Source organism: Medicago sativa, chromosome 2 (assembly GCF_051527215.1).
Source record: "Medicago sativa cultivar Bolivia chromosome 2, Bolivia_mono, whole genome shotgun sequence".
NCBI lineage: Eukaryota > Viridiplantae > Streptophyta > Magnoliopsida > Fabales > Fabaceae > Medicago > Medicago sativa.
Genome location: NC_140750.1, coordinates 31,873,670 through 31,933,179, shown reverse-complemented (window position 1 = coordinate 31,933,179; position 59,510 = coordinate 31,873,670). Strand labels below are relative to the sequence as shown.

At 32.1% G+C, this 59,510-nt stretch overlaps 4 protein-coding genes and 1 pseudogene across 4 annotated transcripts; 2 read left to right on the top strand and 3 right to left on the bottom strand.

The window, feature by feature from the left end:
- Positions 1 to 12,343: 12,343 nt before the first annotated feature.
- Positions 12,344 to 12,904, bottom strand: LOC146946275 (agamous-like MADS-box protein AGL62). Its single transcript, XM_085748180.1, has one exon. The coding sequence runs from the start codon at positions 12,902 to 12,904 to the stop codon at positions 12,344 to 12,346; it is 561 nt and encodes a 186-aa protein (XP_085604306.1).
- An 8,125-nt stretch (positions 12,905 to 21,029) lies between these two features.
- Positions 21,030 to 21,669, bottom strand: LOC146946274 (agamous-like MADS-box protein AGL62). The gene has a single exon (XM_085748880.1). It carries the CDS (start codon positions 21,644 to 21,646, stop codon positions 21,107 to 21,109), a length of 540 nt encoding a protein of 179 aa, XP_085605006.1. The 5' UTR covers positions 21,647 to 21,669; the 3' UTR covers positions 21,030 to 21,106.
- Positions 21,670 to 22,712: 1,043 nt separating this feature from the next.
- LOC146946273 (uncharacterized) lies at positions 22,713 to 34,287 on the bottom strand (annotated as a pseudogene).
- An 8,302-nt stretch (positions 34,288 to 42,589) lies between these two features.
- Positions 42,590 to 43,672, top strand: LOC146946272 (uncharacterized). Its single transcript, XM_085744417.1, has one exon. It carries the CDS (start codon positions 42,799 to 42,801, stop codon positions 43,033 to 43,035), a length of 237 nt encoding a protein of 78 aa, XP_085600543.1. The 5' UTR covers positions 42,590 to 42,798; the 3' UTR covers positions 43,036 to 43,672.
- An 8,493-nt stretch (positions 43,673 to 52,165) lies between these two features.
- On the top strand, positions 52,166 to 52,970 carry LOC146946271 (uncharacterized). Its single transcript, XM_085744416.1, has one exon. The coding sequence runs from the start codon at positions 52,248 to 52,250 to the stop codon at positions 52,482 to 52,484; it is 237 nt and encodes a 78-aa protein (XP_085600542.1). The 5' UTR covers positions 52,166 to 52,247; the 3' UTR covers positions 52,485 to 52,970.
- Positions 52,971 to 59,510: the final 6,540 nt, after the last annotated feature.

Below are 59,510 nucleotides of genomic sequence, written 5' to 3'. Positions count from 1 at the left end.
ACCAGACATATTCAAAATTAAATATGACAATCAAAACATAAACAGAATGATTTTTTTTAATTAAATCCAACAAATAAGAAGGGGTTCATCATAGAAGCCTAATCATCGAGGTTTAGTTGCAGATGGCAACCGATATCATTACAAAACAATGGAACATACCCTAGAGAGGATGGTCTTAAGTGTATAGTCTCTTCAAAATAAAGAGTATCTTGAAGATCATGAACCTTTTGAGGTATAATGTCCCTTCAAAAATTAAGAATGATCTTCAAAAATATATTCTTCTTCGACTCTTGAAGAAGTTAGAGGTTAGAATGGTGGTAGCATAACGTTTGAGTGGTTGAAGTACCATAACATTTTCAAGTGAATAATTTATCTCAATGCCATGTTGAAATTGGGGTCTAACTCATCCTTATAATCAGAGCCTCACTACATTTCCAAGTGAATAATTTATCTCAATTCCATTTTGAAATTGGGCCCTAACTCATCCTTACGGTCAGAGCCACACAACATTTCTAAGTGAATAATTTATCTCAGTACCATGTTGAAATTAAAGAAATTGAGGCCTAACTCATCCTTAAGAAATCAATTTGTGATGTTAAAATTTAGATTGGTGGTAACACCATATTTTAGCGGTTACAATACGATAGCAAAGTGGCCATAGTACTGCAACGACCCAAAATTTGAGACATTAACTTATGAAATTCTTAGTGGAAAAAAAGAATAAATTGTTTTTTCTTCTTATAAATAATAAAAGTGACTAAATACTCAAAGGTTTTAAAATAAACGAATAAATAAGTTCTCTTAAATTTTAAAATTATAAATCAGAGTTGTTTTATTTTACATCAAAATATAAAATTCCTAAAAACAAGGTTCTTTGCCTTTTAACTACCCAATGACACATCCTAGCTCATGATGCTTGTGAAAACTCTCGCCAAGGCGCACCATAGGTCCACATGTCTCTGAGTCTTCAACTGTGAGTCGTGATCATTATCTTATTCAAAAATACAGAAAAGGGTCAACTCAAAACAATAACAAAATATACAACTTATATATATATATATAATGTATTTCAAGTCTACAAAATATAACAATGCGACATACAAGTAACACAAATATAAGAACGAAGTACACCAAATGTCAAAACCCAAAAGACCTTTTCGACTAAAAAAATACATGACCCCTTAACGATTGACCTATATGCCAATGCAAATGATTCAGATATCACCTCATTTTTAGGGAAACATAATGTTCTTCGTGGATATTTGTGGGCTTCAACCAATTATGAACACCCCATCGTAGCTCCAACGAGTGCTGGAAATGAGTCGAATTGAATCGAACTCGTTTGAGCTTGGCTCGACTCAATATGAAATGATTTGTGTCAAAACTCGACTCGAATTTGAAACAAACCTTTTCTTTTTGCTCGAGTTCGACTCATTTAAAGTTCACGAGCAATTTGGTTCGGCTCGTATGGTTTAACACATCTATCTATCTATCTATCTATCTATCTATTATCTATCTATTATAATAAAATGGAGAATAGTGTGAAAACCCTATTCCCCAACGCCGATACCCAATTTGTCAATTTTTCCCTTCATTTTTGCCACCTCTTTCCAATTCTGCCCTTTCACTAAACTCCCCCATCATTAGGTTATTGAATGTACGTCTCTCCCAATTCCAATCCACACAATTATTCATTGTATGTTACATTAAAAATCTATTCTTATTCTTATTATTATTATTATTGTTGTTGTTGTTATTATTATTATTATTATTATTATTATTATTATTATTATTATTATTATTATTATTATTATTATTATTATTATTATCATCATCATCACTATCATTATTATCATTATTATTATAAAATGGAATGACTTTCCTTTTTTTTTTTTTTTTACAAGAATTGGAAAGTCATTATTGACTTTCCTGTAAGAGGTATTTCATATTCTGATTTATTTTATATAAGGGGTGTTTCATATTCTGATCTTTTAGGATGTTGTTTTCGATGAATTGAGAAATATTTTTTCAATAAATTGATTAAAGAAATTGAACCTTTCTTTATCAACTTTTTTCTTCTTCTTCCTCTTTAAATATTCATGCGTACTCCATTTGTTATCATGATTTATTTCTCACAGGTTGTGATATTTGGTCTAATTTCAAACTAATATGTTGTACTAGCTCCACAATGGTGAAGTCCTTTCTACTGTTCTACATTTGGTTCTTCTAATTTTTATAATCATCATAATTAACTCTTCGATCAATTTTGTTTAAAATTTTCCTTTGGTAGTTCACGTGTCTATGTGTTGGGTTAATTATGTTACTATTGCTAGCTAATGGATTATGTGTTGGGGTTCATTATGTTACTATTGCTAGCTAATGGATTTTAAGTCTTGCTCTCCTCTTCGGATGTCTACTTATTTCTTTTCTTTCTTTCATAAGTGATCATAAAAAAATACAATTTTTTAATGCTTTTCTAATTTTCTTTTCTATTGATTTGGAGAGATGAATAATATATGGTTGGCTGATCGTGCTACTTTTACAGAGTTTAATGTTGGAATATTTTATTATTTATTATATTCCAATAATATTATGTGGGCAAATATCGTAACAATAATTATATTAGCTATTTATCATTTGTGGGCCTTAGTTGATTAGTGATCAAATTAAGTAATAAGGCTATTAGATTTCTAATTGGATAATTAAATAAATATTTAATTAGTTGATATGGACTCAATGAGTGGATGTCTGGATGACCCATTAACGGAATAATGGGAAACCCTAATGGCCATCCAATATAAAAGAGGCTATGGTCCCCAATATACCGTACACGGCGAACTCTCTCTTCTGCCCATCTGAAGAGAACTTGAGGCATAAAGGTACCGGTTGAGGAAGAACCAAATCAGCCGCCGCTAACCGTGTTGATGTTGATGTTTGATTCAGATCACCTTCTCTCCTTATTGCCGTTGTCAAGAGGGCTACATGAAAGCTTTATCCAGGTATTCCTAGTACCCTAATCCTTAATATCTTTGATAAATCAAACATGTCGTAGATCCGATCATAATCATGTTCAATGCTTTGTTTGCTTCCGCTATTGATTCATAATTGTTGAACATGATTTATGAAATCTGTTTTTATTAATTATTAAGACCTAAATTTCCAACAAGTGGTATCAGAGCCACTTCATGTTTGGTTTATTGGATTTTATGCAATTTATGTGTTTCGATTGACATGTATATATCATCGATGAATGACTGTTGCCTTATTTCTTCAATCGATGACTTTGTATGGTTATGGGTTGTTTATTAAAGCATAGTTTGTTTTTTTTTTTTTGATCGATACATTTTTTGTGACCTTGTTCATCGATTCTTGATATATATATACATGATACTGTTGATTCAATTAGTTTATGCAAGCCATGTATTTGAGACCTGTTGCTTTTATTATGTCATGAATGGCCTTGGTTTTGTTTTTTAATTTTGCATCGATACAAATTCATATATTTTTGGATTCGGTGACTTCATTTTTTTTTCTCCTTGGCATATTCATGTTTCATTATGCATACTGTATATGACTTTTAGTTGTTAATGTGATCCACGTCTTTGTTGAAATTCAATTGAAAACAAGAAAGTTATTTTGTTTCACTGTGTTGATCGATGCCAACAAGTGGTGTTCCATTTATTTTTATTTTTTTGAATCGGTCTCAAAAATATTTAGAAATATTGAGCTTTTTTTTTTTATTGTTATCGCTACCTTTAATCTTCTGACAATTATAATGCTTTTTTCCTCGGTCAATATTTATCAAAGCCTATGCTGTTTGTTCATGTGGATTATTCACTTTTCTTGGCTGTTGACCGAAAATTGTCCCTTGATTAATTGCATGTGACATCTTCATACTAAATTGCATATCTTCATTCTATTTTTTGTTATGCTTTTTTTTTTTGTTTGTTGATTCATCTTATTTCAGTTTTGAATTTGAATCAACTTTCATGGATCGTTTTTTTTCTTTCTTTCTAATTCATTCGAAAGCAACGTCGTACTAAGCTATTTGGTTTTTGTTCATTATGTGTGTAAATACATATAAGATTTATGAGAGGATGACTTACAAGGACCTCAATGTGAATTTGATATCATTAATTTTGAATATGAAACAAATCCAGAAAACCTTCTCGGTATTTTTTGTTTTTGTTTTGTTTTATGGATATATATATGGTTCCATATCCATTTGAAATAAAATTTGTGAATTGAAAGATACTTCGTATAATCAGATTTAAATTTTGGAAATCTTTAAACAAATCTTTCGGTTTGACTTATTTATAAAGTTTTTTTTTTATTGTTATATCTATTCGGTCTTTGATATATCAAATACAAATATATTGTTAATAAATAAGTATTTGAATTTGATTTGTTTTAAAAATTTGATTTGAGATAATTTTCAAATATCATTATCAAATCTTGCAGCTTAATTTCTATTTGAAATTAGTTTTGATTCACATAGATTCAGTACTTAAAAGTTTATTTTGAGATATTAGGCAATTTTTTGATATATATTTGGTCATCATATATCATTTGTGGAAATTTATTGTCTCTTTTGAATAGTGTTTGAAAACACATCTCAAAATTTTTTTGAACTAATTTGGTAGTACATAAAGTAAGGATTAAATTCTTTAATTTTGGAAAATATTAATTCTAGTTTTGCTTATTTGTTTATAGACATATAAAGTTTGATTTCTTTATTTAGGAAAACATTTCTTTAAAAAAATCATTTGGTACTTGTGTGAATCAATTGTAGCATGAATACTTTTGGTATATAAGATTCAATTTTCTTCTGTTTCAAAATTAAATATTTGGCTTATAGCATGATTCTGATGTTAGAGTTTATTGTTATTAAGTTTTCTACAATAATATTTTGTCTTATCATGCATTTTGAATATATTTCATGCTATGTTTGTTGTTGTTTTTATGCAATATATGTAAATGTATTGTCATACACACATTGGTGTGATTTGTGACTTGCATCTTCTTTCAAATTCGTGAATTTGTCTTCACACTTAAGTATTGTCATACACACATTGGTGTGATTTGTGACTTTCATCTTCTTTCAAATTCGTGAATTTGTCTTCACACTTAAGGGTTGTCGAGTGACCTTATGGTTACTTAGCAACATAATGAACTAATTCAGCCTACATTATGTCGGTAGTGCCTTGTAAATTTAAGACCATTCCCATTTAATTTGTTGTGAAATGTCTAGTAATTGCGGTTGTTTTGGTTGAAACAACATGTTGCCAAAGTAACCTCTGTTGCGTAGATTTGATTCAACTGAACTTACAAAAGACGTAGTATAAATTGTCCATGTGAGTTGTCGTCGGCCCCAAGGAAGGCACAATTTGACCGGATAGTTGCATACATATGGTAGTAAACGTGTGGTGATTATAAAGTAATTTTCCATGTGAATAATAGGATACCCGAAGGTGACTATTATTTGACAGGATTTATCACCCCATTTAATATATATTAAAATTGTCTAGTAAAATTAGTTGAGTCAGTTGAAACAATAATGTTGCCCAAGTAACCTCTGTTGTGTAAATTGATTTCAATTAAGCTTACAAAAGATGTAGTGTAAAATTATTCATGCGAGTTGTTGTTCGGCCCCAAGGAAGGCGCAACTTGGCCGGATAATTATGCACTTGCGAGGGTAAATATGTGGTGATTATAACGTAATTATCCATGTGGGTAATAGGATGCCCAAAGGTGACTATTATTTGACAGGACTTATCACCAATATTTGATCATTGCATTGAGAGTACCGCTTGCAGTTAATTCTTAGCAATCCAAAGATTGTGTTTTAATGGTGCGTTTGGTATCTTGTTAAGGTCTTTTATTTACAAATAAAGTAGCACGTTTCTTTAATATTTTACTGACATGTGTGATGATGTTGTGTTGGTGTAAACTTATTTAAATATTTAAGAGTTTACATTCACATATATTATGATAAACATATGACAATTATAAGAATTTATTCTTTGTCAAAGTAAATTGTCCTTGTTTGATCATTGCTGTAAAATACCACTAGCAATTGATATTATTGTTTAAAGACTTAATATTGATGGTGCACTAGGTATTTTTGTGAGTACTTTAGTTACTCTTGTTCTTTTTAAACTAATATAGTTTATGTATCTGCTAATTTGAGTTAAATTCTAATATAGGATTTAAAGAACAGTAACATTGTTCTTGGATCAAGACCTTAGATAAGGTTGGTGAAACTCACATTCTCTCACAAATTCAGCAACTAATGTGAGAATTAAGTTTGACAAGTGAGTATACACCAAATCTCATAGGTCACGTGAGATCATAAAGCTAAAATATCATATGTATTAGTGGTGTTATTTAAGATGACAAAATTTTTGTCATATTTTCTTTGCTTAAACTAAGGTGGTTTTAAAAGCAATATAGAGAAAGACAAGCTCTCATTGGAGAGTGAGTATTTCATTAAGATTACTAGGCAAAGAAAATGTTAGGAGCACGTTATGTAAATATTTAATCTTGCTAAGACACTATAATTTCGACTATCATGTGACTTGTTCGAGAATTCAGTATTTAGTATTCTCTTTGCACAATTAAGTTTATAACTATTTCAGTTAGAAATGATCATTTAAATGATCAATTCATAAAGTGTGCAAATAAGGAAAAGTTGAAGCAAGAGAAAATAAAATAGTGCTCATTCAGAAAATACCTCAAAAATATAAGGGCAAATAAAGAAAAGTAGTCTTGACTGACTTATGTCTGATGATGTTGAAAGATATATCAATTTAGAATGGACAAAGTCGATAAAGATTTCTTTAATTATTTTTTGAACTATTTTTAAATTGTCATTAATGGATTATTTTTTGTATTTAAAAGACTATTTGGTGAATCATTGCTTGGATTTATTTTTTTTGTTTTAATTTCTCTCTTTGAATGAATCAAGATATTTTAAGTTTTTTATTTTATGATGATTCAATGTGTCTTTTAAGTTCAATTATTAGAGTCAATTCAGTTATGACTTGTGACATTCTATATTGTTTAAGGTTTTAAATACTATAAGTTTTCGTCCCACAAATTAAGAAAATTTTGAGACATAAATTGTTAAGTTTTCTTGAGGATATTGAGTTTGGGGGAGAGATATGGTAATAGAACAAAATTAAATGAGGAAGAATTAGTTCTAAACTAATTCATATAGTTACTATTATTATAGTATATTTGGATCCTCATGAGGACATTATTGTTCCTCCTCTCAATCAAGTTAAGAAACTATTTCATATAGATCAAACTCAACACCCTCAAGAACTAGGGATTCTAGTGTTTAAGAATTGACTGAAAAGAGAAATTCTATTTAGTATATTTGAAAGACTCTATTAAGACAGTCATGATACTAGTTTGCTTATTATAATTATTGAGCTGCATAAGATGGATTTAAATATAGTGTTTCTTAATGGTGACATTAATGATACAATATGGTGCAGCCGAATAAAACTTTTGTGTCAATTGATACAGAGTAAATGATTTGCAAAGTCATGATCCACTTATATGTTAAGAAATTTGTCTCTTGTGTTACCACAAATTCTCATAAAGTAATTGTCTCATTTGGTTTTGAGATAATATTATGGAGAATTGTGGATTTAGCAAGTTCAGTGGGAGTAAGTTTATATTCCTAGTTTAATATGTCAATTTTATTTTATTTGGTCAACTATGATATATGTTTGTTATGTGAAACCAAGGAAATCTCTAACAAAAGTTAGTGATGAAAGATCCTGGGGACACCTCTTTTGTATTAGGCATTTCAATACTTAGAGATTCTTCTCAAGGTATTATTCGGATATCACAAAAGAGTTATATCAATAAAGTTGAAAATGAAATGACATAATTTTTGGATGACCTCGATCACCGAGAGAGACTTTTCAGTCTCAAATATTGCCCATTAGGAAGTATATGAATTCATAAATTTAAGTATTTTCCTAAGCTTTGCCTATAGGATTCTTATATATGATTTTATTATACGCATTTGGAAATAGCGGATATAATAAGATTGTTTGGCAGATACTTGAGCAATTCAAAGTTTGAATTGTTAAAAAGGCAACCATAAGGATTATTAAAGAGAACAAGAGAGCTTATGCTCACATTAGAAATCTGACAATTTGGAGATCATTAGTATGTCAGACTCTGGCTTTTGGATGTCTGTATATAATACACATCCTGATTCAGGAAATTACTGTAAGTATTTATGTCACTTGGTTGCATATTGTTAAAGGTATTGAAAGACCACTCAAGTTATATAATGACATAATTCAGTCTTATAGTTATTCAACAACCTTTATAAAGTTTATTGCCTTATAGATTATTGTTGTTGAATGATAGAACATGCATGTAGAGACAAACTTTATGCTAGCTATACCACTAATCAAAGACATGACACCTAAGGTCTTTTCATATGGTTGTTGTCATTAAGGATGTCTTGGATTAGTGGGAGTCTCCTTTATTTTATGTTCTATACTTTTGTTTTGGTATTGATACAGATTTATGCTATGATTTTCTGCAGAAGTAAAGTTCATGAGGTTATGTTTATTATAACCATTACTGTATCATTTTGTGCAAATATTAAATTTGCAAACTTCAGTTTGATCTTACTAAAGTTTTCAGTTGGATCAGTTGGAAATAGGCATGATTTAGAGATCACATTACATGAAATTTCCATGCCACTCATCCATATCAATCTATGTCATCAAGTGCATTGATATGGTGGTCGTCGGGGTTCCGTTACGTTATATGTCAGTGACGACAGCCGCGGTGGTCCCATTATTAATGTATGAGGTGGACCAGATTGTAAGGTTGAAATCTAAAGATAAATAGCATTCGGATGCGCGCCTAAAGAATTCTGATATAATTATTAAGATATGTAGCCCAAGTGGGAGATTGTTGGAATATTTTATTATTTATTATATTCCAATAATATTATGTGGGCAAATATCGTAACAATAATTATATTAGCTATTTATCATTTGTGGGCCTTAGTTGATTAGTGATCAAATTAAGTAATAAGGCTATTAGATTTCTAATTGGATAATTAAATAAATATTTAATTAGTTGATATGGACTCAATGAGTGGATGTCTGGATGACCCATTAACGGAATAATGGGAAACCCTAATGGCCATCCAATATAAAAGAGGCTATGGTCCCCAATATACCGTACACGGCGAACTCTCTCTTCTCCCCATCTGAAGAGAACTTGAGGCATAAAGGTACCGGTTGAGGAAGAACCAAATCAGCCGCCGCTAACCGTGTTGATGTTGATGTTTGATTCAGATCACCTTCTCTCCTTATTGCCGTTGTCAAGAGGGCTACATGAAAGCTTTATCCAGGTATTCCTAGTACCCTAATTCTTAATATCTTTGATAAATCAAACATGTCGTAGATCCGATCATAATCATGTTCAATGCTTTGTTTGCTTCCGCCATTGATTCATAATTGTTGAACATGATTTATGAAATCTGTTTTTATTAATTATTAAGACCTAAATTTCCAACATTTAATATATCTTCTTGGTTTGTTTAACTTTTGAATTTACTGCTATATGCATGTTCTTTATGCCAGGTATTTTCTTCCTGCTAGCCTTGTTTTGATATTTTGCTTTTAGCAAAAAGCTTCCTTCTTCTACTCATTTCTTTCATCATCGGTCAACAAATACAAGTTTGAAATGCTATGTTAATATATTTGAATAGTCTGGAAATGCAAAATGAAAATGGTTTGTTTTAGAATGAAGTGTTTATATATCACTTATTTTTAGGAGATTTGGATAATATTTTTTTTTCAATTGTTAATTTATTTTTTTTAATGTTATATGTTTTTGAATAAATATTTATTTATCCTAACATATATTAGCATATAAGATCCATGCCTCGCATGGGTTGGCAGTCTAGTATGCTCAAATCTAGAGAAATATCCACATTTTTTCATTTGGACGTCAAGGGGCAGAATCAAAACAATTCACGTGAGCAATGCCCTCAGCTGAAAGATGTTAAAAACATACAACACGCTCTTACTATATAGCCAAAGCATCATCGCAATTTCTTATACAGGTTCGATGTGGGACTATTACAACTTGTTGGCAGGGCCGGCCCAAGGGCCAAGCCACCAAAGCAAGGGCTTTTTAGGCCTTAAGATTTTGGGTTAGAAAAAGGCCTCAAAATAAATCAATTTAGCTATAAATATCTAATATGATATGCTAATAATTAATATTTATTTAGTTTAGTTGGTCAAATTTAAGGTCTCAAATCATTTTAGTCCTATGTTCAATTCTTGGATTTAAATTTAACAAAACTTGATTTATTATACTTTTAATAAGCATTGTGTTATTATTTTTTTAAAATTTTAAAAGGCCTCATTATAAAATTTGCTTAAGGCCACTTGACATGTTGGACCGGCCCGCTTGTTGGTTTTGTAGCTTTAACAAAAAAAGACCAAGTACTAGGAAATATATATATATATTAAAGAAAGTTATTCCTATTCCTACTATATTATTAATTATATACATATTATTCTAAGCTGCTAAATTCTTCTTTTCTTTTATTTTATATACATATACATATAATCGAATCGACTCATGAACCAAACGAGTCAGACTGTATATGATTCAAGTTCAACTCATTTAATTAATGAATTTATTTTTAGTTCAAGTTCAGCTCATTTGGTTCATATAGCAAGTTCCACCTGTTAATTGTTGAGCCAAGTTCTGAACTATTTTCACTTTGTCTCAATTCATTGTCAGCCTAGCTCCAACCAGTTACGGACACCACATACTCTCGGGTAAGAAAACAACGAGTCTTATGAGCACTCAAAACGAAACGACAAACCCCAACCAATTACGGGCACTCAAGACTTCGGGTCCCAACCAATTATGGGCAGCACGCGATGATGAATGTATGTATGTGACACATGGTTAATTAACTCCATAAAATAGATCACTCACAAAGAGTATCCGACTAAATTAATGGTTTTCCTAACCATCATCTAGAGACATAGATTACAACAACAATAACTCCGACATACAAAATATGCAAGACCAGAATCATCATCTAGAGACACAGATTACACCAACAATAACTCCGACATACAAAATATGCAAGACCAGAATTCAAGCATGAAAAATAAATTCCACTCACAACCAAGCAATACAAAATCAAGTTCATATAATAAATACACATAATACAATACTTAAAAATGTTCAAAACATCATCATATCATGCTATCAACAAGTAAATACATATAAAAAATAAATAATGGAGCATCATTTTCCTTACGTTACCTTAGCAAAAGAACTTCTCTTCGAAATTAGTGTTCACGTAATAATATGATAGAATGCATTTTTGTCTCTATTTATAAAAAAAAATTCGCAGCTAATATGTGAGAAACTTTGGGAACAAGTAACTCACATATTAATTTGGGAACAACTAATTCAAATATTACTTTCGAAACAAGTAATTCACATATTAGATCTAGTACAAAAATATCTCAAATTAAGTACCAAAATATATCATACTGAGTATAAAAATATATTATATTATGTTCCAAAATATATTTCGGATCAAGTACCAAAATATATTAGATTGCATACAAAAATATTTTAAAATATTTTAGATTCCAAAATATTTTAACAAAACGTTGGAACTAAGAAAACACTTTTTAATAATGAATAAATTAATTTCTTAATAATATTTCTAAGTAATAAAATATAAATATACATATTTTTCTCTTTAGTGCTTACTTCGTTCACATAATTATCTACCCTTTAGAGGTACTCCCCAACTATATAAACACTATCAATGTGTGTGATTTATCTAATATGATACTTCACTTTCTCTAATTCACACTACACTAGTTCTATCCAATATGATAATTTATGTTTAGTCTTTTAACTCAATTTTCAGAGTTGTTCCAACACTAAATTATTCTATTAAAGCCTCCGCATCATAGTTTTAGTTTTTTTTTTTGTTTGAATAAACTTCTACTAAATATTTAGCAAAAAAAAGCAATTTTTATAAGGATCGATAACTTTGTAGTTTGTACCAACATTCATTACAATAACACAAAAAACATGCGTATGGACAAATCAATATAGTTGATTCAGCTTTATATATAGAAACAACTCAATATATAAATTCGCATGGGAAGAACAAATCATAAATTGAAAAACAAACGAAACTGGATCAAAAATAAAATAATAAAAACCAAAAATAAAATTTAATCATCAAACAAACAAAACCAAAGGTCTTACATAAGTTGAAATATCACTATTAACATAACTACTCTTAAGTAGCAATGTTTATATTTGGATGTAAATTGGACTTCTCTGCTTCGCTTGCTGAACGTAAATTACCCTTGAAACTCTCCAAAGAATTCTTAAAGTCTTCAAGAGATGCTAAATCCATATCATCAATAGAATTATTCCACCAATCATGGAAATTAAAATCACTCTTTTGTGCCTCAGTGACTTTGACAGCTTCCAAAGTATCCTGCTCTTCTTCAAGTTTTTCTTGAAGTGCTTCATATTGAAGCCTTAGGGTTTCAGCAATTTCATCATCTTGTTTCTTCTTTTTCCCATCCTCGACCATCATATGTCCGGTCAGAAAACGTTGAATGACAGCATCACAGGGGTAGCCACATGCATAGAACTTGTTCTTGTCCGGCGATTTGACGATGATTGCAGTTTTTGATTGGCATAGAATAGACAGCTCTATTGCTTTGTTGAAAATTCCGAGTCTGCGTTCTTTTTCCTCTTTCTTGATTTCATGCATCTTTCTCTTCCGTGTGTTGTTGAGTTTTGTTTCAGGGTTCTTTCTCTCACAAGCCCTAGCAATTTTCTTATTCATGATTGTTTCATTCAACATCACTGATGATGAATTATCTGATAACATACAGAAACAAAACAAAATTAAAACAAAAACCAACAAAGCCCTAAATCACAGTTTCTTAATTTCAGTGAACAAACGGGGCTAAGCCCTAGGGCAAAAACCATGCTTCTTCAGACAGAGAAAGAATATATTAAAAAACAAGAACGAAAGAAGAGAGTACCGTAACCCATGATCTTGACGAAGAAAGAATCTTGACACACAATGCTTCTTCAGACAGAGAAAGAAAGAGGGAAAGAAAGATAGAAAGTTGAGATTAGATAGTTCTCAAAGGGTAATGTGGTTAAAATATTTATAATAGTTAGGTAGGGTTTAGTTTGCAAAGGCTAATGAAAACCGTTGGGTCTGGGCTTATGTCTCGCATCTGTGCAAAATTACCATACTATCCCTTCCCCTTTTATTTCATGACAAGTGTCCTTTTTTTCTTAACATTTAGTTTATTATAAAAAGTGATAAGTTCTCACTTCATTGTTTTCAAGTTATTTTTTGTAAATGAGTCAATAAAGAGTATTGTTGAAAAGTACAATTCATATTTGTGTCAATTTTTGGTCTCTAGTCAATTAGTTTTTTTTCTTTTAAAGGGTCATTAATCAATTAGTTAAATTTTTTATATCTTATAAAAAAAAGTTACAATATACTAATAATAATTTACTATAAAAACCTTGCATGGAACATTCATATACTAAACAAATGTTTATCACTAATCTTCTAAATAAAAACGAGAATAATTATAGTATACTAACCTGAGTCTAATATATAATTCAGAAAATTAATTATCACTTAATTCACAACTCAATTATTTTTCATCACGTTTAAATTGTGACACCTGACTCATTTTTTGAGTATTTCAAACACTGCTATATTTTTGTACTATCAATTCATTAAAGAAATAGTGCTTCACCTTCCTTTTTATCGAAAATACTAATTAATCAATATCAACATTTTCAACACCAGCCTATATAACCAAACATCACCTGGCTATGTTGGTTCCATCAAAATAAAATACAAAACAATTATTTGTCACTAATTAATATTAAAAAATATGGGATAAGTAAGCAAACATTACCTGGTTGTGTTCGTTCTATCAAAATAAAATACAAAACAAATATTTGTCACTGATTAATAGTAAAAAATATGGGATAAAAATTAGTCATTTTCTTTTAGTTTTAATCCAAAATAGAGGAGTATTACACCAATTGCTTTTGGTTTTCAGGATATTTGTAATATTTTCTATATTGAGCCATGTAATTCCAAGTTTTCTCGAAACATAGCAATTCTACGCCGTTTTGATGTAATTCAAGAAGAAATCATGCAAATTGGCAAAACAAAACATTTGAAGACTGGCGGCGAAGACTTTGAGAAGACAATGAATAAAGATTCAAGATGCCATGGAAGACATTACAAAGGGATGGGTTATGTTCCCAAGTCAAAAGACATCTTATATGGAACACCAAAAAGGACGAAGAAATAGGCGATTTCACGCAGAAAATTGCATTGATGCACCTCAAGTGTGCTGTCATACGCCCCAAATGTCTTTCATGTGACCAGAGCATGGTCTAGACACATGAAATGTGCACTTATGCGCCTAGGAAAGCGCCTCAAGTGTGCTGGAATCTAGCCAGAACTACTTTTTTAGGAGTATTTAGTGGAAAAGCTCGGTTTTTAGGCCCAACTCCAGATGAAAATTGTCCCTATAAATATCACTCCTCTCATTCATAATTTCTCATTTAGAATGAAGCGATTCAAGGAAGGCAAGCACTAGGATGCCCGTTTGTAGAGCTACCGTGAGGGAGAATTTGTTAATGGCATTCTAAAATTGTAACACCCATACTAAACGTATCTAGAAAGTTTAGCACGTGCGTTATTTTTAGTACTGGATACATTAAAATTTACAACAATAAAACTTCGAATGAATATTTTATACAACAACATGCGTTCGTACCATGATAATACAACTCATCTTTTCTAAAGTATAATAAATACGTCCTTGAATATCCATAACATCCTGCTGCGGGTATGAACGATCACTTGTTGAAACATCCACTCGGCTACTAGCTTGTCATCCAACCTGTTTTTCTGAAACAAATAAGGATTGGGATGAGACATAATGTCTCAGTGAGTTCCCCTAAATCCTAGGCTATAGGCAACCTCAGGGGAAACCTACGGTCACCACGTGTCTACAATACAACCTGACGGTTGATTATACGTGTGTGGTCATTCTTTCCTAGACGGCCGTGCATACTAGATCCGTCGTAGGCTCGTCTTAACTTGTTATAGGCTTCACTTCTTATACTTGTCGTGGCGGTCAAGGGGAATCTAAAACCGCATTGCCAAGAATACGCTCTACGTATCAAGGCCTAAACATAACATAATCATGACACGATTCTAAACTGGACGATTAGGGGAAACCTAATATCATCATCGGTATTACATTCTTTACTTGTTCTATACATAACTTGTACTTGTCTAATAGCATCTCATGCTCTTATTCATTAACTTAGTCGTACATGAATTCATTCATACATAATCATGATCATAGTCATATCATACATAATCGTATGTAAGTTCATTCACTAATTATGTTAGCGTTGAACAAACATTCGTTATCTTGATTCATTTTACGGAGAGCCCCGGGTGGAGTAACCCCGAGTACAATCCCATACATGACCGATGAAACCTAGCAAGGGTACATCGGACTCCCTCGGTGTCGTGCGGGTCCCTTACGACTTGAATCGTTCCCCTTGGAGAACCTCTCGTATCCCCTTGACGTGGATAACAAGAGACACGAACACCTACATCTTGATTACTCAGTGACATGCGGGTCCCTTGCGGCTTGAACTGTTCCCATCATGAGAACCCCTACATTATATTAGTCATGGTCTCGTCGTCGTGAAAGGTTAAACCTATTCATGCTTGCTTGTTTACCTCGGAACCTTGATCGATCCGATTAACGGTAAACTCATACTTGTTCATTCTTGTACATTCTTAGACATAGTGGAGAGATTAACTAATCAATCCACGACTTATCATGCTTGCTATATCATTCTTGATCATATGCGAAGAGAATATACTTCGCGTCTTATCCTTCATAGGATTCTTGCTTCACTTTCTAGTTCTGGACAAGCTATGTCAAGGCTCTATAATCTTTCCCTTGCTTAATAAATAACTTGCTACCCCAATCATATCATATCATGTTATGACATTCCAGCACTTGTAAAAATGGTGTTTTTGACCCAAAAACCTCAAAACCAAGTGTCTCTATGCATATTATGACTCTAGTGGCCATAGAAAACCTCTCAAACATTTGTATGGCAAGTATTTTCAAGCTTTGCAAGCATGGCATAAAAAGGGGTACTAAACTCTTATGTAAAAACCCTAGAAATTCATAGTTTTCTTACAAGAGTAAATCACATAATCCCAAGGTGGAAAACTATCTAAGGAACTCACCTAAACAAGATTCTTACAGCAGCTCCAAGTCCCATGCTCAAGCAACCAAAACCCATGCTTCCTTCCTTGCTTTTCTTGAAACCTAACTCTTGATTCAAACTTCTAATCCTTTTCCTCTTAAATTCTTAACCATGAAGAAACCTTGTCATGCTCAAACCCAAGCTCCAATCATCACCCTCAATTCTCATCTTCAAACCCTAACTCTTGATGAAGAGAAGAATTGATGCTCAATCAAAATCCAAGCTTCTAGGTAACAAAAGGTCCTAAGGAACCTTGTATATCATGATTCATGATTTGGAAGAAGTTTGAGAAGGATTGAGGAAAAGAAAGAGAGAAGGAAGGCGTGAATGATAGAGAGAAGGAGGAGAAAATCTCTTCCAAAAACCTAGAGAGAGAAAGAAGGTTGGAAATGAGATATTTTGGTGCCAAAACCAAATAAATATCCTTTCCGATGCAATTACCAAATTGCCCTTTCCTTAAACGTGTTTAATACGGCTCTGATACTTTATCCGTATTAAGCTGACATCTCATGATAAATATTTCTGTCAAACTTTTTTCCGAAATATTAATCCTCTGGCACGATCGACTGGTAATATTCTGATACTGACAGGCGGGATATTACAAAAATTCAATAGACGTGGCTACCTTCAGGACATAGAGAATTTATTAACCCTAATATCCGTCATTGTTTCAAATACCTATGAGACAATAAGAACCTACACGTAACTTTACGCGTGGAAGTGTATCTTTCTATAAGACTGACAACCCTAAGCATTAAACTGTGTAGAAACTGTGGTGCAAGCTTGGAACTGAAAACTAGAGGGCAATGACACCAAACCTTTGAGAGATTAAGACCCCACATGTACAAACCCGTGTGATTTGTAGGTGCAACTTGACAGCTGGTAGGTAGTTAAACTCCACAAACTCATCACTTAGATAGAAATCTCTGATTGATGCTTGACCATTAAATTAATCCGACAAACAAATAGAGGGGATTCAAAGAATCCTAACCTCTACTAACATTCTGCAATCCAAAATAGGTTAACGCATAAACTCTTACTTTGCTGCAAGCTGAAGGTAAGAAAAACACGCAGGGGGGTAATTGTGTTTTCTTTTTTTGTGGTTTTCTTTTTCTGTGAGTTAACATGATGATAAGAGTCCGAGGTATACATATTCTGATGCATATAGTCTGAATGCAATAGGTAAAGTACAGAACACACATATAAAGAGATAAAGAGAGAGAAAGAGAAAGCATACACATAACAATTTTATACTGGTTCCTCCTACAATCCAGGAGTAGTCATGTCTCCTTGCACTTCCAAGGGATTTCACTATAATTACACAGGATTACAAAATTGCTCAAGGACCCTTCTGAGAGACTTCTTTATGTTCAAGCACACCTGCAAGAGACTTCTATGATTTAGGACTCTCTACCTAAAGACTTCTGCTCAAAGACAACTCCAAGAGACTTCCCCTTTTCTTAAGCACAACTGCTTAAGACTTCCCATTGCATAATCACAACTGATTGAGACTCCTTGGTGCTCAAGGTTTCACCAAGAGACTTATATGCTCAAGCACACATGCGAGAGACTTTGTAAAATGTTATCCCCAACTTCAAACAAGTTAATTTGTTCTTAAACTATATTTAACAATGATTGTGTAAACTGAATACATGAACAAACTCCTTAGGATTTCTAAGATATAAATTGAAAATAAATTGTAAGTGTTTTGCGCTATTAGATTTGACAGAGTAATGGAACAGTAAAATAGCAGAGTCTTGTTGCTTCTTCTTCAGCTCCTTTTATAGGCAGTGATTTGAGAGACGTTGGAGAAGAGTGCCAGCGCAAATGGAGTCGTTGAGAAAAACACAAGAATGGAGGTTGAATCTATTGGCTTTTTCAAACTATTTCAAAGTGTTTCACCAGTAAGAATTTGAGAGAGTTCAGAGTCTAAGTGAGTTGAGAGTCAGAGTGTAATTCAAAATCTGAGTACAGCAGATAAAATCAAATACATATATATATATATATATATATATATATATATATATATGAGAGTAGACACAAAGCAATTATACTGGTTCCTCATACAATTCAGAATAGTTCAGTAGCCTTGCACTTCCAAGGGATTTTCACTATGATCACAACTGATTACAATTGCTCAAGGACATAACCAAGAGACTTCCAATGCTCAAGCACACAAGCAAGAGACTTCCAAATGCTCAATCGAAACTGAATGAGACTTCTGCATTCTAACTTAATCAAATAAAAGATTGTTTGGTTTTTAAACTTGATATACAATCATATGTGCAAACTTGTTCAGAACAAACAGAAGAATTTATCCGAGGAGGATAAAGATACTGACAGTGTTGTTGAATCGACGGAAGTGGGTGCTCCGATTGTTGATGGCGGTGCTCTGAGGATGCTCGTTGCAATCCCGTTGAGGAGAAGAGGGTGTTGTACCTGCAGTTGCTCCAACGCCCAAGTCAGTGTATGAGCAAAAGTGGTGTGAAACATAGAGAGATACATACCTTGTGAGCTTGTCAAAAGCTCATTATATAGAGTTTAGGAGACCATTGTGTGGTCATGTTGGGAAGCCGATATGAATGGCCCTGTGAATTTCCTCAATGATCACCATTATGAGTTGTCGGCTCATTATGCGTCTTCGTTGCGGCGGAGGGGATCCGATGCCTAATGGTAGGCTTTTGCTTGGTTGGCCTCTGAGTAATTAGGCCTAATTTGTAGTGGGCTAGGCTTTTGACTAGTCCAGAACAAAAACTCTTAAGGCTTAGAATTTCTAAAATATGAACTTGGTAAGAAATTCTTAAGTGTTTGCATGCTTTTGAATTTAATAGAGTAAAGACAAGGTTAAAATTTCAGAGTCTTATTGTTATTCGTCAAGTCTTGGGCTCCTTATACAGGAAGGATTTGCGAGACGTTGGAAAAGTGTCAGCGCATTAAGAGTCCTTGAGAAGAATGAAATCAAAAACGTTGGAATGTTGCCTTACGGGTTAATGTCGTTTTAAAAGACATTCGAAATCCATTGCTACAAATAGAATTATCCGTTTCTTTCATTAAAATCAACTTTTTAAAATAATGTTTCTTTCCAAAAAATAATAAAGGATTTGAGAGACGTTGGAGAGGTGTCAGCGCATTAACTTTTTTATTTATTTATTATTGATTTCAATTTTATGTATATGTATTTATACATTATTAATGTAGTTATTAAAATAAGTTATATTATTTTTTGTTGTTTCGTTGTTTTCGATCCATTTTGGGGTTGGTGTTGTTGCTGTTTACTTTGCTACCAAGTCATGGCCTTATTATTTGATGTTGGTATGTCTCTCTTTTTTTTGTGGTGTCTGGGGTTCGAACCCCGGACCTTACAGATATTATGCATTGTCCCTGCCAACTGAACTAAGCTCATGAGGACGAGGTTGGTATGTCTATAACTTAGTTTAAATTGCTACAATGGTATAATTTGTAATAAAAATATTAGTTATTAGAAAAGTAGTCAATAAACCTCGAACTAATATTAGATCTAGTACAAAAATATATCGTATTGAGTACAAAAATGTATTATTATGTACCAAATTATATTTCAGATAAAAAACCAAAATATATTAGATTGCTTATCAAAATATTTTAGATTGTGCACCAAAATATTTCAGATTGCATTCCAAAATATTTTAACAAGACTTTAGAATTAAGAAAACACTTTCTAATAATGATTAAATTTATTATTTAATTTAAGAATTTCTAAATAAAAAGAAATCATAGTACACTGCGAAGAGGTACATCTCCCACTATATAAACATTACGAATGTGTGTGATCTATCCAATGTGTGACTTCCACTTGTTTTTTAATCCACACTACACTAGTTTTACCCACTGTTAGAATTTGTTTTTAGTCTTTTAACTCAATCTTCACATATTCCAACAAAAACTATGTGTTTTACCAATATAAAACAAACGAGCAATGTCATATCTCCCGAACAAAACATTCACGAAAAAAATTACGAATATTGTTTTTATATGTATACTTCTTTCTTTTCTCGTAAAAGATTAAATTAAATAAAGGTTCTTGATATAATCTGTATCACCGGAATGGGTTAAAGAATCCTCAAATAAAAAATTTGTCTTGAAAATATGAGTTTTTACTTTAACGAAGTAATAATTACATTACCTTTTTATAAAAAAATTTCCTGTTTCACCCAATGTAGCTAAACTAAAGACCCTTATTGTATAGTTCCAGCCTCTCTTATTCAAAAAAACAAAAACAAAAATTCTTTCAATTGAACCATGATACAATAACATTCAATGATCCAAAAGCTTAGATAATTCCTTAGAAACATTGTTTCTCTACCTTAACAGAACTTAATTATGCAGGTCGGTTACCAACAAAAATAAAAAATAGGCAACATGTGATTTGCGATACACTCCTTATACAACAATTGTTAGCTCTATATAGCTATATTAAGCATTTTCCAAAACGAACACAAATCTATATATTCAAACAACTCAATATATAAACGATCAGATGGAAAGAACAAAACCCAAATTGAAAAACAGACGAAACTAAAATAGAATTAAAAAACTAAAACTAAAACTTCATCATAAAACTGACAAAACCAAAGGTCACACATAAATTGAAATATCACTGTTAAACTTAAACATCATCATAAACTAATGTTAAACTGAAGTATCACTATTAACATAACTACTTTCCTTCGCTTGCTGCACGTAAATTACCCTTAAAACTCTCCAAAGAATTCTTAAAGTCTTCAAGAGATGCTAAATTCATATCATCAATAGAATTATTCCACCAATCATGGAAATTGACATCACTCTTTTGTGCCTCGGTGACTTTGACAGCTTTCAAATTATCCTCCTCTTCTTCAAGTTTTTCTTGAAGTGCTTCATATTGAAGCCTTAGGGTTTCAGCAATTTCATCATCTTGTTTCTTCTTTTTCCCATCGTCGACCATCATATGTCCGGTCAGAAAACGATGAATGACAGCATCACAGGGGTAGCCACATGCATAGAACTTGTTCTTGTCCGGCGATTTGACGAGGAGTGCAGTTTTTGATTGGCATAGAATAGACAGTTCTATTGCTTTGTTGAATATTCCGAGTTTGCGTCTTGAGAACTCAGAACCGTTCAGTTTTTCTTCTTTCTTGATTTCATGCATCTTTCTCTTCCGTGTGTTGTTCAGTGTTGTTCCAGCATTCTTTCTCTCAGAAGCCCTAGCAGCATTCATGTTGTCCCAGTTTGTTTCATTCAACATCACTGATGAAGAATTATCTGATAACATACATAAACAAAATAAAATTAAAATAAAAACCAACAAAGTACCAAATCACACTTTCTTGATTTATGTGAATAAACAGGGATAAGCCCTAGGGCAAAACTCAATCACTCACTTTCTTGGTTACGAAGCCAGAAAATTGATCAGGAAAATATATTGAAAACAATAAAAAAAGAAGAAGGTAAAAACTTGATTACAAACGAGAGAGTACCGTACCGTCCATGTCAATGATCTTGAAGAAGAAAGAATCACGCAGTGTTTCTTCAGACAGAGAATGAAAGAGGGAAACAAGAAGGAAAGAACGAGGGAAAGAAAGATAGAAAGTTTAGATAGTAACTTAAGTTTGCTTTGTGGTTAGTTCTGTTAAAATATTTATAATAGTTAGGTAGGGTTTAGTTTGCAAAGGCTATGAAAACAGGTTGGGCGTGGGCTTGGGTCTCGCATCTGTGCAAAATTACCACACTATCCCTTCCCCTTTTATTTTTTGACAAGTGTCCTTTTTTCTTAACATTTTATTTTTGTAAAAAAATAATATATTTTTAATATTAATCTTCAATACATTTTTATTTAACATAAAAATTGACAATTTCTCACTTCATTGTTTTTACGTTATTTTATGCAAATGAACCCATAAAGAGTGTCGTTCTAAAATACAATTCATACATGAGACAACTTTTGGTCACTAATCATTTAGTTTTGACACAATTGAAAGCAAAGGATATCAAGTGATAAACCTAGATTACAAAAGAAAAAAAGACAAGTTTGCAAGAGACAAATCTGTGAAATTAAAATAAGGTTTCGGGATCCACAAGAAATTGAGAAAACTCTTTGAAAAATTATTGAATAAAAAACGGTCTCTCTGGCTACAACTGAAGTGTTTAAATACTAAGGAAACCCTAATGGGCAGAAAATCCAAAATAGAAAATAAAGCATAAATTATTAAAATTGGGCTGAAATAATAAAATCTAATTTTCGTCCTTTAGAAGAACTCATGTGGCTTAAAGAGGTAAATTAATAGTCATTCTGACATCGGACGCCAAACTAGCATTATTCCCGTCGAACCTTTCGCATGCGTCACTTCATCTTCGATACGTGCTGTCAGACCTCCTACATTAGTCTCCACCACCCCGAAAGAACTCGAGTCCGAGTTCTCATTCATATAAAGAGCTTCATTTACATGATATTCATTGAAGTCTGCGACAATGAAAATTTTAACTTTTCAACGTTTATCGACAACATTGTCCATCTATCATTTATCTCGCATGGGAGGTAAATCATTTGGTTGCTCCCATGCGATCAACTCTTTGAAATCTCCAAGAATTTCTAGCACTTCTTCTGAAATTGACATTTCTTCCTTAACATCACTCATCAGCCCTTTTCTCACCACTGGGCAAAAGCATTCATTTTCTTTATCAGCTTCATCAAGTTCGTTTTCATCACCAAATAACTAGTTTTCTTTTTCGTTAGGCTCTTATCAAGGTGTAAAACAGGAGCCATAGCAATCTTATTTGTGCCCCATGTAAACATCATCACATTATCCTATCCCCGATAAGTGACGTCATTATCAAACTGCCAAGGTCTACCAAGTAAAATATGACAAACATCCATATCAAGAACATCACACGGTATTCTTCTCTATAATGATTTCTGATGGAGATAGGAACTATATAAGATAGTGTTACTTGAACCGGGGTCCCTTGTTGAACCAACCTAGGGTGTATTGCTTCTCATAAGGTTATGTGGATAACTTAAAAAAATCTACTAAATTTTGAGACACCAGATTATCCGTGCTGCCATTATCCACGATCAGGATACACATTTTTTTCTTGACAGACTAATGTATTTTGAACAAGTTTTTGTGTTGTCCTTCGTTCCTTTGATGCATAACATCTTCTGCCACACCAAATTTGCACTCTCATTAGATTCCTCCTCGAAAAACTTATCCCTCTACGTACATATTTGTCATCCTCGATAGTGTGTTGCTCTTTTTCTTCCTTTCCTTCCATTTCTTTCACAATAACAGTGACTCTCCTTAATGGACAAACATTTGATATGTGACCTTTTCCATGACACCGATATGGATTAGTCTGTCTCTGGTTTGGTGCCTTACTCGGTTGCACACCGTTAGAGCTGCTAGCCCCGTTCTTACTAGGATTATAATCTCTGTTTGTTGAACTTTTTTCTTTGTCGGCTGCTGATTCAAGGTTATTTTTGGACGAAAATCTTCTTAATGATGAGAAATTTTGATGGTATTTCTCAGAGCCTAACTAGACTCTAACCGGAAAATAAACAAGGAAGCGTCCATGCTAATCCTCGAGCATCAAAGATAGTAGTCACCTCAGTCCTACAAATCACCTATGTCATTCAAACAAATGACGCGATGGTCAACCGAACCGACGTTGAGGGAGTGCAAGGTGCTCTACCAAGCCGGGCCTCCAAATTTTACGGGCCTCAAACAAAAAATTAAGTCTAATACCCACCCCCCATTTAAATAAAAAATATATGTTACTTCTTTTTCTTTCTTCAGCACACATTTGAATTTTTTTTAAACTCCAGTTCTCCTTTCTATACATAAATCTGATACTATCAAACCACCCCAATTTGTAAAATCACTTAATTAGTCAATTTGGAAAGTTATTTCATTGAAAGAATCACAACAATCATTTTTTCCACATAAACCATCCGTTTTCCCTTCCCACAACGAAGGAGTGACAAATTCAAATAACACTGTTAGGTAAATTTCACCTCTCTTTCACTTAATTTTTATTTTTATTTCGTTTCATGTTTAGAAGTTCTTATTCTGATTTTTTTAATGAAGTTTTGCTACACAAAAAAATTACGTTTTTATTTTACTAGGGGCCTATTTTAAAAAGAGAGCCGAGCCTATAAAGCTACACATAATCAAATATAATCAAATGAATAACATTAAAGGATTTCAAGATACACATAGACATAAACTGTCATATCATCCTATAAAGCTATCAACATATGAATAATTAGCATAATCAAACCACCACTTCATTTACAATATTCAAGTGTACAAGCATCAACATTCATTCAAGTTCAAGTACATGACTTCAAAAGTTACACAAAATTGACCAACACATAATTTCAACAAGGCACACACTTCACATAACTCGTGTATTTAATTCTCTAGACACGATTCTACATTCATGTGGTACCATTGGATGTCGAAGGTAATTTTACCGATTGATCCCTCTACATATCTCTACATATCTCTTCATATGGACTTATAAATGCATGGATACCAAGTATTGACTCGATGATGCATAACAACAATTTACTCTACATATTCTCCACATATCTCCACATATTGCATTATCAAACAATACATCCACACATCAACATTTATCAAATAATAAGTCGTCTCTACATATTCATAATCAACAATCATAAACAATTGTCAAGTATACATCATTCACAAGTACCAACATTGCTTCATATAGCATAATTCACATAATGGAGGGCCATTAACCACATCATAATAATCAAATTAACAAACAACCAACAACCCTTAGTTCACTCTTATTTAACCATATTATCATGTCCACAAAGTTATTTGCAAGTTATCCAATCTTTAAAACCCATTTTAATAAAGTTCGTCTATTTTCACAAAAACTAACATTTCCAATTAATTCTCCGAAAACAAGACATTCATGTTCAAACACATCAACAAAGCATATACATATACCACATATCATCATAGTAGTTCATGCATATCCAAATCATAGCTTGATTCCGCTTAATTCCAAAATTTCACTATGTTTGTCTCATTTTATAATTTTTCAAAAAGAATTCCATTTCAAAGGAAAACCAAGTCCAAAGCTCACATACACTCTTCATAATCATTTTGAAATCATTGTTACAGAAAACAAACTCTAACCCTACCATTTTCCTTGAGGAAAACGAGTTTTGGAAAATTTCACGTTCTTGAACATTTTCAAATAAATTTCAATTCGATTCACAAAAACCATTTCAATCCAATCCAATTGATGTTCAAGTAAAAGAGTAATCAAACACATCAAAGTAGTTCGGATCAACCCCCAAGTACCCGAAACACCAAAACCATGGGTGCTATCATTGAGCAACTCACCATGGCAACCTCCAGCTCTCCAAGCGAGCTGCACCAATAAGGGCAACCCAGATTTTGGGTTTCCTCTCGGGAACCCCTCCAATTTTCACCCCAAAACCTCGATTTTGAATCCTTTTGACCAAAATTCGTCCCCCAAACTTTATTATTAGTTAACATACATCAAAAGGCAATCAAAACACTTACAAACATGGAATCATAACCTCAATTCACATCAAAATCATCATCAAGTCCATTTTTCACCAAAAAGTCATATTTTCTCATTTTCATTCAAACTTCACAAACAACCACAACAATTTAAACCCCAACAACATCCAAACATATATAATCATTTATCAAGTGAATTTAGACATGTTTCAACAATAATCACTCACCAATTCATGGCTCACACTTAATTAAGCAAAAATCACCAAAACAACTTATCACCAACAACAACTACGAACTTGAACATATAAACACATCAATTTCATGAAATTTAACATACACATAACTTCACATAAATTAGGAGCACGAAAATCAACATCAAAAATCACAAAAGTCATAATTAACACAAAAGCGCTTATGACCCATAAGCTAAAACTTAACTATAAGTGATTATATGAACACAATTATCTATCCTCCCTACCTCAAACTTGAATTCCACTAGCTATGGCTTCACTCTCCTTGCTAGCTCCCAATCTCTATCTTCTCTCTTCTCCAAGTTCTTCCTTTTCCCTTCTTCTCTCTATTCTTCTAATTTTCTCTCTCTCTCTCTCTCTCTCTCTCTAGCCTCCCTTTGATATGTTCTAACCCTAATATCTCTTCACGAGTTAAGTATATATACTACTCTCTAATTGGGCTAGGTTTCTAATGTTCACAATTGGGCCTAAAACTCTTACTAACAATTCACAAAAGTTACTACTCACTACTCTGTTAAAACACCGAATAATTATCATCTCTAAATAATTACCCCAACTCAGTAGTAACTTAGTAAAGATAATTATTCTCACTAAAACATCAAAAATAACCTTTCTAATTAAAATAACTAATTTACCCTAACTCGCCAAATGACTAAAAAACCTCGTAGTCTAAAAATGACTAAAATACCATTCTAGGCCAAAAATCCACTAATCTCAAATTAAATACACACAAAGACAAATAAGCACATATAAACACATATAAATAATAAATAAAATAACTCTAGCTAAAAACGGGTTGTTACACTCTTTAGTCTGACCGCTACCATCTTAACCTGTTTGTTTTTGGGGGCGTCCGTTACGTAGAAAAATCTTTCAACATCAATCTTCCCATCCAGAAACTCTTCCACTCCAATCTTTCTTCAGTCACGAATCCTCTTCAGAACTTGAATCCTCAATAATTTAATTGTTTCCACCACGTGGAAAACTAATTGTAACAGCCCGATTTTTCGCTAGATTTGTTTTATTATTTATTTAATTGTTTTTATGTGTGCTTCTATGTGCTCATATGTGATTATTTGCCTCTGTGTGTATTTTTGGTTGGGATTTGTAGAATTCGGTGTTAGAAGGGCATTTTAGTCATTTTGGACTCAGGGGTATTTTGGTCATTTTATGAGTAGGGGTAATCTAGTAATTTTGATGAGGATTATTTTTAGTGCTTAGTGAGAGCTATTATTATTTTACTAAGTGCTAGGGAGTTGTAGTGAATTGTTTTATTACCGGTAAGTGACCGTTATTATTACATTTTACCGTTAAGGTGAGTAGTAACATTTTGGGTTAGAATAGAAATGTGTTAGGCCCATTAAGGCATTGTGAGTTGAACCCAATTAAATAGAACCTATATAAACTCTAGTTTGTAGAGAAATAGGATTTTACCAACATTTTCACAATTGAGAAGAGATAGAGATAGAGAGAAGATAAGGGTTTGAAGAGGAAGATTTAGAGAGGGCTAGAGGGAGCTAGAGATTCAAGCTTTGGGAGCTAAAGTGAAGCCCTAGTTGATTTTGTGAAGAATTAAGGTAAGGGGGTTAGACTTTAATCATAATTAATAGTTGTTATTCCTTCCTAATTCTTATTCCTTCCTAATTCTTTGATTAAGTGGTTAATTTGATTTTTGGTTGTAGAAATTCGTGCTTAATTTTGATAACATGATTCTATGCATGAATTGAATGTTAATTTTGTTGTTGTTGTGAATTTGTATGTCAAAATGGGTTTATATGCATATGACATGTTCTTGGGTTAGGTTGATGATGAATAATGTTGTGGTTGTTAGATTGATGATGAATTCATGTTCCAATGTTGTTGTTGTTGGATTGATACATTGGATATCATGAAATTGGTGAATTGATGATGAAATTTGTTGTTGTTGTTGAAAGTTGAGAAAGTGTTGGTGAAATGGTGAATTTTGCTAAATTGATGTTTTAATCTCAAAACTTATGCATGTTTAAGTGTTTTGAAGTATATGTGACCTATAAACATCTTTGGGATTAAGTTTTGGGGTTTGGGAGAATCAAAATGGGGATTTTGGATGAAAATGGGTTGGAACCCGTAACTGATTTTTGACAGACTGCAGGAGGACGCTTAAGCGTGCTCACCACGCTTAAGCGAGCAGCAAGCGTGCTGCCAGCGTGCTGAAAGCATGCAGTCACAGTAGCTTCTGTGACTTGGACGCTTAAGCGAGCGGCGGTCGCTTAAGCGTGCTACCCTCTGTACAGCCACTTTTGATTCTTCGTTTCGTGCACTTGGGGACCAATCCGAGCTTTCTAAAATGTTTCTTTTAACTTGTTTAACCTTTGTTTACACATTTAATCCTACTGGAACTTCGTTTGATTCGATTTCGACTTGAATTTGTGAAATTTACTTAACTTTTGAAAAACGGTCCAAAACGTCAATTTTCCGGAAACTCGTTTTTCTCATGGAATTGAAGTAGGGTTAAGGTTGTATAATGTTTATATGATTTCTAAAAATGGTTGTGATTGGTTTCATCAAGTCTTGACATGTTTTGCTTTGAAAATGGGATTCTTTTGTAAAAGTGATAAAGTGAGACGAACTTTGAGTTTTTCATGATTTCGTCACATTTGGCCGGTGAAACGCCAAAGTATCCTCTACTGCACCCACATGTGGCCTAGAGTTATACTTAGTTGAGGCATTGAATCTTGTTTACTTGGTTTGGTTAATTTCAATTATTTTGAAAATGAGATAAGATAGACGAACTTTGTTGAAAAAGGTTCCTTTGAACCAATTACCTTGTAAATCTTTTGTGAATGACTTTATATGATTAATTGAGGATATATGAAGGGTTGTTGAAGGTTGAATATGATGTTTATCATAAATGTTGTATTATCCCACTTTGCTTGGTTTATGAGAAGTATGTGGAATTGTTGTGAGATATTGTGTAGTTGATGATGATTTGTGTGATGATGACTTATATGTGAATTGTGATTTGTTGAATGTGTGTGGACATGACTACTTGATAATGCAAATGTTGTTGAGCTAGTCAATGTAATTGGAGGTGTACATTTACATTGTCGTTGATAGTTGTATGTTGAAGTTGTGCATTATCGGGTCATTGTTGTATGTCCATGCATAATATCATATGGAGTTAGTTGTGAAATGTAAAAGGAGGTGTACTTTTACATAGTAAGAGGAGGTGTACTCTTACTTAGATGTGCGGTTGGCATCTAATGTTGTTGTATGGTACCACATGCATGTATGTGTCGAGTATAGGCGCATTGCATATTGAAATGAAATCTTGATGTAATATATGAATGTTGTTTGTTGGTGATAAGTGGATGCTTGCTTGTAACATTTGGATTGGTTGAATGAATGTATATATGGAAGTTGTTATGCCCTAATTTTGGACCTAATAATACTTATTCAATTCTTCTTTTCTTGCATTATAAGTCATTTGAACTGTCTCTGATCAATTGCATCTTTCTCTGCATTTTATTTCAATGTTACTTGCAAAATTCATGAAAAAGGGCATTTTAGTCATTTCCTATGTTAAAGTTTCTTTCAATCTTTGGAAAATTGTTTGAGTCTTGTCAACTGGTCTGAATAAGTCCTTATTTCAATTCTATGTCAAAATCCATTTCAAAAATTTCATTGGGAGTCATTTTGAGTCAGTTTTGCCCCTAGGGGCATTTTAGTCTTTTCATGTGTTAAAGCTCTGTTTAATCCCTTAAAATTGTCTCTGAGTCTTTTAATGTGTTTGTATAAACTCTTGCTTTAATTTCCTGTTAAAAATCCATTTTAAATTTGCATCTGAGTCTTTTTGGTCGTCTTAGCCCCAGGGGCATTTTGGTCATTTCACACGAAATTTCGGCAGAGAGAGGTTACTTTAAAGTACCTCATTTAAGCCATTGGTTCGTTTTAGTCCGTTTTGTCAATTTTAATCGTTTCACTTTACGTTTTTTCCAATTTACCAATTTTATTCCAATTTTATTATTATTTTCATTTTTAGTCCCTAAACTTTTTAAATTGCATTTTGGTCCTTTAAACTTTTAAAATTGCACTTTAGTCCCTGTTTCTTTTCTTAGGTCAAACTTTTATATTTTTTTGGTCAATTACAACTAAGTCCTTTTGTCCAAGTTTATCTTTCAGTCCTTTTATTATTTTTGCAGGCAGGTCCTTGTAATTTTTAATTTTTTGCAGAAAGGTCCTTTTGGCAAAAATCCAGCAAAGCCGAAGCTTCTTAGTCCAAATCCAGGTGTCACAAGGTTATTGGTCCAGAGTATCACACTTGGCCTATAAATAGAGGCCACATCATTCAATGCAGAGGGATCACCATTCCAAGAACGACACATCATCACAGAGAAGGTTCTAACAAACCCTCTCTCTCCCAAATCATCACCACCGTAACTGAATCATCACCACCGTAACTGAATCAAACCACCACCGCGACAAACTCAAAAAACCACCATAACAAATTCTCAAATCAGCACCAATTCTCCATCAAATTCATACAAAAATCAATTCAAAGTTCCAGAATATCAAAAAAAACAAAATGTGTTCAATTCAGCAAAAGTGGTTCGAATTTGCAGAAGGTCCTCAGTGATTTTCCTTGAAAATCATCATCACTGAACCCTCACCTTCATAATTCAAGCAAGAATTCGTACGAAGACGAATTTCTTGCGATCACGAAGGGTTTTGGTGAAAGAGAGAAGAAGAGAGATCGAGTTCAAAGTAAACCAGAGAAGAAGAAGACGAATAGCAACGAGACATTCACCAGAGACCTAGAAAAGACTCGAGAAGATCTTCATCGTCTTCTCACTCAAAGTCGTCGTTCGAATCCAGGTACATACATAGAAACCTCCTCGATTTCATTGCAAATCATCATCGAAGGTTCATGAATGGAAATAAACGGTGAAACAAAGTAGGTTAACCAACTCTAGAACCTTCTCTTTCGAAAAAGTTTGAAAAAGATTAAAAAGATTCGAAATCGAAACATAAAAACGTAGATCTACAGAATTTCACCGTTTATTTCTCAAAACTAAGCACAGATTCGTAATCAGCATAAAAAATAGAACGAATTAGGGTTTGTTGCATTTGAATCGGTGGAAGTATTAATCTCGTCGGAATCTGGAAGTGACGGCGGTTGGGATGAAGATTCCGGCGGAATCATGAAGATTCCGGCCAATCTTCATCTTCTCCGACCAGTTTCTTTCAGAAACCGGTGAGAAGAGGAGAGGATCTAGAGAGAGAAGGAGTGAGTTAAAGAGAGAATTGAAAGAGAGAAATGAAGTGAACCGGTGTCACTCCTCTTTTATAAGCATTTTGAACCGTTCGGTTCGTCCAAACCAGACCGGTTCATTTGGTTCATCTCTTTCCTTTCAATCTTGATCGTTCGTTTTGCTTGATAGTGACGTGTATGCTTGAGATCTGTTGTTGCCATGTACCTGCTGTGTCTTGTCATGCGCCCTACGTTTTCAACAACTGGATCTAGAGTTTCTGAAGGAGTTGGATCAATCCAACGCCTCTGAGGCGTTTGGATGATCCAGATCCATCAATAACTTTGGGCTTGGGCCTTTTTTGTGCTGGTTTTCGTCCTTTTGTGCTATTTTTGCTATCTTAACACTGCTTTTTGATAAATACACCACTGTGTTACCAAAAACCTTTTATAAAATTCTTAAAAAAAATTGTTCAATGATTTTCTTGATATTTTTGATGAATCTTGATGTGTTTACATGTCAAGCACTGATCAAAAATATGAGGAAATATTTTGTTCTTTGTTAATTCAATTCTTTTCCATTTCTTGTAAAAATCTTGTTAAAAACCTCCCAAAATTTGTGAACTCTCTTGCAATTATTTTTGATGCTTGAAACTTGTTTCTTATGATATTTTGGCATGTCAAAAAATTGATAAAAATATATGTGGAATTTTCTTGTGATTTTGTGTTACTTTTTGCTATCTTTTTGTGAGATTTTTTGCATGACCTTGATTCTAATTCTTGGCACATGCTATTGATTTGCAATGTGTGAATTTGTGATGAGCTTATATCTGCATTTAATGTGTTTCTACTGGATGTTAATGTGTTGTGGATAGTTACTTGTTTTACAAGCCATGTAAATAATTGTTGGTGGAAATAAAGTGTGAAATGTGCTTAAAATGTGTCATAATTCTTGGTTTAATATTGTCTTATAATTTTCATATCATAGCTAAAATAAAACTCTTTGAAGATTGTCATGGCATGAAAATTATAGGCCTTATGTTTGTGTGAATTTTATGACAAATTTTAGGCACATTTTACCACTTTTGTGTGCTAAGATTTTGTTACTTTTTGTCAAGTTTCATTACTTTCCTATGCTATTTTACTTGCATCTATTTCAATCCTTATTATTCCTTATGCCACTAACCATTTTGTTTCATGTTTCATGCATCTCCACAAGCATACTTCATTCTTCCATTATAGTTTCATTTCTTGCACTTTAATTCCCATATTAACACTTAGAATGTAACACTTAGGATTTTTCTTTGTACTTTACTTTCATGTCATTTACATTTCTTGCAAGACCATAGAATGTATCTAGGCCAATGATGTAAAGGACAATGGACTCTAATAATGTACACCGACACAAGCACCGACACATGCACACACATCACTTTAGGTATATGGCTAGAATATGCATGTTTAGATGTATGTTTAGGATTGTATGTTTAGATGTATGCTTAGGATTTGCACTTAGAAAAATCATTTTTTCCAAAAAAATATGAACAACTTCACTCAAATATTTTTCTTAATAAACCTTGGGATCAAAATCCCATTGAATTTTCCTTTTCTTTTCTTAAATAAAAACTTAAAGAATTTTAATCATACTTCGACCTTTTTGCAATTAACTAATTTCACCTCACTCTTTTCTAATCTCATGCCCTTGAGGCCTCTCTCCCTCATTCTTCAAAATTCCAATTTTCAAACTTAAAATCAACCAACAAAAACAAAAACATTTTTTGGAAGAGAACTACGGTGGATTTGATCCCTTAAACGGGTACGTAGGCAAGGAACAAAATTTCTTCAATTCAACTAAAATAAAAATTCAAACACATTCTTCTCCCTCCAATTCTTGACTTAGAAAACTCTTAGGTTTAAATAAACACTTTCAAATAGCATTTAAAAATAAAGCGCGCGCGTAGAAATTAAAGACGGTTCCTATAGGATACTATAGTCGTTATGGGTGCCTAACACCTTCCCATAGCGAAAACAACTCCCGGACCTCGATTCTCAAGGGTTTTGCTTACTTTTTCCCTTCCCAAGAAAAAATAAGATATCACCGGTTAAAAATGTTCAAACGTAATCAATGTTTGACACCCGAAAACCAAGATAAAACAGAAGTTAATTGTTTATGCAACTATTTGAGAATTAATTTGTCTTCTTTATATCCAATCATTAATTACTAATTATGATTAATGTAAAGCTAACCTCCAGTGGTTTTTGCCGCCTACTTGTCTGTATGGATGGGTAGACGCCGTGCAGGATTAGTTGCTTTTAGTGAGTTCATTATTGGATAGCGGGAGTTGTCTCGTTGTCGGTTGTCGAGTCTAGATTATAGGCTCTGATTAGGGTGTAGTGTCCTTTCGTTTCGGTTGAATTCTGTTATGTTGTTGAGATTTGTCCATTGTCGGACTTGGAGGATTATTTTTGTATGATGATGTAGTGTTGACCCTGGCATGTTTTGTTGGAGATATTTTATTTGTATCCGCTATTACTGTTGAGATATTTTATTGCATGCATGTTGTTTTGGATTTTGTTTAGACGTAGCGTTTATTTTCTTGAATATTTTCCATATTCGCGTGTTTTATCGCTTTAATAGAAATAGGGCGTTACACTAATCGGTCCTCCTCCCCTGTTCTGATTGTTTCTGTTGTTGTTGTTGTTGTTGTTGTTGTTGTTGTTGTTGTTGTTGTTGTTGTTGACATTGTTATTTACCTGAGTTGTTAACTTCATCACTTATGCAGTGAAAACATTGATGTTGTGGTAAAGTCGTGGTTATGTCTTCAAGCTCTGCTATCGTCACCAATTGATTTTCCATGGCCGATCATGTTACGAAAGAATATGCCACCTGACACAATCGGAAGCGAATGATACCAAACTCTAAATCTAGATTGTAAATAGACAAGTTTGCAAGCGACAAACCTATAAAAATAGGATTCCTGAATCCAGCAGAAGTTGAGAAAACTCTCTGAAATTTTATTGTATAAAAAACTACCTCTATGGCTAAAAATGAACTGTTTAAATACTAAGGAAACCCTAATATGTCAAAACTCCAAAAACAGATAATAAAACATAAATTATTAAAATTCGGCTGAAATAATAAAATATAATTTTAGGTATTCAGATTAACTCGGATGGCTTAAAAATCCCATATATCATGGCAAATCGATTAGTTAGACTCGCGGGTCAATTCCCTTTCCGAAAAGTTATATTCATAGTCATTCTAACATCGGATGTCAAACTTGCACTATTCTCGTCGAACCTCTCTTACAGACCACTTTATCTTCGATACGTGCCGTCAGCCCTCCTACATCAAATTTTTCGTTTAAATGGTCACTAATCAATTAGTTAAATTTTTTTTTTATCTTAAAAAAAGTTACGATATACTAAAAATGATTTACTATAAAAAAACATGCATGGAACTTACGATATACTAAAAATGATTTACTATAAAAAACATGCATGGAACATTCATATATCGAACAAATGTTTGCCACTAATCTTCTAAATAAAAACAAGATTAATTATAATATACTAACTTGAGTCAGATATATACTTCAAAAAATTATTTGTGACTTAATTCACAACACAACCATTTTTCATTACTTTTAAATTGTGACACCGAACTCATTCTTATAGCATTTCAAATACTGTGCTATATTTTTTGACTACCAATCCATTAAAGAAACAGTGCTCCACCTTCCTATTTTATCGAAAACACGAATTAATCAATATCAACATTTTCAACGCAAGCTTAATCTACAAAAAACTATCTTTATTAATTCGATGCATTTTCAACTCTAAATCTTATTACGCTGGATTCAATCATAAGGAAAAAAATATTAAATTTATGTCAACTAATCTATCCAAGTATCCATATTAAATATTATCCGTTATATTAGGTGTAGTTTTTTTTTTTTTTTAGGAGAAATAATGGTAGGTTATAAAATATATTTTATTTTTTACATGAAAATCATAAAAGTTAAGCTCTTTTGTTTTTGGTAGTGAAAAATTAAGCTCTTTACTCTACCAAAAAAACATACATAAAATAAGTGCATTTAAATAAGTGCATTTTATAACCTGATATGGTAATTAATATTTCAAACGATGACTCTCAAGCAGATACAAGTTGGTTAAGAATTTGGTTGGACATAGATTTTACGAGCGCTCTGTTGGCTTTTAGAGACCACTTTGGTTTGCCGATTTATAATTTTTTTTAATTTGTTTTCTTTTTTGTTTTTCTTTTCGAGGGTTTTGATTTGGTCCCCTTTTGTCTATACTAGACCTTTGCACCCGTGCTGCCGCACGGGTCATATTGATGGCAAACAAAAAAATTAATTATACTGTTAATTCATAATCTATTTGTGCAAATACAATGTTAAAAATAATAATACAACTTAAAAAAAGGAACAAATCATGCTGGTACATTACGAAAAATTTCCTTGTAAACAACATTGTATTTAGGATGATTTGAATGATTCAAAAAATTCGCCGCAATCTAAAATATGAGAACCATCTCCACCATATACTAACAGATACAGGTGTTTCATTTGTTGAAACTGACATTAAATATATTGTTGGTTGGTTAGTGATGACAGATGGATACGGCTAGATAACTTATTGTTTGGTTACTGCACTGATGGTGTGGATAATGAATGGTGATAGTGAACAAAGAAGTGAGAGAGAGGGAGATGGAACAATGAAAAAAAATGGTGTATTGAAGTTGAAAAAAAAGAGATGACATAGATAAAGTAACGTTTTTGGAAAATGAAAAAGAAATTAAAGTGGGGGACACAAAGGTAATTGGGAGATTTGAATTAGGTTTAGGGTTTTCATATTGGTGAGTACAAATAAATAAATTGTGATTCACTACATATCAATTATTATGCTTGGAGTGGTGACAATTTTCAAGGATTCATCAGATGAGTGAATTATAAAGGGGGAGTCAGTTATGTAAAACACCCACTACACATTAGTTATGCTTGGAGCGTTACCTATTTTCAATGATTTATGAGATTATGGAAAACAGAACATGAAGGGCAACAACAAAGACACCTATTTATAAGAAGAGAGTGAGAATTTGAAAGTTATCATGAAAAACCACCCACAATGCTTGAGTCGTGGCTATTTTCAAGGATTTATCTAAACCCACTACACATCAGTCATGGTTGGAGTGGCTATTTTCAAGGGTTTTCAAGCAACAACATTGTACGTGTTCAGGGTCAAGACTATATTTTCAAGGATTTTGAAAGGCCACTACACATCAGTCATGCTTGGCGTGGCTATTTTCTAGGAACAACATTTGCACGTGTGTTCAGGCTGAAAAAAATTACCTAAGCAGTGTTTAAGGATACAATAACAAAAATACGTTGAGGTGGCAATTTTCCTTATTTTTTAGGACTAGATCACTATTAGAAATTATAACCATTGTCAATCCTAACCTATATCAGAAAACGTGAAGACTGTATATTTTAAAATTCAAGGATTGAGAAACAATCTTAATTGAATTGAAAAATCATAAAATCCCCAAATTTTGAAACCCTAATCACTATCCAGAAAATCAAAATGAATAAAATAACAAAATAGCATTGATATCAAAATTAGTTTAGTGATCATACCATTAATAAGTTATCATGGACAAAATATGCATCAGAATCATATTTTTGCGGAGAAATCGAAGGAAAAGGGGGAAGAAAAGGATGAAAATGGCTGATTTCTGGGTTGAGATCACATGAGTAAGGGGAGAACATGACTTCAGAACCGTATAACGTTAAAGTCGGGAAGGAGAGGAAAAGAGATTAATTGTTTTTTAAAATGTCTGTTTGGTACAGGATATGCATTAGTGGAAGCGATATTATAACACTAAAACAGCTATTGGTCAAGTGGTCGGAGTGCTTGGTTGGAGGCAATGGGTTGCGAGTTCAACTCCATGTAGAGACATTTCAGAAAGATCAGGATTAGGGTTAATTAAAGTGGGGGACACAAAGGTAATTGTGAGATTGGAATTAGGTTTAGGATTTTCCTAAACCTCTCAAAAAAGGCAGGATTAGGGTTAATTAAAGTGGGGGACACAAAGGTAATTGTGAGATTGGAATTAGGTTTAGGGTTTTCATATTAGGCATGCATTGTGAACCTTCGTATTATATATTAAGATTTATCCCTTTTTATATATACTTCCTTTGGTCCTATTTATAAGAAAATTTTCAAAAAAAAAAAAATTTGGTTCTATTTATAAGAAAAAGTCACAACTTTTAAGGTACATTTATTGTTTAAAAGACTTTTCTAACCCTCATTTAATGTTGATCTTTTCAACATTATTGGATATATTTAATACTTCACAAATTTTTATGAGGGCATATCTGTAAAAACATTCAAAAAAATACAACAACTAATAATTGTCTTGGTTTTGATAATTTTTGGTTTCTTTTCTTATATAAAAGACCGGATGTAGTAGACAAGAGGGGGACCAAATCATTTATTATGGATGGATATTTGGTGGCATGAGATGGAGGTTTCCTGGAGGTACCCAACCTAATTGGGATGTTTGTGCTTCCCTTTAATGCAAAGAAAATTAATTAATTTGAAAATATTTTTTTTTCTTATATCAAAGTGAAAATATCATTTCCCTAAGATATGAGTTCTTTCCCACGCACAATTTCTATTAGCAAAGCATATATAGAGAAAGGAAATATCTACAATACTATTTTTTGTTTTGTTTCAATCTATACACTCTCTGGTCACTAATATAAGTAAAAGTTAACATTTTAGATTCATTCATTAAATGTTGTATGTGGTTTATAATAAAAATCATATACATCATTAATTGAATGAATGTGAAATGTAAATGTTTGCTTATAATAGTGACCGGAGAGTGTATTATTTTTCTATAAGTGAGACGATATGCTGCAAGCTTAAGCTATGTTAAATAGTAAGCAATGTTTATGGGAAGATTACCAAATCTTAACTTTCTTTATAACTGAGCTGGATTGCTATGGAACGTCAAAAAATTATTAGAAAATGTATAAATTCACACGGTATCCTCCTTACATATATTGGTATCTGATTTTCCCCATTTAATTATTTTTTGGCTACAAATCCCCTTTTGAGTATTAATGAAGTGCCTTGTAATAAAAAATATATTAACGAAGTGCAAAAAGAAAGGATGCATCACATAATATAACAATATATTCAAGATTACAATTTTACAGCCAAGATTATAATATACAAGAAGCCAAAAGGAATAAATACGATAAAGTGTGCCTTTGTATCTGATCAAACTTTAATAGTACAATAATACCAAATGTACTCTCCCAGTCCTTATGGATCCTTCATAATGAAGTTCTCATAAAGGCAAGACAGCTTGAGAGCACACTAAAATTAAAAGAAATGGGGTGGGGACTTTCTTAGAAGATATGAATCGATGTTAAGTTCACACACATCCAAACGTAGATGCTTTTGTATTGCACAAAGATCACCGCCCAAATATAATAAATATATGTAGGAAAGACAGTGAAACGGTCTACATAATATTTGATCAAATTAAATAAAATATACATAATCCTCACATTTGATATTGTTTTTCCCTTTATATTTCGCGGCAGTTTGTCTCCCTCAGTCCATACGTACGCTACTACCACGTATCTTGTCGCCGTAAAAATCCCTAAAAAAAGTAAAAAATGTCTCCGTAGAAAAAAATTGTTCCAGTTAGGAGCGGGCAAAATTAATCACGAACCGAGCCGAATCGCACATAATCAAACCAAAATAACCGAACTATTGTAGTGGTTTGCGAACCGAACTATTAATTTAATAACAATTTTTGAACCATAACCGATATGTTTAGAACCTATCTAAACCATTTTAAACCGAACTAAATCGTATCGAAGCAATTTTTTTATAAATGGATTCTTTAAATAGGTTCCTAAACATTTTTTTTTCTTTTTCATTTTATATATCTCTTGGATAATAAAATGATTGCTCAAATTCAACATTTTATCTTTTAAAGGAGATGCTAACAAATAGGACACTTGTTAATAAGCACAAAGAAGAAATTTTATCTCATTCTCAGGATTTGTGTATTCAACACATTGAAATTTTCAAAAGCAACTTTTCATACATTATTTTTGTAAATTAATTCTTTTTTTGAATCCTTAGTTCACTTGTTAGTATGACCCTTATTTTAAATATTGTTAGTTTTTGGGATGAACATGTGAATATTGTTTTAGGCAAAATTACTAGAACACTCATTTATCTTATTTATTTGCAACAGTTGAGTCTTTTATCTTCTTTTTTTGTCTCGTTCAAATCCTTTATTTGTTAAAACATGTACAAGTTAGTAATTTCTTTGTTTTTTTTATTAAAAAAACGTTGAGGTGGCTTGCCATGTTGGATTATTAGTAATAGTTTTTACTATAAATAATTTTTATTGTTATTTTTGTCAAAAAAAAATTCATTGTTTTAAAAACTCAGAAAAAACAAATATTCTTCTTTTTCTTATGTTAATCATCTTCACCTCATCATATTTTCATCAAACCCATAATATTCGAATCTAAACACTAAGTTTCAGTGTCTCAAATCAAAACTTAGAAAACACCAACCCTAATAATCATATGTTGCTAATCACATCAATGTTTTTTTTTAATAAAAATGAAAAAATGACTAATTTGCAAATATTTTAAGAGATGAAGGATTTGAATGAGACAAAAATGGATAAAAGACTCAACTGTTACAAATAATTAAGATAAAGGAACTTTAGAGTAATTTTTCCGCATTTTTATCTTTAATTTATGAAGTGCCACTTTTATTATTGAGTGTGAATATTGTTATTTTAAATATTGTCACTTTTAATCTATGAAGTTAGTAAAAATAAAGAGGACTTTGTGTAGGTAGCTCCAAATTGCTCACCATGTAGTTGCCACCACACTTTCATATCTACCATCGTATATACAATAACATCACAAAATTAAAAGATCGTATATACAATAACATCACAAAATTAAAAGTGGCATTTCACAAATTAAAGTGAAAATAACAATATTCACATGTTCATCCCAAAAACTAAAGTATTTAAAATAAAATGGTGAATTTGCGCAATCATTTTATTATCTAAGAGATATATAAAATGGAAAAAAAATGTTAGGAACCTATTTAAATAATCCATTCATAGAAAATTGCTTCAATACAGTTCAGTTCGGTTTAAAATGGTTCGGTTCGATTATGGTTCAAGAACTGTTATTAAATTAACAGTTCGGTTTGCAAACGACTATAATGGTTCAGTTATTTTCAATTAGGTTCAATGTGGTTTGGTGATTTGGTTCGATTCGTGGTTATTTTTGTCCACCCCGTCTTATATGTCCAAAATATTGACATTTTGAATATTTGGTATCTTTAGGTTTGTTTTCTCTGGTGGTATTAGAGGGATGTTTTATAGATGTGTTGGGTTGATATGTACCTTTTTTTGCATGGATAAGAAGAATTCTCAATAGAGGAAATGTTTCTCTAAATATGCTTCTTACTTCTTAGTTAAATGTTTCCCCACTCAAATGACCAAATATATAACATCATCTAATGACAAATATTGTTGGAGCCGAACTAGATTAGCAACGAATGTGTGCTTTTTTAATTTGACAACAATGATCTAACATTTTCTTTTCTTCTAGTATCTTCTTATGCTTAGGACTCGTGCTACAATTTGAAGTCAATTAACAAACTCATCTAGTTGGAGCTTTCCTTTAGAAATATTTACATTGATGCCGTTGTCTTTGAATGATTATGCTCGTAGATTATGACTTCCCAATGACGATGTTCGGCTTTCAAACATGCTTGTTGTGCTTACACCGTTTCTTCAAACTGATATATTTGTCTTCTCAATTCTTTCATTTAACTTTCTCTTAGAGTTTCGTCATTTTGTCTTCTTGCGGCATTTTTCTAAAAGGGAGGAATGGGAATAAGTACCGTATTACTTTAATAATTATCGTGGACGGTAAATAAAACACAATTTAAATTGTCAAAAAAGAGAGGTGTGTCACTATTGGACACACTTAAATACCAAATCTTTCCCAGCCAAATTTTTCCTAAACATGCACATTCATAATGACGCTATTATCTTGTAGTAACTCGAATAATTTTTTATGATTTGAAGGATTGGACTAGCTACAAGCAAATTTTATTACAAGGCGGAAATGGAAGCTTTGTTACGGAAATAAGTAACCCATAAGTTTTTGGCCGCATGGAAGCTTTGTTTACGATCAAAACTTCCAATCCATAGTTTGTCGACCTTTCTTATGCAATGACGGTGTTAGTTTTGCAAGAAAAAAATTACCGCAAAGTAGAGTTTCTAGTTTTGCAAGAAAAAAAACACCTCAAGAGGTTTATAAAGTACCAAGTATAACTCCAACAAATATTTCAAAATGTAGAAGTATACACATGAGTTTGCTTAAAAGATACAAGAATTTATGACAGAAATATTTAGTGAACCAAAAGTTGTTTTTAGAGGGAATAAAAATGATATTTGATATTCCACATGTTCTAACTCAACTGACAAAAATATCGAAATTGCTAGTTCGGATGTTGTGATGACCGCGGTTTGGATTTCGGTTCCTTTACTTGTGTGTATGAGTCTCAATGACTATTTGTCATTTCGTCTTTCTATAAATAAAAAATTGATATATTTATAATGACCAAAAACTAATTTTACCTTTAAAACTAAAATACTTTTATTGAGTGCTATGGTAATTATAACTTACATTACCTGCATATTTTATAAACAATACCGAAATTGCTAGTCCAAATACCATGATCAGGGTTTGAATTTCGGTCCCGTTACTTATATGTATGAGTTTCAATAATTATTTGTCATTTTGTTTATAACTTACATTACTTTCATATTATACAAACAATAATACTTAGTCGTATAAGCATTATTCTAATTATGTAGGCATTATATTATACAGGAAAAAGAAAGCATCTTTAGACTTTAGTAGGGTAAGAAAGTCCTAGTATGAACCAAAAAGCAGACCAGCTAGGGGAGAAGAACTGTTCCCTGTCAGTTCATAAAGTAGAGGACGAGAAAGAACACACTCATATGCTTCTTTTTACAACCATGATTATTGATAACCATTCTTATTACTTATTACAAAGAATCCATACCCTCCTTTTTATTATATGATGGTAAAACACAGTCACAATTTTGCATCAAAACCATGTGCTTTCCCTTATAAATACCAACAACTCCAATGCCTTCTACTCACACAACCAATTACAGATACATTACACTATACCTTATAGTTCAAGTAACCTATCCTACAAAAAAAAAACTAGAAGGGTGTGAAAAATGGGAGCTAAGAGGTCATCTTCTTCTTCCTTATGCAATGTATTCAAGGCATGTTTCTCAAGTGGAAACAATGATGAATATTGGGAAGGTAGTGGAAGTGGAAGAAGAATGTTTGCAAGTGATGAAGATAGAGGTTGTTGGGTTGCTGAGCCTGGTATTGATAGGAAAGCTTCTGATTTCATTGCAAGATACTATGCAACTCGAGTCACCGATTCTCAAAGCCAATTTGCTTCTTGAATTAATTGCTTTTCTTCATTGATTTTCCATTGCTTGAATAATTAAGTAGCTATTTTTCCACCCTCATTTACTATGACCAATTTTTCTTTGTTCCTACCTCATTCTTCTCTCCTTCTTAATCCCTTGATCTTCGTTATCTGCAGTAATGTCTCGGCTGTTTGATAAAGATTAGACGGTTTATATTTTGAATTTGTATTCTAAACTCAATTTTGTGACGTCAATACAAACCGTCCGAGATTTGTCTAACCCTCGGCTTGCCATGACTATAGTGACTATAAGATTTTTTACTGAAAAACCATTCTTCTTGGAGCACAATGCATGACTATGTATATGTTTCCGCGATAAAGCACATAAATCATACTGATGTTTGGCGGAAAGCAACAATTCGTTGACGTGCAACTAAACAAAATTTCAAGATATATTGAGTTGATTATGATTAAAAGTATGAAAATATATGTATGTCAAAATTATTAATATTCTCTTATAGTTATATTTAGAATTAAGTTTATGTAAGAGTTATTACCTCTTGTGATGTTGTTCCATCATTTGGTTGTAGTTTTGTACTTGAGGAGTGGATCAGATGCTTGTAATTTCAAATAATTTAGTCATTAATAATGTAAGACTTTATTCTTTCTTATTGTGAGAGATTTGATATATTTGTGCGAGATTGTTTACTGTTTAGCAGTATGTAAGTTTATGCTTTTGTTTACTATTTCAAAAAAAAAAAAGTTCATGCTTTTGACAGAAACTTCTGAGTTTTTTTTTTTTCTACCCCTATGACAAAAAAAAAATGATATATCTGCCCTTAGTTGAAAATTATTATCGTAAATGCCCTTGTTCTTCTTTTGAATTGGCGAGCATGCCATTTTTTCAACCATTCTCTGCAAAAGCCTGTACAACTCTGTGTGTTCTTAATTTAAGTTGGCGAGCATGAATTTTTTAAGTTTTCTTGTTGTTCTTTATTTCAAATGGCGAGCACATTATTTTTTTTTCCCAAGCTTTTCCTGCTTGTCCTTTGAAATGGCGAGCAAGGGCATTTTTTTTTTAAATAGTTGTTACTTATGTTGTAATTAGTTGTTGCTTTTCTTTGGCATAGGACAATTTAATTATTGAAATGATTACTTTATGTTTTGATGCCCTTTGTTCTATTGCATGTACGATTCTTGCTCCAAAGTGTCCATACAGTTATACTCTCCACTTCGTCCATTGGTTCATGTTGCGGAAGTGTTTTTGTGGCTTATGGCCGTCGGTACCATTTTATGTGCTTCTTATTGGTCTGCTTGGACTGCCAGAGAAAAAAAAACTACTTAAAATAAACAAGCAGGAAAAAGAAATGCCCTTGCTCGCCATTTCAAAGGACAAGGAAAAACTACTTAAAATAAACAATAATGGCATTCTCGCCATTTTAGAAGTAGAACATTGGGAAAAAAAAATAATGTGCCCGCCATTTGAAATAAAGAACAACAAGAAAACTTAAAAAATTCATGCTCGCCAACTTAAATTAAAAACACACAGAGTTGTACATGCTTTTGCAGAAAATGGTTGAAAAAATGGCATGCTCGCCAATTCAAAAGAAGAACAAGGGCATTTACGATAATAATTTTCAACTAGGGGCAGATATATCATTTTTTTTTGTCATAGGGGCAGAAAAAAAAAATTCTTCTCTATTATCTTTTTTTGATAGAATCAGTAACTATTGTCTATTTATATTAAGAAAACTATTAATTAAAAGTATATGCAAACCAAAATGACCTATTCTGATATGAATAGCCAAGTCAATTTCTCTAATTTTTCAAAGGATATTTGTTATCAACATGGTATTATATAAACGTTCGCTTATTCTGCTATGCATAATCTGCGACCGCGATCTAAGCTGTGAAATAATAATAAATTTTGATATTGTCAAAACTGCAACTCAACCACAATTGAAGCTGCATTCGTTTATGATTCTCCGCAATATGAAAGAACGTACTGCGTCCGCAACTATTACTACAACCGGCAACCACTAGCCAAATTTCTGATTAAAAATATTAGTACAAATTTAGTTTAGTTTCATGGATCAATTTATCTTTACAATCATTCAAGTTTCAAATATATATCTATAGTAAAGATCATGTTTAAGGTTGGCAGTTTGTTGTAATGGATGGAATTTGGGAGTACTAGATGTACTATTGTATATGGCATATTATGTCCATGTCTCCATGAGTTTTGTTAACCGGTAAGAGTTTGACTTTGTAACCTAACCGTGAAATTCACATCTCGTATGAGAGAATTATAAAATAGTCCTTAGTGCTACTGTCTATTACTAACAATAATTCTTCCTTCCGCATATTTTTTTTTTTTTTGAAAGAAAAAGAAGAAAATGAACTGAATGGCATATATAATCTATACTTTAAATGTGAGAGAAACCCTTGATGTCCATCTTCATTACTTTTATTTTATTTTTATCCCGTCATTCATGACGTGCATGTTGTTGAAGATAGTAGGTCCAGTTTAGAGCACAAATTCAGTTTATCACATTCATCCGGGAGATAGGCCTAGTTCGGTGCTGGTCAATCCGCAATTGAACATCTCGAACTATCAAGCTTTGAGCACGAGCGATGCGACGAGCCCTAGGAGGAAAGAACAAATTTCATTAACTTTCATAACTCACACTGATGAGTTGGAATGCTGAGCTGGTTTTACTATCTTTTAACACAATTTTCTTGATCGTTAACGGCATGCAGATAATCGAACTTCTGATGCAATAAGAAGCAGACTGCAAATAGGTACAAGCTAATACAAATAGAAATGAATTTCCAGCCTCTCTGTTGAATTTTCTGTACAGGTCAAATTAGAAACTGTATCAATTTAACATGTTAGTTTTTTGAGGTTTAAGTTTGTCCAAAAAGTGTAAACCAATTAGATTTCACCTCCACTTTTTTTATAAACATTTTATCTTTCTCAGTTTTATACATGTAAGAATTCTATTTTCAAACAAAGTCTCTTAATTTTTTTTATTTATTTTTCTATTTCAGAGAATACTTTGCTTTGGTTGATCTAGTTTTGAATTTTGATACCATGTTAGATTTTTAGAACAAACCCACTTGGAGGAGTGTATGCTTATCAAGCTTTAATTGTTAAAGTTTGGTGACCAATCCAAAGACTTATTCTTTTCTCATCCTATTGATTTCTCACGCGCCTTATTTTGTTGACATAAAACCCTGTTAAAATTTTCAAAAAAAGATAAAATATTTCGAATTCTACAATTTGAATGGGACGCGCGAGAAACTCATCAGCTGAAAAAAGTAACGGCCCTATCCAAAACATGTAAACCAATTGGACTTCACCTTAGCTTAAACATATGTTATTCTTCTTTATCCAACAATCTGACCAGAAACGGTAACTACTTATAAAAATTGCATCATCAAATTCCCAAGGATAATGATATGAACTATCAATTAAGAAATTATTATATTAATGATGGAGCCAATCTGTTATAATGTGATGTGAGTGCAAACTTCAAATATACAGACATGAAGTTTTGTCATTTTGTGCTTTTTTATGTGAAAGAAAACCATAACCAAAGATTGAATGAAGTCACCAATAAATGTGATACGTCAAACGTACAAATGGAACAACATTCCAGCATCAACAAATCAATGTTCTCAGATCAACTTTTTAGTACAAAAGCCAATTTTAGTGCCGGGAATATTGCATAGATATATATATTCTTTTAAGAGCTACACACAAAAAACATTGTTAATGCACGTATATAAATGGTACACAAGTGGTGTACATAAATGGTATGTCACAATTTGTCGAAAAAATGGTCTTTTTTCGACAACACCAGTTTTCAATTACAACGGGTCGATCTTAATCAAGGTGACATTTATGATGGGAAGGCTTCTTAATTTTCCCATGATGGGAAAAGGTCAAATATATCATTGATATATTCATAAAATATTGGATGGCCTAGATGTGAGATTGGGTACCTTTTGTACCAATTGCCTTGTTAGTTTTAATGCATTTATGAATGTGCCCCTCCATTTTTGTCCAATATATGTTAATCAAATATAATTCCTAATGGACTATCTCTTTCTTTTTTTTTTCCGCGGCCTGTCTAAGTAAAAAATATTTATGTCACATGTGCATAAATATTTTTAACATCAGGGAATTATAAATCTATGATTGAGTTTTAGCAAATATTCGACCTATGTGTTACAACATTATATAAATATTTTTATTACGCATTTATACGCATGTAAAAAATGCAATCACTTGAGTTACTTTGCCTTAAAAGAACTTTGAGGTGTACCGATACTTTGTTTCTTAAATTTATAAATTAACGATCATTTTTAGGTCTAGCGGCGCAGCTTGTTGCCCGCTTGCCTTCTATTCAAGTGTAAACTTATTATTATAATAAATTGGATCTCAATAGTAAGAAATTTATGTGTGATATCCACCTTGATTTCACCCAATAAAAGAGTGAGTGTTAGAGAGTGTCAGAAAGAGAGTGTTCATATCACTCCTCTAAAAAGTTATTTGTCAACATTTATATTTTCGAAAATATAATTTTATAGAAAAAACATCATTTCATTGTTTATAAGAATCATAGTAATTTTTTATATATTATTGTAAAAAATAATCAATGTTCTTTATTATAAGTGATAAAAATAAAAAAAATATATCAATTATATTTCGTTGACTTCACATAATTTCAAACAAACACTTCATTTATCGGTTAATTATAAATGACAAAAAGTCTTTTTATCTTCTTCTCCTTCACTAAATCCTTCATTTCGATAAAGAACGGTATGTGTAAATCGGACAAGTTCAATTCCGCGTGATTTCACCGGCATTAAGATAAGATTTTTTTATTGAAAATATTTATAAAATAAAAATCTGTGTAAAAAGTATAATAAAAACAATAACTGGGTGATAGAATTATATTTACTTTTTCCTTCAAAAAAGAATTATATTTACTTTTATGGGAGTGAAAATTGTAAAATAGAAGAAACTGGTTGGTACCGGCTATAACCTGTTAATTCAGCTTTTCCCATCATGGGAAAATTAAGAACCCTTCCCACCATAACCTGCACCCTTAATCAATAGCAAAGATAGTTTAAAATTGATTTTTTTTTAACGGAGATGGTTTAATATTGATTTTATTGTTGTGTAATCTAAATTGTCCGATCTTAATACATAAATATGTGTGCTTCTATTATATTATTTCGTGCCAAGCAATATCGTGCAATCAACACAACACTTTATCATCTCTCCGTTATTTCACATAACTAATGCACATTTGCTCAAAACCATATTCGTTCATCGTGATTTTATTAAACTCACCGCAAATCCAAGTACAAACTAAAACACGATTTTTTCACCTCGAAGCCAAAGTATTGTGTTTTGCTTTTGCAGCTCTTTTAGCCGCAGAAGTAACTCCAAATTCTAGATATTTATTTATGTACCAATATCTAAATACTTAAATCATGACGTAAAATCCACTTTTCTTACATGATACGGTCTAACTTACATATATTTTGTTCTTACACATAGGCTTTATAGACTAAAATATGCCCTATAGTATATAAGTTGGAGTACAGATAACTATGATTTGACTCAAGTTTCATTTTTTCCCTACATAGCATGAAATTAAACAAATTCATTGGTAACTTGGGGATCATATGTTCTCTCATGCAACATTTCATATTCTTGCTTATCACTATTATATGGTTTCAACCAGAAAAACGTGCACATCTGGAAACTTGGAATCTGATTTGAAGTTATCTCTTAAAAAACTTGACAATAATCAAATTATGGTGATACAGTCCTATGTTGATGATCTTATTATTTTGCAAAATAATGCAGTAATTTTAGGCAAAGAGCATATATATTTTATTAATATGTTGGGATGTTACTGTTAGGTCCAACCATGATTTCTAATATGGTATCAGAGCCTCCTCCAGTATTCATTGGGCCACCTGCTATCAATTTTTTGCTATCAGGTCACCCATCATTTATGTCCACGCCATAGGTGTCCAGTCCTGGGCGTGAGAAGATATGTTAAAGAGTCTCACATCGGACAAATGATGACTTGAACATGTGTTTATATAAGTGGGGGAAGTCCTCACCTACAAAGTCGATTTATGGGATTGTGTTAGGCTCAACCAGGGGCGGAGCCATGTATAAGAGACTGTGGGCACATGCCTGCACTTGATTTAGGAGAATTTGTTTAGTAGTTATATATTTGACCAATATTTCTCAAAAAAAAAAAAATATTTGACCAATATGACTCACATCCATCACTCCACCACTAACACAAATAACACACCCCTTTAGTCTTATTTATGGTGTTATAAAGTGACTAATACTCTCCATTGGCCTATATACAAAAACACTCTTTTGTTTCATAATAATTATAGCAAACCAATTTGTCTCAATATTTGTTATTTTTACAATTAATTACATTTTCATAACAAATTAATATTATGTTATCCACTCCAAGTTATTTTAATAAGGTTCATTAGATAAATTTATTGTTATTTTCCTTTCATTTATAATTTCTCATTGATATTGTAAACATAATTAACTAATATAACAAGTGTACCGGGACACTCTTTAAGGATTTTAAGTTCATAAATTTTTCTTTAAAAAAGTTAAATACTACAATTTTTAATACATTGAAAACACAAAATTTCATAAAAATATACCATTTAATTAAAGGTCTTAAAAAGTGTCTGGGGACGCTCAGTAGCATTTTTTAACTATAAGCATCTTTCATTCTCGCATATTGTGTTTTCAATTTCTCTCTAGTCTCTCAAGTCGTCTTCTCTTCTCATTCTTCTCTTTCCTATATTCCATTATTGATCTTCTTAGAGGAAATCCCCTCTTATAGATTTCACTTTATTTTTCCATCTTATGCAATTTATAATTTGTTTATTATTATAATGAGATTCGTTATATATTAAACAAAATAAATATATCAATCTATTATACATATATATATATATATATATATATATATATATAATGCTATAAATTGATATATATGGTGTGTTTGCTATTCAAATTTTTTGGATCTGCTACCATATATAATGCCCCCACTAGTAAAAATTTCTGGCTCCGCCACTGGGCTCAACCACGATTTTTAAGAGTTACTTTAGCAGGAATTGAAATTTTTCCTTTCAATAGCAAAGTTACATAGCATCCGGATGGAATAAAGCAATAAAGTTATTGTAAGGACAGTACTATACAAAGGAGATTAATTGATGTGTTCTGCTTTTAATTTTTTCTTTTATGGAAATTGATGTGGTTCTTGATATGCTGCAGATTATATCATACATACTCATATTTGATAAAGCATAAAGAATTTAAAATTGGATTAAACTACCATCTTTAGATGTGACATTTTAGATAAGCAACTATGTATTTAGCCAACTAAGATGGTTTTGATAGTTGTACCCGATTCCTTTATATCTCTAAGATATGATTGAAAGAAAGAAGAAAAGGGGTATGCAATTATCCAATTAATGTTCACATTTTGATGTGTTTCAAAGGCATCAATTGAGGCCTATATGAAAGGAAATTGAGGAAGTGAATGAATCATTCTCATTATTTGATTCTGAAATATATCAACAATATTTATTGAGGCCTAATGAAATGAGTCGCACTCGCAGCTGAAAGCCATGACTATAACTATTTCTAGTAATACATATTTTTTAAGGAAAATTTAGATGTATAAAGGATAATGACAAGGAAAAGAATGTCATCTAAGTTGGTATCATAAACATAACAATTATCTATAGTCACAACCGTCCATTTTAATTCGACCAGAAGGTCGAGTGTTTTGAATTGGGATGATTGCTCAATAAACCTCTCAAATTTTGCACATTTTTTGAAAAAACTAATTGATGGTTACAACCGGATCGAAGTTAACACACAGAAAAAAGAATGATCGAGAGTTACAACTTACAACTCTATAGACCGGTTTGAGCCAATAAATTGCACAAACTTTTAGAAAATTAAGCTACTTAGACCATTCCCAATGGGATGGGGAAGTCTTGGCCTCATAAGGCTTTTTTATTTTTTTTTGACAATGATAGCTTGGTACCACATAGGTATCTTCATTGAGATGAAAATTACATTAGTGCTTATGAGGAAGAGGTGCTACGTCAAGCTCTTTCTCTATGTGCGGGTGTCATCTCTTTTTAATATTAAAATATTTAAATATAAAGTTAGGGATTTATGTTACATTTTGATGTGTGCACTTTCGTCCTTTCGATTGTTCAATATAAGTCTATAATATTATTAAACATTTCTATCAAACTCATGATGCATTAACAATAAAAATCAAGAGTCTAGTACATTTTTGTTGCAGGGCAGAAGAAACAAAGCGTAGAGTAATGATACTTTGATGATGAAGGTGATGGTGTATTGGATAATAACAATGAAGAAGTCAACACTACGATTGACTGAGATTATTTGTACCTCAAGTAACTAGCTGAGAGGATATTTTAGAGTGATTAGATACACTAAGCTAGTTACTTCTCTAAGCGCTAATTAATTGAAGTACAAGTAATCTCAATCAACTGTAGTGTTGACTTCTTCATTCTTATTATCCAATAGTGTGGAAGTTAACAATCACTCTTAATATGGGTGTCCATCTACAAGCAAGTAGATGAGGAAAAATAAGTGTTATTGTATGAGGAAAAATAAAATAAAAAAATTATAATCTATTCAACTCCATTTATTTATTCTAGCATAAAATATCCAAATGAGGAAATTAAAACTTTATTTCGTTTTGTTTCATTCCACCCCATTAAGTTTCATTATGTTGATTTTACACTATCCAAACAAGCTTTAGCCTAAATTGTTTTCCCACTTCTATTTTTAACATTATTCTCATGATTCTCTAGGCATTATTTAAATGGAAGAAAAGAAAGCATCTTCAATCTGTAGTGACACACAGTGATAATAGTAAGAAAAGCAACATTGGTCACATTACAACCTTAGGGAAAACAGATAAGTGTCACTTCATATGTTACGTGTCACATTCATGCAATCTTTACTTTTGATATGAAACAATAGTAATCTTGTGAAACCATGTGGTATACCACTCTATAAATATGTACAAAATCAGCTTATAGCTCAAGCATCTAAATATCCTTCAAACACATTAAAGGGGGTGTAGTGAGTAAGTTACCAAGTGTTAAGACTTAAGACTCAATATGGGAGCAAAAAAGTCATCTTCTAACTCATTTACAAGCTTATTCAAGTGTTGTTTTTCGAGTAGAAGCAGTTATGAGCACTTGGAAGGTAGTGGAAGAGGAAGGAGGATATTTACAAGTGATGAAGATATAGGATCTTGGATTGGAGAGCCAGATATTGATAGGAAAGCCTCTGATTTCATTGCTAAATATTATGCTACTAGAGTGACTAACTCTCAAAGCCAATTTGCATCATGAAAATTGGATTTCTTCATTGCTTATGAATTCCATTCTTGCAAGGAATTATTTCCAATTTTTCTCTCTTTTAATTGGACCACTATGGATCCAATAGTTATAGTTAATTGTTAGGTAAAATAATATGGTCATCAACAATGTGACCCGTTTAATCTACATGAGTTTTTTTTTTTAGGAACTATATATATTTATATGTTAATTCTTGTACTTTTATTAAAATTTATGTTGCTTGAACATATAATTGTAAAATGAAAGGTTAATGATCTATCACATTTCTTTTCAAAAAATGATCTATCACATTTGGAGATAAGCTCTAGTCTATGCTTGGATTGGTGGCGAGTTCGTCAATATCACAGTGACACCATGATTTTCTGAAACTCGAAAATGTATTTTTACTTCAACTCCTATATGTATGCCTAATTTTTATTTTTGGTTGTTTAGCTATCTCAAACTATATATGTATCATCTTATACTGAGTTTGGAACTTTAGTTTATGGGGGAAAAGTGTTGTCACTATCTTATCTCTTTGCTTTATGATGAAAATGCTAGTAAATATTTGAAAATTGATGCCTTAAATTTAGAGGAAGTTTTTGTGGGGTGAGGAAGTTTAAGGAGTTTTTTTTCTTTTGCTTGAGTTAGGCAGCTAGAAGTGTTTAAACCTAAATATAGAAAGGATCAGGAGCCAAGACACTATATACAGTTATCCTGACACTTAAGATGGTGTCTTTTTGAAGAAATGTGTTATCTTTACACAAAAAGAGAAAAAAAAAATGTAGAGTAGGTTTAGGATTATGAGTCATCTGCCGTGTGCTTCAATTTATTTTTAGGCTACTACTAGAAAAAATCTTTTTCCACCTTTCATTCCTCCTTGTCACCCTCAAAAATCTTCATTTTACTTAGTTTGGATTATAGAATTTGAATTCATTAAGAATACATAAAAGAAAGGGAAAAAAAAAAACTTCAATTAAATCACAATGTTCCTCAACAACAACATAATTCAACCACATCAATTTCAAAAACATAATTCAACGACGTAACACAACAACAACAATAATAGCGACAACATGATTACATCATCGATCAACTAAACTAAATTTTTCATTGTGTCCACCCATGCACGCTTTGATTTCTTTGTATGTTCTAGGCCAAATAAAACTTTCCCTAATAGCTTGAACAAATCTCACCAATGTAATGTCTAACTCGACAGGTCCCTTCTAAGTATAATGAACAAATATAGAGAACACATTCTTATGACGTCGTTCTAGAGGTTCATATGGGTAAACCTTTCACACCAATCTGAGTTGATTGAAGCCCAACGATACTCAACATTGTCCATCTTTCTTATTTCTCCATGATTAAGAAGACAATATTTGGTCTAGTTGATCCTTCACGTCATACAGTGTAATATCAACATGAATCCTAAATAGATTGGGTTTCCTTTTGATGTATGGGTTGCAAAAGAACCAAACACACCACTGTATATAATTTTTTGCGCGTTGTGGACAACAAAAATTGACAATGCATTTTGGACCGTAGGAAAAATCTTTTATTTGACTGGTTAGGATTACATATTCTGAAACTTTCCAAACCCCTTATTCACAAGTTTTTTAACAATTTGGGCATCAATATATTGACATGTTTCGTATTCTATAAATTGAACCTCTAAAATTCTGGTTCGACTTATGTAATTCAAACCAAGTGTCTGCATGCATGCTTTTACAAATTCTTGAACTTGTGTCCATCATTTATATGTTGGTAAGCGTCGAAGCAGTTACCTGTTATGCAGGTTGGTTCCCCCACCGTCGAATGACAGCCTCTGCCACATTGGAGATCCTCTTCCATCATACCATATTTCATTAGCACAAGCGTCGAGAATGCATCATCATAAGATCTAGTCTCGGGGAGATCAAATTCTAAGATTGAATTTCAAAAATGGGGTATTATAAACCTCATTTTTTTAGTAGTACTGTATCCATGATGTCATCGCTCTCAATTTGGGTTTTGTTTTTCACGGTATTCACATTTGTGAATAATGTGGTGTAAACCATATCGATGCATATTCAATCAACATAATGTATACAAGAAGTTTTCCGATTTGGAGGAGCTATACTAGTTCACGGCTATGATACTTCTTCGATGAAATTACTGAGAGTTTACATAGAGATGTAGAAAGGGCTCGATAGTATAGTCGATGAAAATTTGGTCAAAATGTGTGTTGTTTTCCTAATGGCAATTATAAGAAGTGGGAGACTCACACTTGACGGGGATATTGTTGGGTTTAAGTGTGACTTGTTAGTCCCAAATCGACAATAAATAGACAAAATGTTATAACATATATATATATATATATATATATATATATATATATATATATATATATAGGGGTTTGCTAGAACACACCCACTAGTTTTTATGTGGGAGTGTTTTAGCAAAGCTACACCTTAGGGTGTAATTAACCACTTTTTAGTTATTTACTTGCTAAAACACTCCCACATAAAAACTAGTGGGTGCGTTCTAGCAAATGCCTATAGGATTTGCTAGAACACACCCACTTGTTTTTGTTAGAAGGTGTGTTATAGCAACATACACCTTAGGGTGTATTTAACCACTTTTTAGTTATTCACTTGCTAAAACACTCCCACATGAAAACTAGTGGGTGTGTTCTAGCAAACCCCATATATATATATATATATATATATATATATATATATATATATATATATATATATGTATAAGATTTGACACATATACACAATATCTTAAGATTTTAGATAGAGATATAATATCTTCTTTTTATAATCTTAGTGCATTGATCTATTGTTGCTCCGGACATTCATCTAAACTCTCCAACAAAATAGTGGATAGAAAAATAAAAATAACATACCTAAGATGTGGGGACAATTTTCCCCTTCTTTAAGAGACAAACATGCACATAATTGTTGCACATGACATTAGTTTTCTTGCAGAGTTCATGAATTAAATAAAAAGCAATGGATATGCATAACTTGGTATTTAATGATTGCGTCCAAGCTTAAGTCCTTGTTAGTGGTACGTTGTTGGTCTCAAGTTGGCACAATTTTCTTTCCACCATATTGTACTTGGTCTTGAACTTTCTCTACCCTCTGTTGGGACCCTCTACTATTTCGTCGTCTTCAAACTGGATTAGTTAAAGCCATGTTTGTGTCAACATCAACCACTCCCTAACTCTTAGGCTACAAGCCAAGTACCATGAATGAACCAATTATTTTCAACTTTAGGATCCGTTAATAGGTCTTAAGGGAAACATCAGCCATAATTTAGGTCACTATAATGATTATTGGAACTTATGCCGTTAAACTCTTAAAACTATAAATCATGTTCTTTTTTAGTTTGGTGCACTAGATAGCATGAATCAATAGAAAAATGATAGGACATATGCAATTTTTAAAGGGAAATGTATAAGCACATACTAGTATATCAAAAATAAAAATTATGCATTGAAAATTATACTAATTTATTTATCAAAAAAATATTTTTTTCCTCAACAAATATGGTACTTGTTATTTTTTGAATAAACTCTTGGAGCGCGCAAAATGATTGATGGATTGATGAGGTGTCGGTATTCGATTGAGATCTCAGCCATTCATAACGGTGCATATTTGCACTTTTAATTTGTTGCTTACAAAAAATTTAGAGAAATTTTATTAATTAATTGGTAAAAAAAAAATAATTGGTTACACTTTTGGCATAGTATTTGAATGGGCATGAAACTTCTCATTGAGATTGGCTTTCTTGTGTTGCTATAAAATTACAAAATTAAATTAAAATTTCTTATATGATGCTTATTTAATCTCTGACAAATAATAGATACCATCTATAATACTAATTAATTGTGCATAATAAGAATTAAAATTTGTTTCATTAAAAAAAATTAAAATTTGTTATATGATGCTTATTTAATCTCTAGCAAATAATGGATATAACTCATAGTGAGTTAGATCTATTGACATATAATCGGAACCACTAATTGCCTAATAATAATAATAATAATAATAATAATAATAATAATAATAATAATAATAATAATAATAAACATCCATAATCAAGCAAACCTCAATTCTGTAGTGTAGGTTCTAAACCACTAGTTGTTCTATGTCATTTATTAGACCAACACCCCTTTAAGTCATTGTTAGGTGGCAACTCTAAAAGAATCGAGAAATCCAGGTGCTTGTACAAGTTTCTTTGCTATTCCAAAATCATAATTGAGTCCTAAGGTACCAAACTTTGGAACTGTTTTATGGGTAACACCGTAAGTCCGTAACATACATTAGAGGTACTCGATAATACAAGTCTTTAAATATATACTTGGTATCAATAGTGTTGGGGAGTTCGAAAAACACCGGGAGCGGCAATAGGTTAAACGTCTAGGACCACTAAGAGATTTAGACACCATATCTCCATCCAAAACCTTAAGGCATCAGGTATATGGGTCACCTCTCTTATATATCCAACATTTCCTTCTTTTCTAGTCAATGTGGGACATAATAACTCACACTTGAAATCCAACAATCTTCCCCTCAAGTATGAATCACCCACATCACTAGCCTGAACCAGGCTAGGATCCCGCTCCCTCTCCTCCACCGAGCTTGATCAGAGCTCTGATACCACTTGTTGGGGAGTCCCAGGAGCGCCGGGAGCAACAATGTGCTAAATGTCCAGGACCTAAGAGACTTATACACCACATCTCCACCCAAAACCTTAAGGCATTAGATATATGGGTCCCCTCTCTTATACATCCAACATTTCCTCCATTTATAGTCGATGTTGGACATAACTACTCACACTTGAAACCCACAATCTCCCCCTCAAGTGTGAGTCGCCCACATCACTAACCTGATCCACACTAAGATTCCACTCATGTTCCCCCACCGAGCCTAACCAGGGCAGTGATATCACTTGTTGGGGAGTCCGGAGAGCGCCGAGAGCAGCAATGAACTAAACGTCCAGGACAACTAAGAGACTTAGACACCACATTTTGACCCAAAACCTTAAGGCATTATGTATATGGGTCCCCTCTCTTATATATCCAACATTTTCTCAATTTCTAGTCGATGTGAGACATAATCACTCACACTTGAAACCTAACAAATAAATCCTAACTCATAATAGTAATAATAAGGGTATAAATGGCTTTAGTATAAGAGAAAGACTAACTTGTGTCTTAAAGTTACAAATGATTTTATTATAAGAGAAACACTAACTTGCGTTTAAAGTTACATGTTAAAACATTAAATATAAAAATATTTTTAAAAAATTATGTATTCAAAAAATTTAAAAAAAATAAAAAAATCAATACAAAAATTATTATATAATTTCCTTTTCAACTTGCATCCTTATAATACAAGTTAAGTTAGCATAACCTATTCTTTTAAGGCCAAGGCTTCGGTGAGAGAGTGAAACAAGTCTCCTCTTGTGAGATAGTTTAACACAACCATAAGATATATTAATTTTTAATTCAATGGTGTGGATTTGAGAAGGGCAACCTGTTTGAATAGTGTTGGACACGGTTTTTTCATATTATTATGTTATTAGCACATGAGTAGTTAGATATTGGAATTATTCAAAGAACATTTTATTACTCATTACTCATAGATAATCTTAACATTGTTTCGTTAAGACGTTAGCATCCAAGAAATGACAATCTAACATTGTATCATTCATAGAAAATTTGGAGAAAAAAAATTCTTGTTTCGTAAATGATAAAATTGCTATTTCTATTAATTTAATACTTTTTTATTAAATTGATCAACCATTATAACATTTTTATTATTTTGACATTGTTAGCAGACTTTAATTTTCAGTTAATCTATTGAAAAAAAAAATTAGTGTGATGTTTAGTTTTGAAAAAAAAATGTTAATAAGTATTTGTTCTATTTAAAAAAGAAATTGTGGTAGAATTTTGTAGAAAATTTAAAACATCTCCAACCCACCCAAGAAAAATAGGTTGAGTTGGGTAATTGGGTAAGTATGGTTTTAAAAATGAAAAACTCATAATAAAATAACGGGTTTAGGGTAAAACCAGGCTCAAATCTAATAAACTCACTTACCAAATAATGCCAACATTTTTATTTCTATTTTCATTGAGAAGAAGGAGAATACAAAATATTATGGTCATAAATCAAGTCTAATTTTCAAGAAGGAGAATACATTCTCTATATTGGAAATCAAATCATTCTAGAGTTACAAATTTGGATGTTGCACTTTTTAGTTTTTTTTATGATAAGCAATTTTCTTTTATTTTTTTGAAAGAGATAATGCAATTTTATGTAATACAACTTTAGTTTGTTGCAAGTATTTTTTGATGAAATTAATTATTTGATATTATCGTTTATTATTTTTTATGCTAAAATATAATGAAAATATGTTATACAATTTTTTTAGAAAATAAAAAAGTTAGTATTTTTTTATGAGAAAAAAATGACGACTCGTCATTTAATATTAACAAAAAATTAGAAAAATAATTTGGCTAACCCACTACCCAACCCAACCTAAACCAAAAATTAGTTGGTTTGCCCATACCAGACCAATAATATAACGTGTGGTTATTTTACCTCACCCAAATCGTGGTGCTCTATATGGTTGGGGTCTAGGGTTTGGTCACACTCAACCGAAACCGACTTATGTACACCCCTAGTTATATTTATAAAAAATATAGGATTAAATATGTTTTTAATCCCTACAAAACTAAGACCTTCTAATTTAATAGTTTTTTTGTAGTACAAAAATTTTCTGCACTTAGCTTTTGTCCATATTAAATTCAAATTTGAGCAATTTTTTATAGACATATTAAGAACATGATATTGAGTTTAATAAAAGAAGCAAAATTTAAAAAAATGTTTTAAAACTGATTTTTTAAATAAATTAAGTTCCATCACCCATATTGTCAACCTGGATCTTTAAATTTAAGTGACGGAAGAGACTGACTTATTCCAACATGAAGGACCAATTTGAAAACTAAAATAAACATAAGAGATCAAACATGCGATTAAG

Excerpts from the sequence above, each read along its gene's own strand:
- LOC146946275 (XM_085748180.1), bottom strand. The coding sequence starts at position 12,904 with ATGAATAAGAAAATTGCTAGGGCTTGTGAGAGAAAGAACCCTGAAACA.
- LOC146946274 (XM_085748880.1), bottom strand. The coding sequence starts at position 21,646 with ATGAATGCTGCTAGGGCTTCTGAGAGAAAGAATGCTGGAACAACACTG.
- LOC146946272 (XM_085744417.1), top strand. The coding sequence starts at position 42,799 with ATGGGAGCTAAGAGGTCATCTTCTTCTTCCTTATGCAATGTATTCAAG.
- LOC146946271 (XM_085744416.1), top strand. The coding sequence starts at position 52,248 with ATGGGAGCAAAAAAGTCATCTTCTAACTCATTTACAAGCTTATTCAAG.